Raw genomic sequence first — 72,089 nt, forward strand, 5'->3', positions numbered from 1 at the left:
ACAACTTATAGATCTTTAAGGTATAGTAGACTGCATAAATATGTTACAAGACTTATTAATACATAAGCTACTCTCTCAACGGATGTTAGAGGGATCATCCGTCGAGAGCTATAATAAATTAAATCTACTAAGGTGTTTTGTTTAACTTATCATCAAGTACACAAAATATTCCTAACAATCTCCCCCAATTTATGTCTACTGGAATTGTAGGCATAAAATAAGAGAAACTTGATGATAACAAAATACCTTATGAATACAGACTGATTTATAGTAGATAAAATTGACAGGTGCTGTAAATTATTAAAAATTATGTAGAGGAAGGTTTATAGAGAATCTCACAAGCCATTTTCAAGGTGCCCCACTAGACTGAGCAAATTTAACTTATTTCATTGATTGTCTGAACTTCTTTCCTAATTTCTCATTGTACTCTTCAATCTGGTTTTGTAGTTGCCTGTAGAATTCAGATTCATCTTCATTGGTCTGATCCAGCATACCTTGCATCTCCACGAGAGTTTCATTTCTTGAAATCTTTAGCTGATCTTCTAATCTGAAGAATCTTCTGATGTTCTTCTCATCCTTGAACTCCATTATCCAGTATGGTCTCAAATGCACTCTATCTCCATTGAAGGGAATAGTCAAGACTCTTGGGAGTGCATTTGGATTTCTCATGATATTCATTATCTCCTCAATTTTATTCAGTATCATCTTTTTGGCAACAATGTTGAACCCAAAGTTTTCTTTATTGAGGAGAAAATCTTTACTAGAACAGAACAGCCTTCATTAAGAATTTTGTGAAGAGGCCAAGTAGCTCTTTTACACCCTTATACTTGAAGACCAATCTCTCTGAAAGATTCTTGTAAGCATCAATATCTCTTACTTCTTCTAGCTCATCCAGATAGAGATTTAGGTCTGAAAATTCCTTGATGTCATAGATGAAGAGTTGATCTCCTTTGTTGACAGTGGGTTTGACTAAGTCTTTGGATTTAAGTTTGACATGCTTGGTCTTTTTGATTGCTCTTGACTTCGTTTTTCTTGGTTTGGTTTGGATTAGGATGTTTAGATCAGGGAGTGGAAGGCTTTCCCAATCTATAGGTTCATCCTTGGAAATTATGGGTTCACGATGGAAGTTTGTGTTAGAATAAACCTTGAATTCAGCCTGCTCCATTGTGGGTATGGTTGGCTGAATTGAAGTGGTAGATTGGGTTGGCATGTACTCTTCCTTGTCTTCATCAAAATCCAGCTTCCTCTTTGGTCTGAATTTCAGTCTTGGTTTCTTTGTTTGCTTTGGTTCTTCTTGCTTTTCTTCAATAATAGACTCAACTATCACATCAGGCATTTCAGATTCTGTGGTTGCAGGCTTCTTAGCTTGGTTCTTGGCATCTAAAGTAGCTTGTTTTTGCTGTTGTTTGAGCCTCGCCTTTTCTTCTTTCTTAGCTTCTACATACTGTGAATGTTCAGCCATCACACAGATTAATTTGCCATTCCTGTAGATTTTAGAAATTCTTTTCTTCAAGACTGAGTCTCTGGGATCTTTGAAATAAGCAATAGATCTTCCAAGAAGCTTCTTTTCATCAGGCTTGGGAGTTTCATAGACTAGGTCTAATGGATTTTTACTTGAATTATTTGGATAGTTTCTCTTTCGCTGAAAAATCACATTGGCCTGTTGAGGTTTTCTTGCTGAGGGTTGACCCCTTTCCATATTCCCTAAGCTCATTTTATTGATTGAAATTGATCTCAATTTAGATAAATGAGAGAAATGTTTCACATCTTTGTCTTGTTTCTGAATTGGACCAAAATTCTTCTCAATGTTCTCATCAAGCTTCTTCCATATTTCTTTCATCTCTAGTTCAACTGCTGCTATCTTGATCAAGTCAATGCTGTCAAGAACCGATGGCTTAGAAAAAGTAATTATTGGAACAATCACTTTACTAACTTGAATGTTGTGCACTTTTTCCCCTCACTAATTGAATGATTGCAGTTGTCTCCCCTTCACTAACTGAGACAGGTACATCTTTCTCCCCCTTTTTGTTAGCATCAAGTTGAGCAGGGTTGGAAGTTTGTGTCTGAAGAAGGAGTGTCTGGTGAACTTGGTTGATTTGGATTTTAGTGATGGAAGTTTCTAGGGCCTTCAACCTAGTGTCCAAAGAATCAACCTTGCTGCTCAAGTCAGAATCTTTCCTGAGTTGCCTGTTGATATCTCTCATTATAGTGTCAGGAAGAATATAATCCAATCTTTCAGTGATGTCTTTCTTGACTTGTCCTATTTCTATCTTGATCTCAGACACATCTTGACTTTGCTTTAGAGATTGGATTTTATGCAGATGAAGAGACTCAAGGTGTGCTCGGAGAAGACTCTTGGTGTTGGCATCTGTAGTGTTTGTGCTTGAGCTAGGACCTGTAGCTCCCCCTATGTCCATGAAATCCTCTTCATCATTAGAAGCATCCCCAAATGTGCCACTAGAATATAACTCAAAATCAACACCAGCTGCAGGTGGAAGTGCGTTGATTGCATCATTGGCCCTTAACATTGAAGCTGTTGTGTGCACCAAGTTTAGTATTCTCTCAGTAGCCTCATTGTCCTGTTCATCCAAAGTTTGATAAGCTGGAATAGGGTGATTAAATGCCTCAGCTTCATAAGAAACAGAGTCTAAGACAACTTGCTATTCATGCTAAAATAGCTGCTTCTTTTCAGCCTCATTGACATCCCTTAACTCACTACCCTCACCTTTACCTTCTAAGGTGGCACTCCTCTCACTCTCTTTTGCCAAGCTGGAAGAAATAACTTGTATTTGTTCACTCATTTCCTCACCTTTTTCCTGAGAGCAACTCAACCTCTCACTCTATTCACTCCCTTCCCTCAATCCTAAGAGTGATTGTACAACTACCAGATCATCTACACTTGTAGCAATAATTGAAATTTCAAGTGGTGCAGTGATGTTCAACGGATGAGAGACATTTGTCGAGATAGTAGTTGAGAGTTTCAATGAATGATTGTTGTTAAGTACATCCGCCGAGATACAATCACTGGTCAACGGATGAAGGATATCCGTCAAGATAGTAGATATGATAGAGTTTAGAGTGGAAACTACTGTAGAATCTGTGGTGATTGATTTGAGTTTTTTAACAGATTTCTCAGTAGAATCAGAAAGAAATGGCAAGTGAGCCAACAAATCATCCAAAAGATGATGCTCACTTGCTTGAGATTTTGGATTCTCCAAGAGAGTTAAAGACGGAGTATCAGGAATTGATGTATGAATCATGTTCATATCCAGAGAGTTAGTGGGTGAGTTTTGTGTGTGAGGTGCTTCTATTATAAGAGATTTTTGATGTGACTCCACATTTATCGGAGCCACATCAACCTGACTTTGAGAAGGTGCTATAACTGAGTCTTTGACTGTAGTTTGCATAGTGTGTGCACCATGTGTATCCCCATGTGTTTTAGATTTCTTCTTTCTTGTGTAAGTTTGAGGTAAGTCTGTGTCCCTAACCCTTTTGGCCTGGACTTTTGGCTGAGAGCTTTGTTCAATAGTTACATCCTTTTGGATGGATGCAACTAGTAATGCGCTAGATTCCTTATTAATTACCACAATTTGTTGGGAAACTGTAGTGTGGCTTGGATGGGTTACACACATCTATCCCTTCTTATTCTTAGAGTTTCTTTGATTTTCACCCTGTCCCTCACCAAGCTTACTCCCCTTCACACTCTCCTATTTGGTTTAAGTAGTTTTTGAAACTAGTCCCTTTTGAGAGGAACTAGAGTGGGGTCTTTGAGACTTGGATTTAGAAAATTTTGTTTTAGTTGCTTGGGTAGGTATCTGTTGGGGAAAACTCACAGATGCCATTGCCACAGTTGTCTGCAAAGAAACTTGTGGTGGAGAAGTAGCAGAGACAGAAGTATTTACCTCACTTACCTGAGGCCTCTCCATGATTGGAAGGTAGATTAGAGGAACCTCACTGAGGTTGTCTGCCCTGTTCAAATCGGGAATAAATCTTTTTTCTTGAGCCCAACAATCTAGCTTGTTGATTGGGTTCTCAATGCTAAGATTCTCAGAAACAAAGTTAGCTAGCAACATAAAGAATCTAGCATAATATATGTTTTTAGATCTTTTCTTAATGTCTCCTAGCTTATACCCTAACTCATACAAGATAGACTCACTAAAATTATGATACTTATCACTAAACAGCATATACAGCATGTTAACAAGTGAGTAAGTCACATCATCAAAATTACTAATTTTTCCAGAAAAGACTTCAATAAAAGAGTCACAGAGAAAGCTCCACTCCTTTCTAAGGCCTTTTCTCCTAATCTCACCTAGTTTGGCAGGTTCAAAAGAATAACCCATAGAAATAAGCATAGAGCTTACATCTGTGTCTGTGTGTGGAACTAATGTATTATTCTCAGGCAATTGGAAACATGCTCGAATTACATCACTATTTATGCAGTAATTATTACATTTAAGAGTGAAGGTAATAGTTTTGTCCTGTGAGTTGTAAACAGAAGTAGTCCATATATCCTCAACCACTTCATAGTAGATGACAAGAGACTCCAGCGTAGCATAGTTTAGTTTACAACTTCGAATGAAATCCATCATTTTGTGATAGTCTTTAAAAGCAGCAATCTCATTGTTCACCAAAGCTACGAAGTTGTTCTTTTCATAAACAAACCCAGTTTGAGACATGATCTTGACTACTGGTGCCATTGCTGAGAGTGAAAGTAATTGCAGAGAAGAAGGTTTTTGCTTGGAGACGAAAGAGTTAGAGAAATTGCTTGAGAAAGATAAAAGTAAAAATGAAAATGAAATAGGATTTTATACTTTCTCATAAATAAAGGGTTTAAAGTAAAAAGTAAAAATAAAGTAACCAATGAAATTAGCCCAAAATAGCCGTTTAAAAAAGAAATAAACTGTCAAAATTCTAATGATTATCCATCGAAATATACTTACAAGCTGCAAGTAAATTCGACGGATAATGCCTAGAATTAACGGCTAAGATTGAGAGCAATTCGACGGATAAGGATTAAATAATTATCTATCGAGATAAAAATACCCAGAATAATATTTAATATTTCAACGGATGATAAAATTCAACGAATATTCATTTTCAACGGATAATGAACATCCGTCGAGATGTAAATTCTGACTTAGCTAAAATTTCATCTTTGACTAGAAACGTCAAATTTTATTCTGGCTGAATTTCAAATTGCTTAGACATCAAAAAAATTAGGAGTAGTTAAATATACCTAACTCACTTACCAACCTAGTAAAGGTGGATTCATCAAGTGGCTTGGTAAAGTTGTCTGCAAGTTGCTTCTCACTTGGAACAAAATGAAGTCCCATAGTACCATTCATGACATGTTCTCTAATGAAATGGTACTTGATGTCAATGTGCTTGGTCCTTGAAAGCTGTACTGGATTTTTAATAATTGCAATGGCACTTGTGTTATCACAGAAAATATGAATCTTATTCACCTGTAGACCATAGTTCAACAGTTGATTTTTCATCCATAAAATCTGTGCACAACAACTACCAGCAGCAATATATTCAGCCTCAGCTATTGAAGTAGAGATTGAATTTTGCTTCTTACTGAACCAAGATACTAGCTTATTTCCTAGAAATTGACAGGTTCATGTAGTACCTTTTCTATCAATTTTACAACATGCATAATCTGCATCTGAATAACCAGTTAGATCAAAACCAGAATATCTAGGATACCAAATGCCAAGTTTTGGTATTCCGTTGAGATATCTGAAAATTCTCTTAATAGCTACTAAATGAGATTCTCTAGGATCAGCCTGGAATCTAGCACAAAGACAAGTAGCAAACATTATATCTAGCCTACTGGCTATTAAATATAAAAGTGAGCCAATCATGCCTCTATAGCTTGAAATATCTACATACTTTTCAGTAGTGTTTACTTCAAGTTTAATTGCAGTGGCCATGTGAGTTTTTGCAGATGTGCAATCCATTAAGTCAAACTTCTTTAAAAAATCATAAATATATTTAGTTTGACTAATGAATATTCTATCACTAACTTGCTTAACTTGTAAATTTGAACAAGTATACTAGAGCCTTTAACATTGAGGCGTTCCAGGAGGAGTAAGTCGTGATACGATACCACACTCCTTCAAGAAACCTTTAAACTCGAGGCTTAAGTATTCTTCTCCATGATCTGATCGTAGAACCTTTATACTTTCCCCTGTTTGCTTTTCCACTTCATCCTTGTATTCTTTGAACTTTTCATAAGAATCAGATTTGTTCTTCAAAAGATACACATATACATATCTATTGAAATCGTCAGTAAATATAATGAAGTAGTAAAAGCCACCTCTTGTCATCGTACGCATTGGACCACATACATCACTATGTATAAGTCCTAATCGTTCGGTGGCCCTTTCACCTTGTCTGGTAAAAGGAGTTTTAACCATTTTGCCAATGCGACAAGATTTGCATTCTTCGTATGATTCAAAATCAAACTTATCCAAATAACCATCTTGATGTAATTTGAAAATGTGTTTCTCATTTATATGACCTAAACGACAATGCCAAAGGTATGTTTGATTTGAGTCTTTCATCTTAATATGTTTATTATCATTATTTATGTTATAGACAGGAGTATCTAAATTAAGAACATATAAACCATTAAACAAACGTGCAACCCCATAGGTAACATTATTGAATTAAAAGGAACAACTATTGTTCTGAATCAAAAATGAAAAACCTTTCTTGTCCAAATAAGAAACCGAAATAATATTTCTGAAAATCACAGGCACGTAAAAATAGTTATCTAGTTCTAAAACAAGCCCAGTGGGCAACGATAAATGATAAGTCCCTACAGCTAAAGCAACAACCTTTGCTCCATTGCCAACTCGAAGGTCGACTTCTCCCTTTTCCAATATCCTACTTCCCTGTAGTTCCTGCATATTTATACAAATGTGAGAACCACATCCAGTATCTAATACCCAAGATGTAGAAGTAGACAAATTGACTTCTATAACATAAATACTTGAATCAGAAGCAACAACAACAACCTTCTTCTTCTTCAGATCCTCCAAATAAGCATGAAAGTTCTTCTTCCAATGACCTGGTTTCTTGCAATAGTGACAATCACCAAACTTTGGAACACCGCCTTTAGGCTTCAATGTCTTGATCAGATCAAGTTTCAGATTGGAATTAGATTTAGATCTCATCTTCCTCTTGCCTTTCCATTTACCCTTTCCTTTGGCCTTCCCCTTATTCACTATCAACATGGGAGAAGGGGACGCCTTCTGAACGTTGCTCTCAGCAGTTTTCAACATAGCCAACAATTCAGTGGGGTTCTTATCTATCTCATTCATATCGTAATTCATCACAAATGGAGAACAGCTGCTGATTAAAGATTGCAAAATTAGGTCAATCTGGTGCTCCACAACAATCGGGGCACCCAACTTGGCAAGGTACTCAATATACCCAATTATCCTTAGAATATACGGTCCAACCGGATCACGTTCTCCCTGCTTACATGCATGCAATGATTTGAAAGTATCAAACCTCTGTTGACCAGCCTGTCCTTCAAACATACGTTTAAAGTGCTCAATCATATCATAAGAATCCATATTCTCATATTGTTTCTAAAGTTCAACACTCATGGTCGCTAACATGAGATATTGAACATCCGTATCATCATTGATATATTTCTGATAAACATTATGTTGAGCACGGGATGCTCCTTCAGGGAGAGGTGCAGGGCGAGGGATATCTATGACATAGAGCTTGCGCTCTTGTTTGAGGAAAATCCTCAAGTTCCTCTGCCAGTCAAGGAAGTTTATTCCTGTCAGCTTGTCCTTCTCAAGGACTAATCGCACAGAGAAGTTATTTGAATTGATTGCCATTTGATATCTACAATGTTTAAAATGCATAAGATAAAGTAGTCTACAGATGATTATTAAATTATGTTCAAGTGATTATTTATATATATTCAAAATATATATCTCCCACTATTTTATCAAATTAATAGCCCTAACTATTAATTCAGAAAGAATATCTTCTATATACTCTCTAGTGAGCCAAGATCCAAATTTCACAATATTTTAGTTCGGCTTTGGCTTTACTCCTAAAACATGATTCAATAAGGTAGACAACATTTGTCAATTATATCAACTATATAAATCTTGGATAGTTTAGTGGAATAACATTTATTCTTATTTATCCAATAAACCTCACCAAACTCTATGCCTCTAAGTTCACAATCCTATTGTGGTAACTAACCCAAAGGTCTAAAAAGTATCATATACTTCAACACGCTGTCCCACGATATATGGGAGTACTTCGCTCTGGCGAACCCACTCCTTATCGATCTAGGGGTTAACGCGTAGGACATATTGGAAGGCATCTAAACAACTTAATATAAACATTAGGGTTTTGTTAGTATTATAACGATCATGATCCCATCATAATGAGATTCCCAATTTTTCCTTGAATAAAATACTTCAAATCAATACTCGTCAATGGTTTGATTTCCAGGAAGTGGAGGAGTCACATCGGTCTCGCTTAAAACCCACATACTTACAAGTTCAATGAACCCGTTGTTGACAAAATCTCCCCATGTCGGAAATAAAGAAGATTCGTATTTCATTCCGTGTTTCATAAACACGAGAATCTCATAATCGTTTGGAAATTTTAAAATCTTAAGTCATTACAGATTTTATCTTGTTTAGAAGGCATGGCATGGGTGACGTATCTTATAAATACATTCATGCATGATTAATCTAATTAAAGCATGCATCATTAACAATTCTATACATACATTCATACATCAATATGTAAAGTGCGGTATGTAAACGTGCTTGGTTATGGCTTTTATCCTATGTGATCCTTTCAAGCTAATGAAAGGATCAAGGTCAATCTATGGTGAATAATATAAATACAATTACAATTACAAGTCTTCATTCTTCTTGTCTCGATTATTGCTTCTCCTCTTGGATAATGCCATCTTAGAGTATATTACATTAAAACAACCTATACTAATGTACTTACATAAGAAAACTCGAGTTACATTCGAGGTAAAATAGTTACAAGAATAATGAAAACAACATGAAGTCATATTTATAAAACCAAAATCATAAACTTTAATATAAAGGTCTTAAGGCCATAACCAACACCATGCTGAAATAAATAAATAAAGAACTTGAGAAAAACAAAATATAGCGGGGGTCCGGGGGCGGCAGCCCCCGGGCGGGGTCCGGGGCGGCAGACCCCGGCTAGGGTTGAGTTCGAAAAGAATTTTTTTTATCGGAAGACCAGTCTTGTACAGAAATCTCAATTTCGGAACAACGGATCATATCTGAACCAGTCTCTACCTCTACTACATCATATGTAGTTCCAGAAGCATGTATCATATACGTACTAATCAATCCCCATTTAACAGATCATGCCAATACACCATCTGTCCAACAGTTTATATCAATATCTATAAACCAGACATCATGCATAACATATAAATCGCATACTAATCAGTCATGGCATAATATAACGTGCTAGTATCATCATATGCTACATCACGTGAATATCCAGAAAGCTCTACATCACAGTTTGATCATAAATCAACATAACAACATGCATATTAAATCTCACACATAAACGGTATCACATACATACATGGTAGATCTTATTCATGCTTAATATATTGAAAAACTGTCAAATACGTAACCAAATTATCCCATTATACACATAGCTCTGATACCATTGTTAGGGATTCACTCAATAAAACGCAACGGAAAAACAAAAATTTCGAATCCCTACCGCATGATTTATGTATAATGAACGAATAATTATGGAGAATAGATATTTACCTTAATAAAGTTTTCCTTCTGACTGTAATGGGAGTTTTGATCTTGATGAACCAACACAACAAGTCTCCTTTTGAAGATCTTCTCTCCAAAGGTATCCACACGAACGTCCGATCGTCCAACGATCACCGGAGCCTGTACTAGGTGATTTGGTTTCCTTCTTCTTCTTCTCTCTCTCTCTCTCTAGCCTCTCTAAGATGTAGAGCTGTTAGGGTTCTAAAATCGTGATAAACTTTTTAACCCTAAAAATATACATCTTAATGTATATATAGGGAGAGAGGAGATTCAGGCCTAACCCTAATCATAATGGGCTTCTAAAAGGACCCATTCTGATTTTGGGTTTGTATTATTATTAAATTCAAATTCTAATATATATACAATTAATCAAGTCTCACTTAATTAATTTAACAATTAAATTTGAATTAACAATAATAAAATATTTAAATTCATAATTTAAATAACACTCCGTTTTAAACGTTCTTTGTGTGTGACCCTTTAGTTATTATTACGTTGACAATAATTTTATTTTCTATTAATAAAATTATAAACAATGAGAGGCATTCAGTAATACATCATTGCTCCCCAAGTAATAATATTCAATTAAACCTTTCATGAATAATGTACAATATAATATAATTCCTTTAGCCTTATATTATAGATCAAACTCGAGGCATGCATTGTGTCACTGTTAACGTTTAATTCCTTCTTTTCTTGATCAATGAGTAAACTATTAAACAGATCAGTATTTGAGCACGACCATGCATTTTATAGTCTTACTCAATCAAGAGGCCAATAATATCACTATTTTAATAAAGGAGGGCTAAATCTCATCTAGATCATTCATATTTCTCATACAATTCATAATATACCCAATGTCTACTTCTATTATTATCCGGTCAAGGATAACTTTTAATAGTATCAAAGTATATTAATTCTCGTATAGAAATATAATGGTTTCAGGTCAAACCGTCAAAGGACCAATACATCATTATTACTGTGAGATTAACTTATGACACTTTAAACATGTAGTATTTCACATTGGGTCAATCCAGCACCATGTATTTAATACATGTGCATGTGTTTTAACTTTAGTATCACCATACCTATGAGCAATGAGATGTGATCATCAGTCAACAAACACACTAGTCTCAACGTATTTATTATTGTCCCTTAATAATAATACTTGACTAGGGACCTTTAGGAATATCAATACTATTCTCATAATCTCAATTCTAAGTCACGTACTTAGAGATATAGATTTACATATCATATTCCAAGGATATTTATTAATCTAACATTTTATTGCAAAAAATAAAGATATAATAAATTACTAAAGAATAATCCATAGAATCATAATTAATAATCCAAATATTTCATAATATAAACATAATAGTGTTGTCTTTAGGGCACAAACACTAACAGAAAGTCCTTCTTCCAAGTAAGGATTCAGTTTCTCTTTGCTCCTTTTCCAGGCTTCATCACAGAAAGATTCTATACCTTGAATTTTAGTAATTTGAGCATGGACATCTCTAGATGATTTCCATGCCTTAATTACTTCTTGTTCTCGGTCAAGTTGCTTTCTTAAAATCTCCTCTTTCTTTAAAGACTCGGTCAGTTCATCTTTTGCAATTTTACACTCCATCTTCAGTTTCTAAAACTCAACAAATTGAGTTTCTAACATATTGTTTCTTTCACTCAAAAATAAATTGTTCTCTTTAATTTTAGTGTTTTCTTTCGTGAGAGGTTTTAGGGTAACACGCAGATGATATAACTCAGTAGACATATCATTTATAGCATCATTACACTCAGCTTTAGATAAATGTGTTAGATTAGTAGTGATTACATGATTACTAGATGAACCGGCCTCTGTTTCATCCGATTTGGCCATAAGTGCTAGATTGACATAGCTTGTATCCTCATCCTCCCTTAATCCATCAACAACCCAGTCATTTTCCTAGATAAAGAAAGCCCCTTTCCTTCTGTTTGAGCAACTCAAAGTATTTCTTTTTGTAATCCACAGGCTCAAACTTCTTTTTATCAGAATTAGGATTTCTGCATTCACTTGCAAAATGAGCACCCAAGCCACACTTGAAATATTTAAATTTTGACTTGTCAACCATGTATCTGTTTGACTTGGATGCTCCAAAATCCTTCTTGAATTTGAGCTTGGCAAACCTTCTGGATAGAAAATCCAGATGCTCATCTATGTCATCCATATCATCTTGACTAAAATGGTCTTCATGTTCAGCTACTAGCCCCTTTCCTTTGCCTTCACAAATTCTAGGGTTTGGTGCAGATTCCACAACTTCTACCTTTATCTTTTTCTCTCTCTCTCTTTCTCAGCAACCAATGCAATTGATCCTCCCTTCTTCCTTTCGTTCTCCAGCTTCTCATCTTGCTTTATTTCAAGCTCATAGGTCTTTAGAACCCATACAGTCTGTCCAAGGTAAATTCCTTGTAATCTTGAGAGTTTCTTTGCGAGACTGTCATATGCTTCCATTCCTTTGGTAGATATCTAAGGAATTTGAGATTTGAATCCTTTGTTTGATATATTCTTCCATGCAGCTTTAGAGCATTTATCAATTTTTGAAACCTACTAAAAATGTCAGTGAGTGACTCACTTTCTTCATTATGAAAATGCTCATACTGCTGAATCAAGAGTTACATTTTATTTTCCCTTACTTCCTCAGTTCTATCACATATAACTTAATTTGTATCACAGACATCCTTAATAGTTTTGCAATTGATAATGTTGTCAAACATGTCACCACAAACACCATTAAACAATGTTCATGGCCTTCTTATCCTTATGAACTTACTCAATATCTGGATCATACCATTCTACTCTAGGCTTTGGGATAGATGGCTCATTTCCTGTAGTAGCTCTCATAGGGACATGTGCACCTTTCTCAATACAATCCACATATTCTTCATCTTGAGAGAGGAGATGCAGGCGAAGTTTCACCTTCCAGTGGTGATAGTTGTCTTTGTCCAGAAATGAAATTTTTATTCCAAGATATTTTCTGCTCATCTTGGTAGTTGTTGTGATCTTTAAACTCTTTGTTCTTAAAGAGCTTACTCTAATACCAATTGTTATTCCCAAAAAATAACAAAGAATAACAGAAGGGGGTGAATGTAATTCTGATTTCTTTTTTATTTTAAGAACTGTTCTTTCTTAAATATAAAACTGTGTTTGATTTGACTAAAGTGCAAAATGAAAGTGATAAAGAAATCATATACAAAGTGATAAAACACAAGTATTTAAAAACTTTCTGGTGGTTTGAACTTTTTCACCAGAGAGATATATAAAATCGAAAACTATGTGAAGCAAGATTTGCACACAGCTGCTTACAAGTAGAACTTCAAACTACAGAAAAATTCTTTACAGATTTTGCTTTTTCTATTTCTCCAGTTGGATGTTTGCTTACTTGATTGTATCATATTTTTCTACTTGCTACACTTGGTTTATAAATCACCAAGTTACATGATAAAAAGATAAAACATATGAGACAAAATGTTTATTAGTCTAATTACATTCTTCTTCATTTCTCTATCCAGCATCTTTGAATATCTTCAAGTTAGCATGAAAATGGAAATGTTTTTTTGTTCTCTAAAACCTGTAAATAGGATGCCACATTCCATTTGCATCTAATCAATCCTTGTGGCTGTCAAGTCACTATCAATTAAAATTTGAATTAGAACATCCATTGAAACTTCATTGGATCATCCGTTGAAACTGTGTTGAAACATCCGTCGAAGCTTCATTAGATCATCCGTTGAATGTGACTTGGGTCATCCATCGAAACCTTATACAATCATCCGTTGAAAGTCTTCCATAGCAGTTTACTCTATTTCACTTATACAAAATTACAAGGCATCTAATATTTACAATTAGCCAACCTATTTTGCATATCAAACTAGTAGTCAACATGACTTTGAGTATCCTACAACTTCTAGATCTTTAAGGTATAGTAGACTGCAGAAATGTGTTACAAGACTTATTAATACATAAGCTACTCTCTCAACGGATGTTAGAGGGATCATCCGTCGAGAGCTACAAAAACACTATATTAAATCTACTAAGGTGTTTTGTTTAACTTATCATCAAGTACACAACATATTCCTAACAACATTTAACTTCAGTCTTTCCTTTTTGTAAAAACCAAACACTGCCAAAATTAATTTTAGTAATTCAAATTATAATATAACAAAACAATTAGTAAATCAAAAAAATATTAAAAAATTAATAATAAAAAAAATAAATCATCTACAAACATCACTACTATTCAAGAATCTCAATTTACTCTATTGTTATAACCGAAACATGGTTTCGTTTGGTCAGTTGGTTAATACCTTCCTAAAAAATATGTTAACACATTCCAAAACAAAGTTTAAAAAAATATAATTTAATTAAAAAATTTAATTCATGTATCTAATATAACTACAAACTCAATAAATTATTATCCAACGTAATTTCTAATCGCACTTAAGATATTTTTTAACTCTTTGTAGGAAAATAAATACTTCCAAAATTAATTTTAGAAATTCAAATTATAATATAACAAAATAGTTAATAAATTAAGAAAAAATTAAAAAATCAATATTAAAAAAATAATACCAAATCATCCGCATACATCACCGCTATTCAAAACTCATACTTTCCTATACGCTGGGCACCTAAAAAATATGTTAACACATTCCAAAAAAAAGTTTAAAAAATATAATTTAATTAAAAAAATTGAATCACGTATCTTATATAAATACAAACTCAATAAATTATTATCCAACTTAACTTCTAATCGCACTCAACTTCTCTTTTACCTCTTTTGTAGGAAAACAAACACTTGCAAAATTAATTTTAGAAATTCAAATTATAATATAACAAAATAGTTAATAAATCAAGAAAAATTTAAAAAAATCAATACTAAAAAAAAATAATACCAAATCATCCTCTTACACCAAGACTCATACTTTCCTATATGCTCTGCTCCCGCGCAGCTAGGGGTGAGCAAAATCGAACCGGAACTGAAAAACCGAACCGGACCGGGTAATTTCGGTTCGGTTTGTTTTGAGTTTTTTTAAAATCCGGTTAATTCGATTTCTCGACTTGAACCGAAATAATATCGGTTTGGTTCAATTTTTTAAGTATAGGTTCGGTTAAAACCGAATTAACCGATATATATACATATATACACACACAATATTTATATTTCAGCCCACTTATTAACAGGCCCACGTAACAATCATGATCATATAATTTTTCCTTTCTACACTACCCAGCCTGCTTCTTTTCAGAATTCACTTGACTATCTCTATCTCTCTCCCATTATACACAAAGCTATTGTATATCTCTATGTAAATTGTGAATCATCAATATCTCTCTCAATTGTAATTATTTTAAATTAGGATGAATTTTTTTTATCATAGGTAACCCGCATCCGCTACCCTTCAGATTGGTATACCCTATGAGCTCATGCAATAGTCTGCAAACTACGTGAACCAAGGTAAACCGCATTTAAGCGACATGCTCTGATTCAGGAGTCATAACCATAAATTCTCCTCTCGTGGGATTTCAACATATGACCAAGAGAATAGTTATTTCTTTTTTAACCAAATGAGCCGACCCTTGCGGGCGAAATTAGAATGGATTCATTGCTAGCAAGTTACGCTTCTTCTTCACGCGACAAGGAAGATAATAAATATCTCAATCAAACCCCTTATCCTCTTCCTCCTCCTTCAACCCCATCATGCGTTCTTGAATTATATTTTATTTATAATATAATATTTCTATTACTAAATCTTAATGTTAAACATGACCTAAATATTTCTAAATATAAACTGACCCATTTGTTCGCCACCATTCAATTTCAACATACTGTCATTCAATTCAATTTCATCCTAAAGTATCAAAGATTTTTCCTTAAACAGGTTCTTTCTATTTTTTTCAAACCGAACTGAACTGATTATAACATTTCGGTTCGGTTTCTGAGTATACTTTGGTTCCGTTTGATTTGAAAATTTTAAGAATTTCGGTTTTCGGTTTTCTCGATTCGGTTCGGTTTCCGACCAAACCGACCGAATACTCAGCCATACGCGTAGCGAAGCGACCTATAGGTTGTAGATTGTAGTACGAGGACTTTTTAAAATTTTAACTATTTAAATTTTGAATCCTTCAATAAAATAACACATACAAAATAAGACTCAAATAATATACTATTATATGCGAAACATATTTCCGTTTAGTCGCTTGGTTAGTATGTTAAAACCTTGAAAAACAAAATTTAAACAAAATTTAATTAGAAATATAAAATCATGTATCTAATATAACTCAAACTATACTAATTTGTATCCAACTTAATTTCTAATTACACTCAACTTCCATCTTACCTTTTTTGTAGGAACCAAGCACTCAATTTTAATCTTCCTTTTTTTAGGAACCAAACACTATCAAAATCATTTTTAGGAATCCAAATTATAATATAACAAAATAATTAATAAATCAAGAAAATATTAAAAAATCAATATTAAAAAAAATACCAAATCATCCACAAAAGCAGCTGCTATTCAAGACTCCCACTTACCTATAGGTTGGTGCACCCGTGCCGGCGAAGCGAGCTTCAAGACTCCCATTTTTTTTATAGGTTCCTACACCCGTGCCAGCGAAGCGATCTATTGACGGTAGTACAAGGACTTTTTAAGATTTAAACTATCTAAATTTTGAACACTTTATAATATAATACATATAAAATAATATATAAATATTTTAATTTTATTAATTTTAATAATATATAAATATTATTTTTTATAATTTATTTTTATAAAATAATAAAATCACAAATATGATAATCAGTCATGTAATTGTACGGGCTACAGGGCAGTTATAAATACACGTACTTTAGAAATTAGAAGGGACATTACGTTGTCACGTTATACGTGCACCTAGTGTTTTTATACAAGTAACTGATGAAACTATAGCTCTTGGTGACCATACTCCATAGTACGTTTTTTATACGGCTCTCAGTCCATACGTATTTAAATATATAACTGTTAAACAAGTTTGTAACTAAGTACAAGATAAATATTACAAATTTGACACGAAACAGATTACTAACCTTGGTTCATTCATTAATTAGCTATGCTATAAGGCAACTGTAAAACGTCCACGGAACTTTTGGAAGAAGGTAGTTGCGAGTAGGGTGTAAATGAATCAAACTGTTCGTAAGCCATTCGAGCTTGGTTTGTAAAAAATTTAAATTCGACTAAAAAATAATCGAGCCGAGTTCGAACTCGAGCTTTTCTAATTTTTAACCGAGCCGAACTCGAGTTTCAAATTATTCGGCTCTTAGAGTTCGCGAGCCTTATCAAGGCTCTATTTTTTTATTATAAATATATTTTTATATAATATTTAATACTTTTTTATATATTATTTATTTTTATCGAGTCGAACTGATTATATTTTGATTTTTTTTTAATTTTTAATGAATTAATTAAAGTTTTCAACCCGAACTCGAGTCTACCGAACCTTTTACGAGTCGTGTTTCGAACTTGAAACTAATGGCTCGGTCGAGTAGTTGCGACCAACCACTACTTTAATACCGAGTTTGCTTTCGTGAGCAAGTAACATGCTCGTTAGGGGGAGACTCGGCACTGCTAGTTCTTTATTTTTTAAAAAAATAAAAAATTTAAAAATAATATATAAAATTATATTTTATATTAGCCTTAAAATACTGAAAAGTATAAAAAAAATTGTAAAGAAAAGAATGAGATGGAGGAAATAATACATAATGAAAATTAGTACCTAAAATTTACTATTTTAGATAAATCTAATACAAAAATTATTATGTTATTTTAATATATATAGGTCATAGGTGATAGACTGATTAACAAGAATTTTTATTGATTAATCTTGAAGTTTAAAAATGGAAATGATTACTTATCTTGTAGAATATTACCAAAAACTAATCGAGTTTTTTCAGAACTATGATCGTCGTAAATAATAAAACGGTATTATCATATTACTGGCTGATGAATTGATGATATAGAAATTGTTATAATAATATAAAATTCTGAAAATGATCATTTTCTAAAACCCAAAGTTCAGAAATGCATTTTGAAATGCAAGAGGATTCAATTCCCCATGACCGTTCACAGAGGCCAACCAACTCAGCTGAAAGTTCAGGTTGGCAGCTTCGGAATTCATTGTTTTCATTAATTTATGTAATGCTGAATGGATTCTTTGTGATTGACAATACTTTACAAGGACTTGGAGGTTTTTCCCCGGAGCAGATTGATTTTCAAAACATTTTTCGAATAACAGGACATACCATTTAATATACTTTAATTCATATATAAGTATGCACATGGTGTTAGATTTTATTATTAGAATATTAACTAGGGACTTTTTGCGTTCCAAATTTCTTCAATTTTGAATTTTTTTCCACGAAATTTGTAATTTTTATAACATAAACGGTTATCTTCTAGTTTTATTTTATTTATTTATTACAGTTATTTAGGTTCTGTTTATTTTGAAATATAAAATTGATATTATAGTTTAACGTTAAATCTCAGTATTTTAATTTAGTTTTCTTTCTCACACATTCTAACCAATTAAAAGTCTCTTAACTCATATTTTAACATTTCTCTTTTACGTTTTTAGTAGTCAATATTTTAATAATTTGTACAACAAAATTGAGTAAATATTTTTTTTAATCAAATACTTTTTAAAAAAATCCAGTAAATATTACATAACATAAATAAGATTCATTAAAGTATGAGAATATTTTTATCAATCTTGTTCCTGCTTAAACTTTGCATTAGATTGATACACGATATGTGAATAGATTTGGCATATAGAAAAACTTGGTTGATTTTTATTACTGTCTAAACATTAGTAATCAGATATTTCAATTTTGTATAGCATTATACAATGGTGTCTACTTCAATAATGAAAGTTGACAGTGGATTATATTTGTATATTGAGATTAAAAAAATCTATTAATGTTAATTGTCCATCTACATATTAAAAAGTTTGTTTACACATAGACTTAATAGTATACTGATAGCAACCATGAAGACTAACATGTAAAAGTGACAGAGCTTGATATAACAAAGCAACATGACCTCGGTTATATCTCCAGAAATGAGACAAAAATTAAATAGTTCAAATTACTTGTTACAGTTATGTTCTGAAATTCGGATTCACTTAGCTGGAGATTAACGTTACCAAACAGTTTGCAACAACTATCATTTCAAGGAGCTTATTCCTCATAATAAGAAATTAGTCACATACATGAAACTATTATAAATGTAGGTGGGTATAGTAATGATATTTTAAATTTTAAGTGCGAGGAATATCTTCAATTAATTGAGGCAGAATTAGGATTCTATAATCTGCTACATAGAAAATTATAGTTAAAAAGGAAAAATGAGTTCATTATAACCATGTGAAATATAACAACTTTTAGCTCAATATAACACATCAACATGACTTCAGTTATATCTCCAGAAATATGAGACAAAAATTAAATAGTTCAAATTACCTATTAGAGTTATGTTCTGGATATCTGATTCACTTAGCTGGAGATTAACGTTTCCAGAAATTTTACGCCGTGAGTAGAGAACATCATTTACCATTGCTTTCCAATGTTGTTGCCATAGTTTCAAAGGATCTGTCACCTGATTATTAGATAATATGAATACAAACAATTGTCTCATCTGAAAGGGCATAGCATGATTGGAATTCTCGGTCATGGCGACATCCCATTGTTTGTCATCCTTTAATAGGCCAAGAGCATCACATGCCTCGTTGTATGTATTATACATAATGCCATTAACAGTTCTGAGGTCTTTGAAAGATGTTGCTCCTTTAATGTGCATCAAAATCATATGCAGATAAAATGTTTCTCCAGAAGATGCATGAACATCAGATAAACGCCCAAAAACTGTACCACGTTCACGAATCTTCCACATGTTTTGATCCTGTTTCCAAGTAAAATTATGAGGAAACTGATGATATGTAAACTGTCTTGCCTCTGGTATATTTTTATTTGCCTGAAACCATCCTTCCAATTTGCTAAATCTCTTTTTAGCCTTCTCCGCAACATCTTGAAGATTTTCATGTTGCTCAAAAGACACACTCTTTTCGCCTTCCAAATGCACTGACAAACGCTCAACAGTAGGAAAACGATGATGTATGTCGAATTCTAAAAGATGCCAGGCAGCTTCCGAAGCACATATGTAACGACCATCAAGGAAATTTTTTATTTCATCATTTTACTTTGGTTTTGAAGATGAAGTGCTTGCTTCATTTCCTTGCTGTTTTTTCCTCAAAATCATGGTAGTCGTATCGTGACCTTTCTAGCAGTATTTAAATAAATACTTCAAAGATCGCGAACTGTTACAAACCTCCAAATTAATATGACAGTGGAAACGGACTAATAAATCCCTATTATAAGGAACCACGTATTGGTTATCAAGTTCCACTCCTTTCTTTGTCACAGTCAATCCTGTGTGTCGTCTACGATATACAGGAAAACCACAATCGTCAAAAAATGTGTGAGCATTAAACCTGGATAAGGAAAAAAAGGATGGTTATTATATTGCTACATTTATGTTGTTAAATTTTAGTATAAAAATACAGGCTTATTAAACATATACCAATGCAAATGCCATATATGAAAAAATCAACACCTTTTAGGAAAATGGCGACCACAATTGCCCTTAACCATGCAAGGAGAGTAGGAGTAATCTTTTCCATATGGCCATGAATCATGTGACTGTTGACAACATTAAAACCAATAGGATTATGATTTTTATCCGGTATTTCAGTCGAGATTAACTGATTAATGTCATCAATATTTTGTTGGCGACCTCTCGGATGTAACCATATTAACATGTGACAGTGAGGAAGACCGCGCTTTTGGAATTCAATTACATGCATTACTACAAAAGAAAGAAACGATGATATATTTATTTACGACTTTAAAAGGTATAAACAATATGTAATAAACTAAGATTTTATAATTGTAAGGAAGAAACTAAATCATAAGAGTGCATTACTACCTCCTATGCATTTCCCAAAATAATTCTTGTTTTTGAAAAGGTCCAGCAACTGGTCAAGTTTTAACTTAAAAACTCTTGCTGACACATCAAGTTTGTCAGCAACATCTACTCCAGGGAAAAATTTCATCATAATCTTAATCTCAGGCCATTGTGTATTACACGTCATTGTCAAAAATAGGGATGGATGATCGATGGTACGACAAATAGCTAATGAATCTTTGAAGTATTGATTCATATATCTTTGCGAACCAGTGTGAGTTGCAGGAAGGATGACATTCTTGCCTTTTGTAGATGGATTTGTATCACCTTTTGATATTGAATCACGAATAGATTTATAAAGATCAGACCTTATTATATTCTGATGAGCTCGAGTCCAGTCCAGTCTATATTGCTCAACTGCTGCAAAGGCATCTACCACAAATTGTTGCCATAAACGACCGCCAAGATGAAGATTCATGCCTGTTATAGTAAATATAAAGTTAGCACTAAAGATATAATTCTGAGCACAACCCTAATATATTATGCATCAGAAGACAGTGGTTAAAAGTACCTTCTTCTGGGCGTATCATTAAGTTATAAGCATAATATTCTCGCATTGTGACAGTAGTTTTGTGCTGAGTCTCATCTGGATGTAGATCACTTACATTCTCATCCGGCACTTTAGGCTTCTTGTTGTGAAGGGGAATATCTAGATGAAAATCATCATCACCATAAGGAAAAAGCAACGGATACTGAAGCTGCATAAAGTGCTTGCAGGTTACATATATTCTTTTCAGATACATCTGCTTTGTTTGAACGACAATATCTCTGAATGGGCAAGTATCATCGCTATCTCCAACTACCAAGGATGCCACCTCATTTGAAGGTCCAACCTGGTTTTTCCTGCCAGAGGCTGACTTAGATGAAACCAAAAGCAAACTAAAGTCGTCTGTTTCACCAAGATTAATACGATCATGCCCATAACGAAAACCTTCTGCCAATTGATTATTTTCATCAAGCATCTTTAACGACCCTTCTACAATATCTGGATCAAGCACTTACGAGCCAGGTATTGCATTCATGCGATTTTCTATTTCATTTTCAGTGTCATACACATACAGTTGGCATAATTTTGCTGGTTGACCATCCTTGGGTTTGAGGCTTCCAATTAGATGATAGTTTTGGCCATTAAGTTTAAAACAGTAAGGCCCTCCTCCATTGTTAATTTTGCGGTCTATTTTGCCACCAATTGAGGTGAACTGAAACAGGGAATTATATGTTCTTATGTTGAGCCTGAAGTGATCAAATTTTTCACCTCCAGATAGAAAAGAAGCAAGGAAGGGAGGAGGACGTTTTTCAGCAGGAAGCTTAACTTGACCATCTTTGCAACACATTGTAAAAGTTGGTGTGCTATCTTCGATGATTTATTGTTCTGTTCTTCATTCCACATTCGTGCGTTACACTTCTGACATACCTTAGATGGAGGCCCGAGGTCCATGTATCCCGTCCATAAATCTGACAATAAAAATTAATATAAAGATTAAAATGTCATAGTTTCATAAATTATGTTTCCTTTGTGACGTAGTTAAAATATTTATGCTACCTGAGAAATATTGATTATTGTCTTCTTCATCATCGGATAAGTACTCACCTCTATGAGTTGTACTATGATAATATTAAAGAAATAGATTAATGGTCATCTAAATAGGATAATCATTGAGGTTTGATTGTAATGAGTGGTTATCAGTTTGTACATACCTTCAGCGTCTGAGTCATCTCATTATCATCTGAAAAAATAATAAATAGAATGAAAATGGCTTATTGTCTAAAAACTGACTGAAATCTGTCTTAATATATTTTACCAGAAATATATTGCTCATAGTCCGGCATGTGTTCAATTTGTATCTCAGCAGCGTCGTTGAATGCTTCAAACAAATTCCTTTTACCAGATGCAGAAGAACCGTCATTTGATCTAGGCGTTCTTATTGAATCATTGTTATCTGAAATTAATATTAGAGAATGCTATTCAAATTTAAATCATAAACATGCACGAAACTATATAGGCTCACAAAGACAGGGACATGCCGTGTGAAGCTGAAAACCAAACTGAGTATAAATAATAGAAAACATCAGTTCAAGGTTGCAATACTTTTTAATATTGTGTGATGTTGACAAATGAGTATATCGGAATACCTGGCCTTTTGACACCAATTTTCTCAGGCTCTGGAATATGAACTGTTACACGTCTCTTACGCTGATTTTTTTTTAGCTTGTGAAGGAGTTTCCAGCATGCGATGATCAAGTTGAGCCTGATTTATGTTCAAATTTGGCTTCTGGTGCATTTGTAAACATGTGTCTGTGAACAAATTTTTAACAAATCAGTATCTCCCTGTAAACATGTGTCTGTGAACAAATTTTAACAAATTAGTATCTCCCTGTAATAATATGAATTAGTATCTCATTGAACTTTAATTTATTTTAAAAATATTTTAAATCATACAATTTCATTTATATATTTTGTTATTAATTTATAATTAATTCAATTTAGATAGGTGTTGATATTTTGTTTATATTTCATTTTGTATCGTTCACTTTTTCAGTCAATAAATATTATTTACACAGTTTTTTGTTATAAATATTGTTTAAGTTTTTCTCAGTTGATCAATATTTTTTCACATATATGTTTTTCTACATATATTGCTTAAACATGTGAACTCGAAATCAATTTTTGTCAATTACTCCCCTAACTGTATTTCTGTATATAAATTTTAAATATAAAAAATTAGTTCAATATTACTCGGCGTCGCCTTACGGCGATCCCTCGCAGTTTAAAATTTGGAAAATTAAAAAAATGTAAATACTTAATATGAGTTATTTTAAAACCGTTGAATTGAAAACTGCAATGTTACATTTCTATATATATTGCTTGAACATATGAATTTGAAATTAATTTGTGTCAATTACTCTCTAATTGTATTTATATATATAACTTAAATATAAAAAAATTAGTTCTGTATTACTCAGCATCGCCTTACGACGACACCTCGTAGTTTAAAATTTGGAAAATTAAAAAATGAAAGTACTCAATATAAGTTATTTTAAAACAGTTGAATTGAAAACTACAATGTTACATTTCTACATATATTACTTACACATGTGAATTTGAAATCAATTTTTGTCAATTACTCTCTAACTGTATTACTATATATATAACTTAAATATAAAAAATAGTGCAATATTACTCGGCGTCGCCTTACGGCGACACCTCGCAGTTTAAAATTTTGAAAATTAAAATATATAAATAATAATATAAGTTATTTTAAAACCGTTGAATTGAAAACCATAATGTTTTACTGAATACATATACAAAACATATAAATTAGTGCATTAAAACAAAAGTCATTATTCTGCTAAAGGAAAATTTTTATTCAAAAATATTTTAATATTATTGCGACGCCTCGTCGTTTAAATATTATACAATTAAAATATTTTTTTATCAGCACAGATCCATATCAATGCTCTATAATTTGCAAAATGATTCTTCAGTTTTCTAAAAGATTTGTTGGAAGTCTCTTGAACAGTAGATGTCATGGAAATCACAAATTGATTCCAAATAGCTAATGGCAAGATTGCAAGCATATGTGTGTTCTGCAAATGTTTTTAAAAAAAGTTAACTAAAAACATAGATATTAAACAATATACTATTCGTATTCACATCCTGATTCTAATCCTAATGCTGAATTTGCCACAATATTCTCTGTGAATTGTAATCATGGTGAATATAATTGAGAGTTAAGATTGTAATCACATCCTCATTCTAATTCTGATACTGACAAACCCTGATTCATATCTTGTTGCATAAGAAATCAGAATTTCTCAGCATCAAGATTAGAATCAGGATATTAATATGTAGAGTATGCTCCAATAGATGTGAGAAATGGGATTGTTCGCTCGAACCTTCAATGTCCAAGCTACTTGAGTAACATCCAGAGCGGACAAATGCTGATGGTCGTCCATATCTGAATGCAAGAAGAGGAGAAGCTTAATAAATTATTATGGAACTTCAATGTATATTTGAGGAAATAAAAAATGTGTACCTCTATTACCTTCTTTTGATGTTTGAGTATAGGTTGAGAGCCCAAACATGTGAATATATAGTACGGTTAAACAAAATTGATTATGGTAGAGTTGCATAATTTTTTAACTTTTAAACAGATATGCACTATTTTCATTGATTAATTGACTGGGAATTTGTGTAGCCATAACATTCTCTGTGAATTGTAATCATGGAGAATCTAATTGAAAGTTAAGATTGTAATCACATGATGATTATAATCCTGATGCTAACAAACCCTGATTCATATCCTGATATTGATTCATATCCTGATGAAGGAGAAATCAAGGAACATATCATGATCTTGATCATATCTTGTTGCAGAAGAAATCAGGATTTCTCATCATCAGATTAAAATTAGGATGTTAATATGCAGAATATGCGCCAAGAGATGTGAACAATGGTTCGAATACAACTGATATAATTAAATCACACCTCATAGTCCAATAGAATAATATTATGCCTGATTGCCTCCCATGGTTATTCCTTGATATCCACATTCTTGTCACTCGAACCTTCAATTTCCAAGCTACTTGAGTAGCATCCAAAGCGGAAAAATGATGATGGTCGTTCATACCTGAATGCAAGAAGAGGAGAAACTTAATAAATTAATATAAAACTTCAATGTGTATCTCTATTATGTTCTTCTGATGTTTGAGTATAGGTTGAGAGCCCAAGCATGTGAATATATAGTACAGTTAAATGAAGTTGATTATGGTAGAGTTGCATAATATTTTCAACTTTTAAACAGATATGCACTATTTTCATTGATTAATTGACTGAGAGCTTGTGTATCCACAATATTCTCTATCAATTGTAATCACAAAGAATATGATTGAGAGTTTAGAAAACTTGTTTCATGAATATTGTGTCTAACACGGTAAGAAATGTAACAATATAACTGGTCACGCGTAACTTGCATTTGAGGGTGATGAAAGTGATATAGGTATAAAAATGCGCACATCGATAGCATAATCACCCAGATAGAAAGCATATTCATTAGTTCCCCTTAAAAAAAATTAAATTCTGGAATATTTATAAGATATGTTGTATTTAAACTTGCCACTAATAATGTCAAAATAAAAAGAAATAGAAGAATAAGTAATAAAAAAATAATGTAGTATGTGTATCAGTGATACCACATTTTTTTACTCCCCTATGTTTGAGTAGCGTGTAATGATTATCAAGTTATTTTGATAACCGTTTTCTTGTTGTGAGTCAAAATCTCCTTCAACATGCTTAAAACCGATATCATGTTTAAACTTTTCACATAAATCTAAGATTACCCGTGCATGGAACATCATACACAAAAAAATATTGACGAAATTGCAACAATAACCAAAAATCTACATTAACGGATGCAGTATATGCACTTGTTTTAGATATTAACCTTATAACCTACTTTAGTTAGATTAGAAAGGGAGATGAGAGCTGTAACAAAAAATATGACGTTATCAAATGCTAATCAGGTTTGAAAACGACACAGATGACATAGAAGTAATATAAGGATGGTTGAAATACACGTCGACACAAATTTTGATTCTTCAACATTTTAATATTACTGATAGTCACCTTAAAGAGACACTTCCAATTTTAAACATTATAAAATGAATTCTTCAAAAAAAAGATAATAAAATTAAAATATTCAAAATAATAGCTAAATTTTGATATAAAATTTAGTTCAATATTACTCGCCATCACGTTAGGCGACACCTCACACTTTGAACTTTGAAAAAAATATAAATACTCTATATAAGTTATTTTAAAATATGTTAATTGACAACTTATACTTGATGTATACAATATACAAAAGCAAACATTAGTACATTAAAATTATTTTCTAACGGAATTTTTCTATAAAAAAAAATTATTTTAATATTAGTGATATCCACCTTAACACCTCCTATTTTAAGCATTATAAATTAATTATTGAAAAAAATATTATAAAATTAAAATATTTCTTTTCTCGACATAGTTTGCTGTAAAAAATTTAAAATTACCTAAAATATAACAATGATTTTGAAATGCAAATAAATATAATTTTTCGAAAATGTAAACTATGTATGCATATATTTTGAAATACATAAAAATATCATATAAATATCAAACTATCCCTTTTTTAAATTTTTGGAGATTTTCATTAATTCATTCAATATTTGATATTTTAATATCAAAAGATAATTGACCTCAAAATTAATATTACATAAGGTTACATAATTTATCCAAATTTTTCATAGTTTAATATTGCACTTTTATCTATCCAATATTGTTTTGTACATAATTTGAATGAACTTAATAATTTTATTAGTTAAATACAATAAAAAAGTATTCATATAAACTAAAATTATTATTTATATACTATGATACTATTTAATCTGATTTTTTCAATAATATGTAAAAATGTATAAATTTGTACTAAATTTATTATTTATATACTATGCAATTTCTGTAAGTTTTTTTTACAAATTCAATTAATACATTAAAATAGAACACATCAAGCCTGATAGTTCAAACCTCACGAAGAAGACACTAATACAATTGTTAAATATATCAATTAGTTCAACATTACTTGGTGTCCAACACCTCACACTTTAAATTTTGAAATAAGTTATTTTAAAATATGTTAATTGAAAATCATTATGTTATATTTGATGTATACAATTTGTATACAATTTGCAAAGTAAAACATTAGTGCTTTAAAATTATTTTACAACGAAATTTTTTTATTAAAAAATTATTTTAATATTACTGATATCCATCTTAAACTGACCCTTCCAATTTTAAACATTATAAAATTAATTCTTCAAAAAAAAGATAATAAAATTAAAATATTTTAAAATTATAAAAATTATATTAATTGTCAAAATGTAAATATATACAAATAAAAATTATATAGTTATATTCAAAATAGCATACAATTTAGTTCAATATCAACCGGTCTCGCACTTTAAACTTTGAAAAACTAAATATATATAATTTACATAAGTTATTTTAAAATATGTTATTTGACAACTATTATATTATATTTGATGTATACAATTTGCAAAATATATATTAGTGCATTAAAATTATTTTGCAACAAAAACTTTTTGTTAAAATATCATTTAATATTACTGATAGCCACCTTAAACTCACACCTCTAATTTTAAACATTATAAAATTGATTATTCAAAAAAAATAATAAAATCAAAATATTTATTTTCTCGACACAGTTTGATGTAAAAAAATTTAAAATTATATAAATTACATTCATTGTCAAAAGGTAAATATATACTATAGACAAATGAAAAGTATATCTAAATAGCTGAATTTTGATATACAATTTAGTTCAATATTACTCGCCATGGCAACACCTCACACTTTAAACTTTGGAAAATATATATATAAATACTCTACATAAGTAATTTTAAAATATGTTAATTGACAACCACTATTTTATACTTGATGTATACAATTTACAAAAGGAAATATTAATGCATTAAAATTATTTTTCTAACGGAATTTTTTTATTAAAAATACAATTTAATATTACTTATATTCACCTTACATTGACACCTCCTATTTTAAGCATTATAAAATTAATTCTTAGAAAAAATATTATAAAATTAAAATATTTCTTTTCTCGACATAATTTGCTGTAAAAAAATTAAAATTACATAAAATATAACAATAATTTTGAAATGCAGATAAATATAATTTTTTTGAAAATGTAAACTGTGTATGCATATATTTTGAAATGCATAAAAATATCACATAAATATCACACTATCTCTTTTTTAAATTTTTTGAGATTTTCATTAATTCATTCAATATTTGAGATTTTAATATCAAAAGATAATTGACCTCAAAATCAATATCACATAAGGTTACATAATTTATCCAAACTTTTCATAGTTTAATATTGCACTTTTATATTCATAATATTTTTTGGTACATAATTTGAATGAACTTAATAATTTTATTAGTTAAATACAATAAAAGTATGCATATAAACTAAATTTATTATTTATATAATATGATACTTTTTAATCTGATTTTTTCAATAAAATGTAAAAATGAATAAACTTGTACTAAATTTATTATTTATATACTATGCAATTTCTGTAACTATAAAAACGCCCTTTTTTTATAAAGTCAATTGATATATTAAAATAGAACACGGCAAGCCCTGATAGTTCAAACCTCACGAAGAAGATACTAATATAATTATTAAACATAGCATGCAGTCTCACATACTCTTGGACCAAATATACTAAAGAATAACCCACTCACAATTTATTTTACTATTACAATCTTACATTACTTGGTCATAATTTAGAAAATTGAAGCTCAATAAGCATATACTACAAATTAGCAAAAATCACCGACACTAACACTGAAATATGGCATTACAGTTAAACTTCAATTCATTCCTCTAGCATTAGCTTCCTCCATCATTGTCAATTGCATCAGCACTTCTTTGCATGATACATGATACAAGGTGCAATATCACTGCAATTTAATAGTATTAACTGCAGCCTATGTTACCCGGACTCGGGTATGGGTGTCAGACACGGGTTTCATTCAAGTGTCGGACTAGGCAATATTCTGAAAAATTTACATTTTGTTGGCCTAAAATAAGTGTCTATACCCATGTCCAAGTGTCGAGTGTCCGACACGGGTACTCGAGGCAAAATGAAGAGTCTGGGTAACTAAGACTGCAGCAGTCCTAGCCAAATGTATTAGCCATATAGTCAAGGAAAGCTAGCATTGCAGTCCAACACAATGTCGACGTTACCATCAAATTCTTTTCACTCTGGTGAAATATATCACTATATGGGTTGAACTGTGAACCTTTCTTCCCTGGACTTTTGCTGATATGTTATTTATGCAGATTATACGTTTATGTTCTAAGAACTTAGAGACAAATGTTAGCTTCTATCAAAACAGAGATGATTTCTCACCAGATATGAAGATATGCAAATATGGGAAAATGAATCTTGAATCTCAGAAGTTTAATGTGGACTGACAGACTTTTGTATATCTTTTCTGGTAGCTGAAACCAAAATAAAAAACATTGATGCACATTTTATTATAAGGAACTGTGAAAAAACAATTCTTGAGTTATGAGTATGAGAGTGAAGAAACTTTACAAGAACCCAAGATCCATCCTTCTCAATATTATCAGAGAAGCTTCCATGTCCACTGTGACATCAAGAACCAGATACAAGTCAACTCACTCTATAAAAATAGTTAAAACAAATGAAAAAACAGGACAAAATTTACCAATCATGGCCAAGAACAAAGATTTCCCGGAACATGGTCCCCTGAGCTAGGCAATAAAAAAGGCCAGAAATCCCAATTGTGCAAGTGCAATGCCATCATCGGCAATACCAAAATAACAACAAAATATCTCATGACATAACTAACAGACCTCCAAGGATTCTTAACCCAACAATGCTTGGAAATAGTACAAACATATTATCAATACAAAAAACAACACTAAAATTACATAAAAAAGGAGTGCAGAGACGAATTAAAAGAAAAAAAGAAAAAAAGAACTATGATGTACTAACCTGTTTGTTCATTAGCAAATGAAACTCAATTAAAATCTACATGTAACCTGCAAAAAGAAAGAGTGAAAATGAGATTCTGAGATTTGAAATTTGAGAGAAGAAGAATAACAGACGTGTATATATATATATATATATATCAATAATTTAACTCAATCTACAAATCAAGGAGTGATAGTTTCAATAGATTAGTATGAAATTCAAAATTTAAAAATATAACAAATAAAGGAGCAAATCATGCATGATTGATTAGTATAAAATCTTTTTCCATAGATAGCTTGCTTTTTGAATTTCAACTTATAAATGTAGATTAAGAATATTTATATAAACATACCAAATCAATAAAAAAAATAATACTAAAATTATAAAAAAGAAAGAGTAAAAGAGATGACATATCAAATCAATACAAAAAATTATACTAAAATTACAAAAAAAAAGAGAGTAAAAAGTCGAATAAAAAGAAAAAAAATTGAAAATAGAAAAATGAGAGAGATAAATGTCTGATGTAATTTGAAATAGTGGTTTTGAAGGTAGATATATTTGAATAGATAGTTTTATCGTATTCGTGGCTAAAATTGTGGATTTTGAGTAGCACACATATAATATTAATTGGGTAATTTAATTGGATATGAGATAATTAAGAAAATTTGAAAAAAAACAATTGAATGTGTAAATAAAGAATGAGAGAAAAAAAGAAAATCAATAATTATCATTGAATTAGTGTTGTAACAGATGTGAAAAAATCATGCAAATTTTTCCTTAGATAAGATGTTTAAATTTTAAAATTCAAAATTTTTCCATGTTTAGTGTTTTGATGGGTAAAAAAATGGGTAAACTTATATGGATATATCCATGGATATATAGATTTTATACTTAATATGGGTCATGGGTAAATTTATTTACCCATTGAGTAAATTTTGTGGATATATCCACGGATCTAGTGATTTTATATTTAATATGAGTTATGGTTAAAAAAAATTACCCATTTTCAAGAAATACGCTTTAAGAATATATAGATTAAGTTGGGAAACGATTTTGGGAACCCATTGAGATTATCTAATGTTTTTCTTTTTCAATAGTACTCTAGGCAAAATTAGTCAAAAAAACCAAAATAATGCAATAAGTAAGTTAAAATACTTCAATTTGTGCTGTTTATATAAATCCAGTTATTATTTCAAATCAAAACCTACTGCATGCTATTTTATGAAAAAAATTGTACCACATTGTGCGATTCTAACATTTTTCAGTTTTTTCTTCTTTCCCGTCGAGGGACTCTATGAGGCTCTTTGCTGGGTTCAAACCCGGGGTTTCTGACTTATAATTAAAATTGTCTTTTTATCTAATAAGTTCAAAATTAATTTAATGTTAAAAAATTAGCTTGAACTTGAAGTCAGAATTTAATAAGATATACTTTCTAAAACTAACCTTTTTCCTAATTTTATTTGATAAAATTAATATTATAATTAATAAACATAATTATTTTCATTTTATGTTTTTACTAACTCATAAGTCTCATAAAATAAAATAAAACCTCTTCATTCTTTTGAACGAGGATGCGTACTTTATATTCTCCGGAGATAATGTTTTATACGTGTATACCGAATATGTTGACAATATTTTATATGATATACGTGTATAACGAATATGTTTACAATATTTTATATGATATATATTGACATGGGTACCACAAAATAAGAAAACGAATAATAGTGTAAAGGTTTGTATAATTAGGAGATTTATGATGAAAAATAAAAAAAAATCACGTGAGTTGATTAGACCTAGATTTAGTGCACGATCCATAATAAACTTAATTGTCCGTTTGGGAAATCTTAAAATAAGTAACTTATGATTTAAAATGATTAAGTGCGAAATAAGTGATAAGTTGATAAATATTTATAAGATCTATAAGTGTTTGGAAAAAATTACTTATAAGTTAGAAGTTTTTTTACTTAAATGAATTAAAACAAATAATTATTAAATACAATTATCTTAGTTCATGAATCTTAAATTAGAAAATATTTAAAAATTTATATTTTAAAATCAAAACTTTAGAAAAAAGTGAAAAAATGAAAATAAGTTGGAAAAAAGTACGTCACTGCCAACTTTCAACTTATCATTTTATAAGTTGTAAATTCAGCTTATAAGTTGGGTCGACAAACACTCGTCGATAAGTTTTTACGGGCTTATAAGCCATAAGTGGCTTATAAGTATATTGCCAAACAGGCCCTAAGTATTACCTTGTTACTAGTTGGTAACCCGTGCCAAGCACGGGTCCGAAATTAAAAATATTAGTATCGCATTATTATTTGTATAAAACTGAAATTCATAATTTGTGCAAAATATAGATCTAAATATAATATATAAAATACTATTAAAATATGTAGTTAAAAAAATCGAATTTAAGTGTAACTCTAAAATTTCAACTTATAGTTTTAGTTATGCACCTAATTATTTACTTATATAAATCTGACATGTTAACTTACTAATATAATTATTTTAAAGTAAACCCGACGCATGGATGTTCAGCAACAAATAAAAATCGAAGGGAAATAAAATTTACAGAGAGTAAAAGTTAATTTTTGTCAGTTAAGATTTTATTACATAAAATTTTAAAAATAGTTGTACAATTTTCTAGTGCGTACCAAGATTTAGGATCTAAACATGGTTTTCTTATTAATATTGATAACCCGTGCGACACACGTGTCCGAGACTAAAAACATCAAATTGATATTTGTACAGAATTATTCATAATCCGTGCAAAACACGAATTAAAATTAAAATATATTAATATCAATATTAAATTGGTACTTGAAAAAAATAGTTATGTGGTTAAAAAGAATCGAATCAGTTATAAAATTTTCCACTATAATTCTAACTTTGCATTATTTTACTTGATATAGAAATCTAACATATTAGTTTTTTTTTTGTGAAACGAATTGTATCTCTGTATTATGAACTAAGTATTTGTTTTTTAGATAATTTAATATTAATTAATATAATTTGATAATTATTATGTGGTTAAAAAGAATCGAATCAGTTATGAAATTTTCCACTATAATTCTAATTTTGCATTGTTTTACTTGATATAGAAATATGACATATTAGTTTTTTTTTGTGAAACGAATTGTATCTCTGTCTTATGAACCAAGTATTTGTTTTTTAAATAATTTAATATTAATTAATATAATTTGATAATTAGCTTTTTCAATATAGTTTATTTAATATTACTTAATTATTGATAAAAATTAATTTATAAATTAAAAGTTAATAGATGTTATTAAACTTAATTAATATTACTTAATATAATCTAAATACAGCCCATAAATGTGTTATTGTTAAAATATATTTTTAAATTTAAAGTAAATAAACGTTGTGAGGGAGAGTAACAAATACGATCGTTAAATCAATAATTTTCGGTGTAAAAGTCAGTAAATGTTACTAAAGTCATTTTGCTATTACTTAATTTTTTAAAAAATAATATTATAGAAAATAAAGTTTACATAGATTAGAAGTCAATTCGTGTTAATAGTTTTGTAGTTAGTAGTTTTTCAAAATAAAAATAAATATATGTTATTTTACTTAATTTAACGTAACTTAATAAATTTTTAATATAATGTATAAATCAATAAAGTTTACAGAGAATATAAGTCAATTCATGTTAGTAATTTAATTAGTAGTTTGTAATTTTTTTAAAATTATAAATAAATATAAGTTATTTTACTTAATTTAACGTAACTTAATAAATTTTTAATATAATTTACAAATCATTTAAAAAATATTTTTATTTTATAAAGTAAATAGATGATTGGATCAACACTAACTAAAAAGAAAATAAAATTTACACAAAATATAAATCTATTTGTATTAAAAACAAAGTTTATTGAAAATAGAAATCAACTTTTATACCATGTAAGTACCAAATTTAATATTTTGATACTTTTAATATCAAATTATACATTATTTGGTTTATTAATAAAGAGTATTAGATATAGATACTCTACGTCCCGAAATTGAACACCGGTATTTTAGATTTCATATATCCCCATACTATGAAACAATATTGATTATGATCCGAAGAACCCAGGTATGAGATCAATGCTTATATTGGCCTAAAAGGTAAAACACCATACCCTACAGTTCTTTTTAATATTTCAAATGCGTGTCTGGGTACCAGAAGATTCTTGACCTACCTATCTTATTGAATTTTGTTTTCCAATTCTTTGTTCTCTTAACATGCTTTGTTGTGATGATGTGCGTTGATTTCTACGTAAATGGATTTAAGATCTACGTACATTTTTCAAGTACAGAATATGATGTAATGGGTGTGTTTACTTTGTTGTGATTGTGATGCCTAGAAACTCAAACTAAAATAATTTTAAATCGAAAACAGGGTTTGATGTTCTTTGACCTATTGATCAAAAACTTTTACAGTAAAGCACTTGGCGTGTGAAATGAACAGGTCTTTATAATTTGTTTGTATAATATACTCTAGTAAAAAACTAATCTTGAAGAAAAATTGTGATTATCATTCACAATTCACAAAATGACACAATGTACGAATACTGGTGGTCCTAAAACAGGTCTTTAAGAATGCTAATTACTGCTCTGACGAGTAGCTAGCTAAGATGTTTTACAGTAATTCCAAATTAAAAGGAGTCCGACCCTGCTGTCTGTGTAATGTCGTACCTAATGTTACTACCTGACAAGTCTTTTCATCCCGCAAAAAAATGTTACTAAGAGTTTTGATTTACTGGAATGTTAGTTACTGTCTTACAGTACTTCTGTGCCTCTATAAATATCACTAAGCCCTCCATGTTTTTTTCTCAGTGTAACGAGTTCAAATGGCAGTTCATTCGGTGCATCAAGACAAGGTTGAGAGAGATCAGACCATTAACAATGGATTTGATTACGATAGTGTGGGTGGTGAAGAGTTTGACCCAAGTGCTCCTCCTCCGTTTAAGCTAGCCGACATCAGAGCTGCCATTCCCAGACATTGTTGGGTTAAGAATCCTTGGAGGTCTATTAGTTATGTCATGAGGGATTTTGTTGTTATTTTTGTATTGCTGATGATGGGATTGCACTTCGACAATTGGGCTTTCTGGCCTTTTTATTGGCTAGCTCAGGGGACCATGTTTTGGGCAATCTTTGTTCTTGGTCATGATTGGTAAATTTTGTCCTGTTTTTCCATTTGATTTAATTTTTTTGCACATATGCACATGCTATTGCTTGGTTTCCAAGATATGTGAGTATTATATTTTTTACAACAATGAACCAATAAAGGTCATCCAATATACATAAACAATATATGTACATGTGTATTTTAACTATTTCTATAGAGTGAGTTGACTTGTATCTGGTTCTTGATGTCACAGTGGACATGGAAGCTTCTCTGATAACCCAAGATTGAATAGCATATTTGGACATATATTGCATTCTTCAATTCTTGTGCCATACCATGGATGGTATGTTAATCAATCTAAACTTGTAATTAGAAACTTTTGATATTACGTAATTTTGTAAAATCTTACAAGGGTGAGTTCCTGCAGGAGAATCAGCCACAGAACTCACCATCAGAATCATGGAAATATTGAGAAGGATGAATCTTGGGTTCCTGTAATATTTCTTCACTTTCATACACATTACTCAAAAATTGTTTTTTCACAGTTCGTTATAATAAAATGTGCATCAATATTTTTTTTATCATGGTTTCAGCTACCAGAAAAGATATACAAAAGTCTGCCGGTCCACATTAAACTTCTGAGATTCAAAATTCCTTTTCCCATTTTTGCATATCCTTTATATCTGGTGAGAAATCATATTTGTTTTGATAGAAGCTAATATATGTCTCTAATTTATTAGAACAATAAAGCTCATAATTTCCACGTATAATTTGCATAAATAACAGATCAGCAGAAGTCCAGGGAAAAAAGGTTCACATTTCAACCCATACAGTGATATATTTCACCCGAGCGAGAGGAATTTGGTGGTAACGTCCACGTTGTGTTGGACTGCAATGCTAGCTTTCCTTGGCTACATGGCTAATATATTTGGTTCACTCCAGATTCTCAAACTTTATGGTGTTCCCTACATTGTCAGTCATCTGATTCCTTACAAAATCATAAGAATTTGAAGTAATCAAATTTGTTTTTTATATGACTAATATATGCTTTACTGACAGATTTTTGTAATGTGGATTGATGGTGTCACTTATTTGCATCACCATGGCTATGACAAGAAGCTCCCATGGTACCGTGGCAAGGTACTAAATTTGATTTTTGATTTTTGCTCTTCAGATTTTTTTTAAGAAACAGTAATTCTCATGATGCAAATTGAATTCAAGATGCTAACTAAAAGATTTACAGGAATGGAGTTATTTAAGAGGAGGATTAACTACAATTGATCGTGATTATGGATGGATTAACAATATCCACCATGACATTGGCACACATGTTATACATCATCTCTTCCCTCAGATCCCACATTACCACCTAATAGAAGCGGTACAATTCCTTCCCTTTTTTGTTTTTATTGATAGGATAACATGATTTTGACAGTGGTCCTCACTCCTCACCTCGATACCTTTGAGCACACCTTTCGCGAACCTTGAACATTCGACTTTTTTATTATCAAGTAAAGGCCGATTTCTGATAGATAGACTATGATGCTAGGGATTAAATTTTGAACGCCCTATAAATTTTATTGGCTGTTATATACTGATTTTCAGACGAGAGCAGCTAAGTCGGTGCTTGGAAAATATTACCGGGAGCCAAAAAAATCAGGGGTATTTCCAGTTCACTTGGTTAAGGATCTACTGAAAAGCATACAACAAGACCACTATGTTAGTGATGCCGGAGAAGTTGTGTTCTATCAAAAAGACCCTACTCTTAACGTATTTTTCCACAAGTTGAAGTGATTCCAGAGAGATATTGATCTAGTACTTGAGTTTTCTTATTTTTCAGATTTTGAAGAAGTTATTTTGCTCTTGCAGTTATTATTTCTCCAACTAAAAAGGAGGAAAGTACTAGGACTGCTGCAGTTAATACTATTAAACTGCAGTGGATATTGCACCTTGTATCATGTATACTTCTACTACGAACGTCAATTTATTGGCTTGTTTAAGATATCACCAGAGATTGAAAAAATAAGCAATAACATATACTATTAATCTATGTCTAAGTTTACAAAGTAGTATTAAGGGTAACTTATCTCTCAACTTTTCCGTTATCACCCCGAAAACCAAACTCATTGTACCTAAAGTTGCCAAAGGACGATTAGCCTCTGGATTTGAAATCACTGCTTATATAACAAGGAGAATCAGAATGCAAGATCCCAGACGATAGATGATATTTTCACTTTAATAATGTTTGTATCTATCATTCTAAATATTACAATGTATCCTCTCAAATTTCAAGTTCTTCTGTTTTGTTTTATTGTTCAAGAAATTTCAAGTTCTTTAATGAATACAAATATTAAGTTCATTAAAGTAGACAAATATTAAACCATCTTAAAGCTGCAATGTTTCAAGAGAAAAAAGGCAATATAACAATTTTTAACCATAACTAGAACTTTAAGTTGGGAATGCACTAATTTCCACTCACAGTTGCAGATTTCATTTACTGCTACCGGACCGATATTGAGCCACAGGAGTTCTTGGCCAATTTGATTCATCAGGTCGTAGTGGCTAGTCATGTACATATAATATATGTAGGTCAATCTGATTTATCAGGCGCTAGTGGCTAGTTAAATGTATGTATATGAACACGATTTTTTAAAATTTGAAACTTTAAAGTTCTTTAATTGCGTATTTCATATCTATCAGCAGTTCCGCTTTCCTTTGTATGTTATAAAAAAACTTACGTTAAACTTAGTAATGAAATGCTCCCCTAGCAAAATATCTGCTATTATGGCGCAAAGCAATTTTCCTAAAATAATTGCATAAACCCAAATAAATGCAAGCAACAGAAAAGCACTGAGACACTTCTGGATGTGCATGCAAAATTTACAGAGGGCCTCCAGCTTTAAAGGTGAAATCTAGTAAGTAGTTCTGAAACCTTATGACATGAGTAGCTGATTATGAAGTTAATACCTGGCGTGCCTTTAAGGCTTTTTGTACTGGTTACCTGTATAATTGATCGGAACACACGTTAAGCAACACCACTCTGCGGTTATGAAAGAAATTCTCGGGGATCTTACTTTCCTAAAATATTACTTTTAGAAATACCTACCCCATTCACATATTATTTGTGTGACCGTGATTTTTTGCATAGGAGGTTGGTGATTACAACACTTGTAAATCACTTATATCTTGTCTGCCTAACTTCTGATTTCGATTTTTATTCATGCTTGATATTTATCATTTTTATTCATGCCTTATATTTATCAGAAAAACTGATATTCAATTATAAAACATATAAATCTAACATAATTCATTGAGTATTTGTTAAAAGAACATATAATTAATCGTAAAACATATAAGCCTAACATAATTTATAGAATACTAGGCTTAATATTTTTAATCCATTTTGGAAGACGATAATTTAAAGAACAAGATGATTCAATCTTAATTTTTGAGAGAGCAATTTTTCTAAAATAATGAAGAAGTAATTTGTATTGTATAAAATTTCAAAATGTAAAACACAAAATTACAAAACATTTAAGAAGTTAAAATAATCCTCAATACTCATTACTCATAAAAAAAATCTAGAGTCCTTGACAAATTGATATGGTTCTCAAATATCATGTGTCATTGTTTGATTGACTAAACTTAACTAATAATAGTAGACCCATACTAATACAAAAATGATATTTTACGTCGATTAAATAGTTTATATACATCGGCTAAATTGTGACGTACAGAGGGGGAATATATAGTAGTAGATCTTTTACGTTAGATAAAAGGGCGACGTATATGAATAATATATATTGGTTCTTAAGCCGACGTAAAAAACACAAAAAACAGATGTATATGAGCTGCAAAATTCGAACGTATAAAAGCCAAACATCCGACGCAAAAAGCCTATCTCCGACATATATTGTTTTCCTTTTACGTCGGCGGTACGTATATACCTAATGCTTATACATCAACTTTTGACAACCTCCATATATCATATATATCTTAGAAAAGAATTTTTTTTCCTCTGTATCTCTTTAAATCGGTACCATATGCAAACAAAATATTTGTCTCTCTTTAAACTAGTGTTCTGAAAAGCGCATTAAGCGGCCGCCTAAGCGGCCGTTTAAGCAGAATCGGACCATTAAGCGCTTCAATTTTATACTAATCGGATAATTAAGCATTTTTAAAGATTAAGCGGCCTTATAAACGGATTAAACGGTTATTAAGCGGATTAACCGGTCAAACCGATTTTGACTTGTCAAATTTTTAATTTTTAATTTTAAATATTAATATTTATTTTAATAAAATAATGATCTTGATTAAAAAATAAAAATATATAAGTTTTTAAGAAAAAATTATGTTTATATTCTTGATACTTTATTTATTTTCATTATTTTAGTATTACACATATTATTATTATTATATATAAAATTTAAAAAAAAAATTATTTATCCGCTTATAAACCCGCTTAAAATTCCACTTAACCGCTTAAGCGCTAGAAGGTCATCCCGCCGCTTAGGACCGATTTGCGCTTTTCAGAACACTACTTTAAACCCAATAACTTTAAACCCAATAGAGGTATTATATGCAAACATAATACCTGCTAGAACTAATATTTTTACAACCAAAACTTACACGAACCAAAAATTATCTAAACACAACATTGATTAAATAAAATAATTATCATTACAAAATCTAAAAAATTATGATCAATACACTTGAAAATACATCCACAATGTTCACAATTTTTAATCTAATCATTTATAATTGTACCACATGTCATACACCATGCTAATACTGCTACAAGCTAAGATCGGATCCGATGATTGTCCTTCTTGGTATCACTCCTGCAAAATTTGTGTGTTCAGATTTGTTAGCAGGACAATTATATTTAAACTTAAAATTAAAGTTTTCCTTAACTTAAAACTTGTGGTATACCTAATATCATATATTCAAGAGCTGTTCTCAGCAGGGATGTTGATTCTTGACTTTAAAGCCCTCATCTGATCATTAACACTTAAATTTCCGAGTTTGGGACTTCCGGTCATTATTAGCATATTCATTTTCCATGCTTGCTGTTCTCTTGCTGCCAATAAGTAAACAACTTTCATTGATATATTACTTAGAAGTTAGAACACAACGTTAATGCGCTGATAACTTTTTAGTAGATAAACTACAAGAGCACATACATACTAGGTAAAAATAAAGAGAATTTGTTTAAGTAAAATCAATAAGAAAAGAAGACCTTAAATTTCTCCTCAGTAAACTAGACATTCAGGACTCCAACATATCCTAAAACCACTGTACAGTATGGTATATATTATATTTTGGTATAAATTTGAAGTTGCAGATTTCGAACAGCTTGAATCAGCTGCACCAAATTATTTGTATCTCAAATTGTACATATCTGGGGGTAACCATATTCTACAGGCACATTCTGTAAACATAATTCAAAAGACTTGATTCTTTGCCTGTCATCTAGTTTTGAATTTAAGGTCTCCAAAATATTGATGCAACATCGACTATAAAATCTGAAAATTCCAGAACTGCAGAACTCTCTATCACTATTCAGGTTTAACTCTTTCATATCAACAATAAAAATTTTCAAATTTTGCAGACTTTTATTTTAGAGCTGGATGAACAATTCTTATTCTTTGACCGGCAACTAAGTAAGTTCTTAACCCTTTCAAATTCTTATTTCGAAACAGCACAGCGCTGCTGAAAAGCAAATCTTCAGAGGCTCCGGGTTCCAATTTACATCAATAAAGTTGCCTATATATCCGTGGTCAGAACACAAATTCTCAGGTATACTAACAACACTACTACAACCTATTTTCACATTTTATGCCCATTCCAAATCAGCTTCTAAGGTAGCAATTAATCTCACACACAACTGCTACTTTCTAAACCCCAGCACTAGTATTACTTTTAAAGCACTAGTAGGAGGCAGGGAGGCAGCCTTCTAATGTTCTCTCTGACATTGCAATAGTTTGTTATAACTAATCAATATTCACAAATTTCCTGATTACCAATCAAGACCTCTGCATATCGAGTGTTATCACTTATATATCAACATTCACATAAAAATAAGCCAATGACTGGGACATAATGAAAAAAAACTCATGTCGTGTACTTTTATCAAGGAAATTAAATATCCAGTTACTTAGAAATGCAACCCAAATAAAATTACCTGGACAAATTTGAACAGGATAGAGGACTCCACTGTAGCATTTTAGATCACGAGTGACTTCACTATGTTATAAGCACAGATTACTCCCAAATTGTAAGAGTTTAGAGTGATATAGAAAAATTGAAGCTATTAATATTATATCTTTAAAAACCGAAAAAATATCATTTAAGTACTCATTAAATAGCAAGTCTACGCCTATTGGGAAAGACTATTACTCAATATATTTGTGAGTCTACGCCTATTGTAAAAGACTAATAAAAATCTAAAAGACCACCACCATTATAGGAAAAGATATCAAAAGATAAAATCAACAGTGTCTATTCAAGTTCTTATTACTAATGTTAGAAATATGCCTTAGGTCGTTGCTAAATAATTGGTCATTGACCGACTCCTTTAGATGTCGTTGATGTGCTTTTCTTGTTGATTAATTTTAGGAACAGTTTCTTGATAAGGTTTTATCCTTATCTTTCAGTTTGTTATATTAGCTCTTTATATAGAGCAATGTAGAAAATAAAATGAACGCTTCCAGCTCCTGATTTTGCTGATTAAATATCAACAAAATGGTATCAGAGCAAATTATCTTGAGGGACCTGTGAAGTGAGTTAAATCAAAAACCAGAAACACAGAAAAACAAAAAAAAAACTAGAGAAATAACAACCCTTAAACATGGAAACTTTCTCACATGTTGTTCCACCAATTTTCGATGGTGAAAACTATCAGGCCTGGTCAATTAAAATGACAGTCCATCTCGAAGCTTTGGATCTTTGGGAAGCTGTGGAGGAGGACTACGCTATACCGGTTTTGCCAGAAAATCCCACAATGGCTCAACTGAAGAATCATAAAGATAAGAAGACCAGGAAACATAAAGCTAAAGCCTGCTTGTTTTCTAGTGTTTCAAACACTATATTCACAAGAATAATGAACCTGACTTCAGCCAAGGAGATCTGGGACTATCTAAAGAAAGAATACCAAGGGAATGAAAGAACCAAAAGCATGCAGGTGCTTAACTTAATCAGAGAATTTGAGATGATGAAAATGAAGGAGACCGAAACCATCAAGGACTATTCTGATAAGCTGTTGGGCATAGCAAACAAGGTAAAACTTCTTGGTAAGGATTTTACTGATGAACGTATTGTGCAAAAAAATTTAGTCACTCTGCCAGAAAAATATGAGTCTAAGATCTCTTCATTAGAAGAATCCAAAGATTTGTCGAGCATATCCTTGGCAGAACTAGTGGACGCATTGCAAACACAGGAACAAAGGAGAACGATGAGGAATGAGAATTCTGTTGAGGGAGCTTTTAAAGCAAAGGCAGGAACATCAGGAGGAAAATACAAAAGAAACTTTGAGAAGAAAAATAAAAGGATACATGACAACAACAAAAACAAAGATGAGAGCTATCCACCTTGCCCAAATTGCAAGAAAACAAACCACCCACAGTCAAAATGTTGGTGGAGACCTGATTTAAAATGCAGAAAATGCGGCAATATGGGGCACATGGAGCGGATTTGTCGGTCTCAAACACATGTTAGAGGCAAAAACTTCTATTGAGCAATATGAAGAAGAACAACTTTTTGTTGCAACATGCTTTTCCACAAGTAAAAGTTCCGGTGATTCCTGGCTTATTGACAGTGGCTGCACAAATCACATGAGTAAAGATGAAAGAATCTTCAAAGAATTGGACAAGACGATTATTTCCAAGGTAAGGATTGGGAATGGAGAATTGATTTAAGTCAAGGGAAAAGGAACTCTTGCAGTAGAAAGCTTAACAGGTTTGAAATACATTACTGATGTTCTATATGTGCCTAATATTGATCAAAATTTGCTTAGTGTTGGACAGCTGATAGAAAAAGGTTATAAATTAATTTTTTATGACGAATGGTGCTTGATTAAAGATTCAAAAGGCAAGGATATTTTTAAGATTAAAATGAGAGCAAAAAGCTTTGTTTTAAATCTGATGGAGGAGGATCAAATAGCCTTCTCAAGTATAAATGACAATGCTATCAAAAGGCTTGGGCATTTTCATCACGATGGCCTTCAATATATGCAGAAACATATTTTGGTGGAAGGTATGCCCTCAATCGAACACAGATTTATTGATTGTGTGGCATGTCAATATGGAAAGCAAGTCCGGAAACCATTTCCTCAAGCAACGTGGCGAGCAAAACACAAGCTGCAACTTGTTCATACAGATGTTGGAGGACCTAAGAAAACTTCATCAATAAATGGTAATAGATATTATATTATATTTATTGATGATTTTACAAGGTTTTGTTGGATTTATTTCTTTAAATACAAGTCTAAGGTTCCTAGTATATTTTGGAAATTTAAATCATGGGTAGAAAAGCAAAGTCATTCTGAGTTGCAGATTATAAGGTCGGATAATGGAAAAGAATATTCGAATAAAACATTTGACAAGTTTTGTGAAGAAGCAGGTATTGAGTACCAATTTACAGCAGCACACAGCCCACAACAGAATGGTGTAAGTGAAAGAAAAAATCGAAGCATCATGGAAATGACAAGATGTATGTTGCACGAGAAGAATTTGCCAAAGAAGCTGTGGGTTGAGGCCGCCAATACTTTTGTTTATTTGCTTAACAACTGCCAACTAGTGTTTTGCAGAAGAAAACTCCGTACGAAGCTTGGTATGGTTTCAAACCAGATATGCATGATATAAAGATTTTTGGTTGTCTCTGTTTTTCTTACGTTCCATAAGAAAAGCGAGATAAACTTGATAAAAAGGCTGAAGCAGGTGTTTTTATTGGATATAGCGATCATGTCAAGGCTTATAGAATTTTTCAACCACAAAATGGAAAATTTCTTATAAGCAGAGATGTTAAGTTCATGGAAGATAGACAATGGAAGTGGGAAGAATCTGTACAAGGGTTGTCTGATATCTCACCATATCTTAATGACAACATTGATGATTATCCTGTGAGAGGTACAAGATCCTTATCTGATATTTATGCAAGTAGTAATATTGCTATTTTTGAGCCTGCAGAATTCAAGAAGCGGAAAAGGATAATATATGGATGGAAGCAATGAAAGAGGAGCTTAAAATGATTCAAAAGAATGAAACTTGGGAGTTGGTGGATAAACCTCTACACAAGAAAGTCATTGGAGTTAAATGGGTCTATAGAACCAAACTTAATGCAGATGGTTCTATAAACAAACACAAAGCCAGATTAGTTGTGAAAGGATACAATCAAGTGCATGGAGTTGATTTTTCAGAGACCTTTGCTCCAGTAGCTCGCTTGGATACTATCAGAATGCTACTTGCTTTGGCAGCACAACAAAGATGGAAGATCTATCAAATCAGCTTTCCTAAATGGAGAGATTAAGGAGGAAATATATGTCGAGCAACCACAAGGATTTGAAGTCAAAGGACAGGAGGAGAAGGTTTATTTGTTGAAGAAGGCACTGTATGGTCTTAAACAGGCTCCTAAAGCCTGGTACAACAAAATCAATGAATTTCTTCACAATCTTGATTTTGTTAAAAGTTTAAGTGAACCTACGTTATATGTGAAATAATTTGGTGCTAATGTACTTGTTGTTTCTGTTTATGTTGATGATCTCCTCGTAACAGGAAACAATGAGGTGTTAATAAAAGAGTTCAAAACAGAAATGATGAAAGCATTTGATATGACAGATCTTGGTTTAATGACCTACTTTCTGGGAATGGAGGTGGAACAAAATGAAGATGGAGTTTTCATTAGTCAAAAGAAGTACGCAAAGGAAAAACTCAGAAAACTTCATATGGAAAATTGCAAAAGCACTAGCACGCCAATAAATCAAAAGGAGAAATTCAGCACTAAAGATGGAGCAAAAAAAGTTAATGAGAACCAGTATAGGAGTCTTATTGGGTGTTTGATGTACCTCACAACCACCAGACCAGATATAATGTTTGCTGTAAGTCTGCTTTCAAGATTCCAACATTGTGCTAGCGAAGTGCATTTCCAAGCTGCCAAACGGATTGTTAGATATATCAGAGGCACTACTGATTATGGTATTAAATATAGAACCTGTAAAAATTCGAAACTGAGTGGTTATTCGGATAGTGATTTGGAAGGTTCTGATGATGAAATGAAAAGTACAACAAGTTATTGTTTCAGTTTTGGTTCTGGAGTTTTTACATGGAGCTCAAAGAAGCAAGAAGTTACAGCTCAAAGTACAGCGGAAGCAAAATATGTAGCAGCTAATACTACTGTGAACCAAGCAATTTGGATTAGAAAAATACTTGCAGATTTACACATGAAGCAAACTGAACCAACAACCATCAATGTCGACAACCAAGCTACAATTGACATTTCGAATGATCCTGTTTTTCATGGCAAGTCAAAGCATTTCAAGATCAAATTGTATCATCAGTGAGAAGAACAAATGAACGGTGAAGTTAAATTGATTTATTGCAGGGGTGAGGATCAGACAGCAGATATATTCACCAAGGCTCTTCCAAAAGCTAGATTTGAAGTTTTAAGAGACAAATTAGGTTTGTGCTACAGCTACTACCAAGGCAAGGAGGAGTGTTAGAAATATGCCTTGGGTCGTTGCTAAATAATTGGTCATTGACCGAGTCCTTTAGATGTCGTTGATGTGTTTTTCTTGTTGATTAATTTTAGGAGCAGTTTCTTGATAAGGTTTATCCTTATCTTTCAGTTTGTTATATTAGCTCTTTATATAGAGCAATGTAGAAAATAAAATGAACGCTTCCGGCTCCCGATTTTGCTGATTAAATATCAACAACTAAGTCAAACAAAGACCTAATTTTAACTTATAAAGCTTCTAATATCTAATATACCATTATTGTACGTGAAACAACACATAAAACATATAACAATATGACTATGGATATAAATGATTTCAAGTATTTGCACAAATTTTATTTATTAGTTATGTATCTTCAATACATTACATCAATTTTACGGCCTTTCAACCATTGAAATATATTTGTTAGTTGGATAAGTGTATAAATACAATGAAATCAATCCACTACAGTCGACTACTAATTGTAATAGATGCAAATAAGCAATCAAGTGACTGTACATATATATCAGATTTGTTGAAATAACACCCTGTTTGAGAAACACATAGAACATAATACTAATCCAATTTTTTGCAAAGATTCAAGAACCATGGAACATTCGCCAATTATCACACACTATACATATAAAGATTCAAACGTTTCACATGCCATCTTTAAAGAAAACAATATTACACACAAATTCAATCTGAAACAACACATACATATTAATCACAAATCTATTTGCCAAGATTCAAGAAACCCATAAAAATCATCAAATTTTCACACTCTAGGCATATAAAAAATCAATCTTTTCATATACTATCTTCAAAGAAAAGAATATAACACACATAATCAATGTAAAACAACACATACATAGCAATTACGATTTCAACTTGTCAATAAATATAGACATCTACATAAACACATAAAACAATTTCGATTACAATCCTGGGATATGGAGGAAGAGAGAGATGAGAGAAAGCGGAAGCAGTAGAGTGATAGTATGATTACAAAAATTATAATTTGAGGGACGTTCACCTTGTACTGAACGTGGTGGAGATAGCTGGGTCAGATACAACAAGAACTTCACTCCCTTCCTTCCCCGTCAATCCACTAATCCAATTGAATTGGAACACAGACCCAATTATAGCCTGGCTTGTGGATTTGATGAACCTAATTATAGTCTGGCTTTACAAGAGTCGGGGAGAGAATATAACCGCCGGCGCCGAGTAGGGCTAAATTAAAATGTTATGTTTATTTTAATATAAAGGTTTAATACATCGGTTAATAAAAATGTCCGTCCTATAAATTCATTTCATATACCTCGGGTTTTAAAAATCCGGCGTAAAAATAAATTTTATACATCGAACATTTATCAACCGACGTATATGGTATTCATATATGTGGGTGATTTACTGAACCGACATTAAAAATATGTATAAATGGTTAATATACATCGCCTTTCATATAATTCGACGTATAAAAGTGGTATATATGTCGGTCTTACTTAATTGTGACGTAAAATAGACGACGTAAATAATTAATATTTTACTAGTGTATTGTTGACGGAGGAATTTGGGAGCAACAAAACTTGAGGTTAGCAGCCGGAAACAAGATCTATGATGGCAGTTCTTCGCCGGAAACGTGAACAGTAACCGATGAATCCGGTGAATAATATTCGTCGGAAAAGATGAACAGTGTTTGGTGGTGATGATTATTGGGGGCTGAGATTGCTTAGGGTTAGTGGTGGCTCCTTTGCGCTCTCGCTTCTGACCCCTTACAATGTGCCTACGTACCCCTATTTATAGGGGATCAAGCCCACGTAGTTCTTAGGGAACAAGAAACCTAATGGGCTTAGATTTCTTATCCCGAGGCTCAATGGGAAACCCACTGGAAACCGTCTTCTACTAGCTTTAGGAATGTCCGCCGATGAGGCCCAACCACAAAGGCCCAAGGCTCGTCCGCGGCTTCGAGACTTCACGGATGAGGCATCTCCCTGGCCAAGGATAACCCTCCGCTACCAGCTGTTTCTCTAGTTCGTGGACGCAGGTATAGCCGTGGTTCACCCCAAATGTTGGACGCATCCTTGTCCCCCGATAAGGAGCCCCTACCAGATTGCAGGACAAGTGATCCCAAGCTTTTAGGTGCAAAGTACATGATACTCCAAAGTCTCCCAACGAAGACACCCGTTGACTACAGAGACAGAGCTCCCAAAGCACACACCAGATTTCACCCCACATCCACAATGAGGACACCCATTGACTACAGGAGGAGGCCTTCAGTCCAGGCATACCCTTGGAGGTCTCTGACCACGGACACCGCCTTTCCTGTAGATATGCTACTGGAAGGAGTTCTTCAATAGAGTACCTGCATCAAATAAGTTAGTAATAATAATCTCCCTCTTCCTTGAGTCTTCCAGAGAATCCATCCAAGCAGCATATCAAAGTTGCATTTATATGTTAAGTAGAAGTTAAGGGCGCGCCCTTACATTCCTGTATGTTGGCGCTGCCCTGTGTCATCAGCCTTTGATCTTTTCCTATATCATTCTACATCATAAGGCGCGCCCTAAATTATTCATCGTTAGGGCTTGCTTTAATTCTGTCCAAGCCAAAGTGTAGGTCTACCAAAGCAATCATGTTCGAATAATCTGTCCAAGGAACCTTCCTTGCCTAGGGCGCGCCCTAAGGCTCTCTACAGAACAGATTTCAATTAAGGAATTCCTCTCCTCCTTTTCAATAATTGGGCGCGCCTCCTCTTACCATGTGTGAGGGCGCGCCTTTGAGGATAATAGCCACAACCGTTAATCAACTACTAAATTAATGGGGCGCGTTCTTAGGGCGCGCCGTCTTCTTTATGGAAAGTCAATCCTTATCATTTCCTAGATTTCAGGCGTTTCTCCTTCGATTTTGCCTATCTTATCAATCTCAATCTGAATATCGTTTATACCAATTTTTGGGCATAACAACTACCCTCCAAATTCCATATGTCATTGAAGATGGGATTGAAATTTTTCTCCTTATCCTTATTAAAATCTGTATAAACATATTTTCCAACATTTATTTTACTAGGCGCGCCAAATTGGCAGAGGACTTTATATACTCAATGTTCTTATTTTCCATGCTTTTTAAATTGCTGTCAACTTTATAAGGCGCGCCTTCAAGAGGGCGCGTCCTAAAATTTGAATGGATTCGAAACGGTTTCCCTTATTCTTCGGGAATCGTGATTGACATGACAGATTTGACAGCTGTCCTTTTTACCTATAAATAGGAGTCACTGTTAGTCATTTTCATTTTTACTTTTACTCTCCCTTTTCTTTTTATTTTCTCTTTCTTCACCAAAAACTTCAACTCCAGCGGTGACTTTTTGCTCAGAATCTTCTCTTTCGGCTACCATTTCCTCAGTTTTTTTTCCGATCATCCTCTTCACCATTCGAAAAGGTATGTAAAACTTCTTTCTTTTCTGAATTCCATCACATAAATCACATTGCATGCTACTTTGTCTCTTCAACTTCTTTAAATGTTCTTGAAGATATACATAAAATTGTGTATGTATCTGTGTATGTATATATAATTTCAAATTTTTACTGACTTAGATCCAAAATTATTGAGTTTAACCGTTAAACTGATGTTTTTGAGAATTCTAATCGTTAGTACCCTTATGCCTTAAAGACTATCACTTATGACCATCTGTGCCTTTAAAATCTGCCAGCAATTTAGGACGCGCCTTATCTTTAGCTTATAATCTGTAAACGACCATAATAAGGCGCGCCTGTTTATAGTAAAACCCATCCTTATGAATAAACTATGATTTTCTTTATGGCGCGCCTTCTCATGAGAGGGCTTGTTTTAGAAGGGAGTTGACATAGATCCTAGGAAATATTCTTCTCCTACACCTCCCCTTATCTTCTTTGCCTCATTTATACTTTCGTATTGCGTTCTTTTGCATGGGGCGCGCCCTCAACATTTCCTTTGGTTTTCTTGACAGCTGGAAGACGAGGGCGCGTCCTCTCCTTTTCACCCTTTCAAGAATTTTCTCACCAATTTGAGGATTTATTCCCCCCCAAATACTTACTTCAATCCTCAACCTCCAAATGCCCACCACACTCCTGAATTTCTGAACCGGGTGGCGCGCCTTCTTCAGGATTCCAAAGAGGGTACCTTGATGGCAGATTCCTCAGATAATTCATCCACGGATAATATTCTCTTATCTCGTAGGCGAGGCAAGCTGAAGCTGGTCCAAAAGGATAGATCCCCAATCCCAGATAGGACAAAACTGGACGATGATGATTGGTTCAAGAGTTTGAATGCTGATAGATATAGAGGTATTGAGAGGGGCGTCAACGTAGGTGCAGGACCCTCTAAAGTATCCTACAGGACAGTATCCCCAAGCCCATCTCCTCAACACACTGAGGGCGCGCCTACGTCCCCCGTTCCTGAGGGCGCGCCTGAAGCAAGTGCGTCCCCTCTTCGTGATGAAGAAAATTTCTTTGATGAGGACTCCTTCCAATTTTCCACCTCTCCTGAACCTTCTCCAATCCCTTTCCACCATTGGGAAGTTTCTGATAGTGAATTAGATTTTGACTGAGATGAATTTGAACCATGTACTGAAGCTGTGAAGAAGCGTTTCAGGAAGGAGCATGGGAAGCTTTTCTGTGTGGGCCTGTCTTCAGCCTGTTCAGATGAGCAACTAGGATGGCTCATGGAGTTTTATGATATGGAAGGCATATGGGCGCGCCCTTTAAGCATGATGCGGCCCCATATCTTTAATTATGGGAGGAACTTTAAAATCCCCAGAATGGTGACCAGCCCCAAGCTTGTATCTTTGGGTATAGGCGCGCCCTTACATCCCTATCTTAGGGAAGTGATAGAACTGTATGACGTGGCTCCACTCCAACTTTCTCCCAACAGCTACAAGTTTAATTTGGCTCTATTTATCCTCTATATGGACTTGGTTTTTCCTCAACCGTCAATGGCAGAAGTTGCTTATTTTTTCAATCTAAGGAAATCTGACCATGGGTACTACTATCTGGTGGTGGACAAGCAGCACAACAAGAAGGGTTTTTCCTCTGGCAAGCTTAGCCATGAGAAAGGTTGGAAGGAAAACTTCTTTTACCTGTATGACGTTCCCAGAATAAGGATAAGATTCAACAAGTCACCGAGTAAGGGCGCGCCCTTTCATTTTTTCCCTTGTGTTATTTCTATATTTTTTCTTTCTTTTCTCATCCTTATACTCTTTTAGACAGACCAGCGTCCAAACCCCTTAAAGGCCAGCCCAAAAGACGAGCTGAAGCCCTCCTTAGAGTGGCTACTGACAGGTGGAACTTAAAAACCTTAGTCACTCGAACCAACTTGATGCGAGTAGGAATCCTTTCTGACCAAGTAGGAGTGAAGTGCAAATATGTAAAATTTAGGAAGGGTGTTCCTGTTTCTCGTGTTATTGACTTAGACAGTGAAGAAGAAGCTGAAGGAGAAGAAGAAGAAACAGAGGATGGCTCCTTACAAGGCCAAGATCCTTCAGGTTCACTCATTGTAGAATCTAAAGGCGCGCCTTTTCACTATTGGCACATCCTACTTCTTTCTTGTTAACTCTTTATTGCCATACTGGATAAAAAACTTTCGTTCATTTAATCTTTTCGCGTCTTCAAGACGCGCCCTTTTACTCTAGGTGTAGCATTTTACTCATGTTTATCAATGTTGTCTTTATCAATTGCTTTTATTTATTGCATCGTTCAACATATTTAACTGTCGTGTTTAATTAACATGTCTTTATGTTTTGTGCAGAAATGGCTCCTCCAAGAATCTCCAAGTCTTTTGGGGCACGCCCTGGTGATAAGCCTAGGCCCAAGCCAAAGAAGGATGCTCCTGCTGCACAGGCATCCGTTCCAACTTCTGCCTCCATCCCTCAAACAACACCTGCTCCAAAAAGGCCCATAATTGACCTTACAGAAAAACAGGGCGCGCCTAAGAGGCATAGAGCAGAGGACGCGCCCTCTGGCTCTTCTACCGCCTTGAATGCTCTCGGCCCCATGGGTTCCCTTTATGTTTCGGATGAAGAAGTGGAGTAGTGGCAGGCCATGGACTTGGGGGATGCTGCTCGTGCTTCTATAAAGGCATCTTGTCAATTGTTCATCCATTCTACTCGAGTGGTGGAAAAGCTACTGGAAGAGGGGGCGCGCCTAGAGAGGCTTCAAGAAGACAACAACATTTTGAGGAACACCCTCAAAGACAAAGACTTTCTGCATGCCAAAGACATTAAAGCTGAGGATTCTGAGATTTCTTTTCTCAAGGATGAGGTTGTCAATCTTACTTCTCAGCTAGAGATTGCCAACAAAAAGGCCACCTCTCTCCATACTGAGCTTGGTGCAGCCAACCTGAGGGTTGAGTATCTGGAGGAACAGCAGAAACTAGGCTGGCCTGATGAGAAGGGGGAAATATCTGATGAGGCATTTGCCAACGGTTTTCATTTCTACAGAGTTGGGGTTGTGGCCAATGATCCAGATTATTCCTTTGAGAAGTTTGGGGAAGAGACTGTTGCTGAAATGGTGGAATTTAAAAAAGAGCATGCTGCTGAAATCAAGGCGAGGAGGATATAACTTGGGTTGGAGGAAGAAAAAGGGGAGGGCGCGCCACAAGAGGGAGTCTCCAAGGACGCGCCTGAAGTTGATCCCACTATCCCTCTTCAATCTATTCCTCCAACAGACCAGTCTCAAGGCGCGCCTTGATCATTTACAGCTTTAAATTTCAAATACTTATGAGGAGCCAGCCCTCTTTTGATGCTGTGCAAAGTTGTATGACTTATTTTTCTGCTACTCTTTTATTCTTGTATGTATGACTCGTCGTTAATTTCATCTTTACTCAAAAATTTGTTCAAGTACTTTGATTTTTTCCCTGGCAATCATATGTTTCCATGGAGTATGTTACTATATGGCGCGCCCTTTAATATATTTTCTAGTGTAATTTCTCTTTTGTGATTTCAAAGTTGTCATTGTGTCATTTAGATCTATCGTCTCTTTCTTCGTAGTGCTTAGATATAAGGGCGCGCCATATACCAGTTATACCTTTGCAATATTTTAATTTATTAGTCCAAAGGCGCGTCTTAGTTTAGGGAGCTTTTGCCTTAGTCTTATTTTGTTGGCCATGTGCATTTATTCCCTTCATCCTTGTCTACTATATCTGTCTTGATTATGAAGCAGGAGCTATCAGATAGGGCGTGCCTCAACATAGGGCGCGCCATTGATGTTTTTCAAATGAGAATTTTCATGTCAAGCAAATATAGTAATTTTGAAGTAACTTTTCTCTTTTATTGATAACGCGCTCTAGTGTGTAAATTACACCAGTCCCATGGCTACTATGCTCTATGGGGAAATTATTTGAAAAAAATTTCTTCCTTCTGCTAGTTTCGAGGTTCGCAGTCATACGTACTACCCCCTAGGCTAGGAGGAATTTATTTGCTACAAGCCTATTACATAAGAATCAAAACAAGAAAATAAGGGGGACACAACCACACCCTACTGATAATACTTCCGCAAATGTTCTGCATTCCATGCTCGAGGAATAAGTTTACCATCCAGATCTTCTAAGCGATAGGTCCCTTTCTAGAGTATAGCTTTAACTTTGTACGGTCCTTCCTAATTAGCTCCAAGTACCCCGTGCTGAGCTATCTTAGTGTTGGGCATAACCTTTCGCAACACGAGATCCCCAACCTTGAACGATACGGATTTTACTTTTTTATTGAAATACCTTGCGACCCTCTGCTGGTATGCAGCGAGCTTCAATTGAGCGTTTGCCCGGGCTTCATCTAACAGATCCAAGTGGAGCCTCTGGTTAACTTCCGCATTTTCCTCGACGAACGCATCTCTCCGTAGAGATCCTGCTCCTACCTCCACGGGGACCATGGCCTCATACCCGTAGGTCAGCAGAAAAGGGGTTTCACCTGTGGTCGACCTAGGTGTCGTGTTGTAAGACCAAAGGACTATTGGCATTTCTTTTAGCCAATCCCCTTTCTTCTCTTCTAACTTTGCCTTCAAGGTATGTTTTATGATTTTGTTTACGGCTTCTGTCTGACCATTACTCTGCGGATGATAAACCGCGGCGAAGTCTTTTTAAATCTTTAAGTCTTCACAGAGCTTCCTTAACTCCTTACTATCAAATTGTTTTCCATTGTCTGAAATGAGCTTGTAGGGAATACCAAACCTGCATACTATGGAATTGAACACAAAATCCCTTATCTTCTTTGCCGTGATCGTGGCTAGTGGCATAGCTTCTGCCCATTTGGTGAGGTAGTCCACAGCTACCACGGCGTATTTCACACCCCCCTTTGCTTTGGGTAACTCTCCAATGAGGTCAATTCCCCACATGGCAAAAGGCCATGGGCTTGTCAATGAGGTAATGGTGGATGTCGTGGTGTTGGAATAGTTGGCGAACCGCTGGCAACGATCATAAGCCCGGACAAAATTGAAGGCATCTTCCCTCATAGTCGGCCAGTAGTACCCTTGTCTGAGCACTTTTAATGCCAAGGAACAACCCCCCGAGTGATTGCCACAAATCCCTTCGTGCACCTCTCTGAGAATATAATTTCCTTCTTCCATATCCACACAGCGTAACAGTGGCTAGTTATATCCTCTCTTGTATAGTACCCCGTCATATTCGACATACTTCGCAGCTTGGTACCGAAGGCGTCGAGCCTGCAGTTTATCCTCTGGTACAACCCCTGTCTGAATATAGTTATGGATGGGGGTCATCCAGCTTTCTTGTGGGATTTCTTGCGTTTGAAACACCTCCACCTTCGGGATACTTGGTGTTGGATTTTAAACGCAGCGGGGGCATGGCAAAACACTTTTACACATATAAAATCCAAATAAAAGCATACAGATCATGAATAAAAATTCGAGGGATCGAATCTAACCTTTAAAATAATTCGGAGACGGCCATAGATCCTTAGCAGTTGCTCCTCAAGTGTGAAGCACTCCACCGGTATCCACCAAGAAAACGATGTTAAGGAGGAGGATGGAGGTGGAGAGAATTGGGTTTTCCAAACTTTTTTTGGGTTTTTGGGGTTCCAAGGTTGGAATAAAAATAGGGTCTATAATAGTATATTTATAGGCAAAATTTTCAGCTGAAATTTTCCCATAAATAATATTATTATTATCCCATTTATTATTCTCATTAATAATTAAAATACCTTTTAATTATTAATCCTTTTTCTAAACACTTTAGAAATAATTCTCTCTCTTGATTTAATTTCCAAAAATTAAATCCTTAATTAATAATATTAAGAACTTTTTATAATTAATTAAATCTCATTTAATCAATTATTAAATTTGCCAATTAATTATTTATTTCACAAATAAATAATTATTAGCCATTATTAATTAATTCCTCCACCATTAAATCATTCTCTTTTTATGGTGTGACCTTGTAGGTTCAATATTAAGCCGGTAGTAGAAATAAATAATAATAAAACTATTTTATCATTATTTATATAAATTCTCTAATTTATTAAATATGATTAATTAATTAATCACATTTATTCTATATCGTGAGGGATACTTCTCAGCATATCGCGACTATCCGGATAATATGAATTCACTGCTTAGAATACCAAGAACCTATTCAGTGAATAGTTATCGTACAATAAACTCCTTCTACCCTACAATATCCCGATTAAATACAAGGCATGGATCTCGTGTCAAGCCTATCTAATTCAATCACTTGCTTACCATTTACTATGCGTAGTTTTATGCAAATTAGAAACTCCTTTCTAATTTCATTTACTCTGGCCAGAGATTCCCGAACTAGCATAAGTGGATCAGTCTTGAACATTCGCTTCCTTCACTGGAAGGGGTAGATCCTTTATTGATCATACACTATCTTCGTGTACAAATTCCTATACCCAGTAGAGCCCTAATAATTGTCCCTGGAGACTAAGAACTAAACCAAAGCATAGTTCAGTGTACACAAGATGACTATGATGACCTCAAGTCTAAGAATACTTGTACAACTATCACTATGTGAAAAACTGCTGACACGTGAATGAACTCCATCAGTTGTTCAGCTGTGCGAGTCATGTTCAGTGAACTTATTTCATAATAAGCACCTACATACTAGCTATAGTGTCACCACACAAATGTCTATGAGAACAGACATCCTTCATAATGAAGCAAGCATAGTATGTACCGATCTCTGCGGATTATTAATTATCAGTTAGTAATCCTACGACCAGGAACTATTTAAGTTTAGAGTTATCATCTTTTAGGTCTCACTATTATGATCTCATCATAATCCATAAAAGGCTTTACTCTAAACTATGGTATATCTTATTTAAACACTTAAATAGATAGAGCCCGTAATAAAAATAAAACAAGTCTTTTATTAATATCAATGAAATCAAAACAGATTATACAGGAAGTTATTCCTAAATCCTAATACATGATTGGACTTAGGAAATATTCCTTTCAATCTCCCACTTGTACTAAAGCCAATCACTCTGGTATCTAATACCCATCTTGTCTTTATGACGATCAAAGTGACTTTCAGAAAGTAGCTTTGTGAGTGGGTCTGCTATGTTGTTATGTGTATCAACTCTATTTCAATACAGTACAAGAAATGTTACCGCGCTCCCACTAACCCTTTTGTAGACGCATGGTTCATCTACGTTTTTGATAAAATCAAACTCTTTGATTGTCTCATCAAAACGAATGTTCCATCTTTCGAGAAGCTCGCTTTAAACCACATATGGTTCACAGCAGCTTACATACTAGGTTTTCTTTTCTCTTGGAAAGAAAACCATCTGGCTATTTGCCAGATCTCATAGTCGTAGTAAGTGGCAATCGCAAGCAAAATCCGAACTGATTTTAACAGGGCTACAGGTAAAAGGTTTCATCAAAGTCAATCCATTGCCTTTGTTTGAATCCTTTTGCCACAAGCCTGGCCTTATAGGTCTCCACCTGGCCATCTGCTATAATCTATCTTTTGTATGCCGTATACATAGATTCCATTCTGGATTTCATGGCACTATGCCATTTCTCTGAGTCAACACTACTCTTAGCCTCATTATAGGTCACAGGGTCGTCATCATCAATGATCGACAACTCATTGTCATTCTCAATGACAAGGCCATATTACCTCTCAGGTTGGCGAGACACTCTCCCTGATCTATGAATGGGCTGTTCCACAAAAGGTTGTTCAGTCAGAATAGGTGTTTCCACTTGCACCGTAGTAGTTTGTGCTTCTTGAACTTCATCAAGTTCAATTTTGCTCCCACTGTTTCCTTCAAGGATAAACTCCTTTTCCAAGAAAATAGCATGTCTGGAGACAAACACCCGATGATCGGTGTAAAAGTAATACCCTGAAATCTCTTTAGGATATCCCACAAAACTACATTTTATGGATCGAGATTCCAGCTTATCTGGGTCAACGTTCTTGACATAAGCTGGACATCCCCAAATCTTAACGTGTTTAAGACTCGGTTTCCTTTCTTTCCATATCTCATACGGAGTTTGAGGAATAGATTTGGAAAGCACCTTATTCAGTAAATATGCTGAGGTTTCCAATGCATAACCCCATAGGAATACTGGAAGATTTGTATAGCTCATCATTGACCGAACTATGTCTAACAAAGTTCGATTTCTCCTTTCAGATACCAATCTGGAGAAGTCCACTGGGAGACTATACCATTTACTTTGAGATAATCTAGAAACACTCCATTAAAGTATTCACCACCTCGATCTAATCGAAGAATTATAATACTATGTTTAGTTTGTTTCTCCACTTCATACTTATATTCTTTGAACTTTTCAAAGGCCTCAGACTTGTGTTTCATCAATCACATATCCGAATCTAGATCTATCATCTATGAAAGTAATGAAGTATGAAAATCCACCCATGGCTTGCTTAGACATTGGTCCACATACATCTGTGTGTACCATTCCTAGCAAATTTGCAGTCCTCTCTCCATGTCTACTAAATGGAGACTGCAGTGCCACTATAAAGTGAGATTTTCATCATCCCTTTTCTTTTATTAGTTTGTTCAATCTGAAGTAAATTATGTCACATTTATACAGACCATTATTTAAAGTACCACGTTCATAAAGAATATTATCTCTAAGAATAGAACATTCATTATTCTCAATAATAAATGAAAATCCAGCCAAGTCTAACATGGGAATAATATTCCTCACAATCGAGGGAACAAAATAACAATTATTTAAAACAATAGTCTTGCCCGTAGGCATATGTAAATGAAATGATTCTACATCTACAGCAGCAACTCTTGCTCCATTTCCATCAGTAGAATCACCTCCTCTTCCTCACGAGTCCTACTTCTCCTTGGTCCCTGCAACAAATTGCAGATTTGAGAACCACAGGCGGTATCTAATACCCAAGTAGAAATTTGATTTAATGACATATTCACTTCTATCATGAACATACCTGAATCAAAAGCGATAGTCTCACTACCCTTCTTCTTCTTCAATTCTGCAAGGTAAACCTTGCAGTTACTCTTCCAGTGCCCCACCTTGTTACAGTGAAAGCAAACAACTTTGCTCTTGGGGTCTTCAGCTTTTGGTGGAACCGGCGTTTTCTCACCTACTTTCTTCTTCTTGGAAGAGTTCCTCTTCCTTTTCTTAGGATTGGAATCTTCACCAATTAGAAGAACAGAACTCTTCTTAGGGGGAAAATTCAATTCCGCAGTCTTCAACATGTTGTGGAGTTCAGGCAAGCTGACATCCAACTTATTCATGTGAAAGTTCACAACAAACTGCGAGAACGAACTCGGAAGCGATTGCAAGACCAAGTCTTGGCTCAGCTCCCCATCCATGGCAAAACCAAGTTATCCAAGACGTTCAATCAAATTGATCATCTTAAGTACATGGTCATTCACAGATGATCCCTCAGACATCCTATAACCGAACAACTCCTTCGATATCTCATATCGAGCTGTCCTCCCCGCCGCATCATACAACTCTTGTAGATGCATTAGGATAGTGTGAGCATCCATATGCTCATGTTGCTTCTGTAGCTCAATGTTCATGGAAGCTAGCATGATGCATTGAGCAACATTTGCATCATCTATCCACTTACGACACACAACATGTTCATCATTATGTGCATCACTAGCAGGTTCAGTAGGCTTAGGTGAGTCAATCACGTATTCTAGCTTCTCAATCCTGAGAACAATTCTCAAGTTTCGAAGCCAGTCAGCATAATTAGGACCAGTCAATTTGTGAGCATCTAGTATGCTCCTGAGTGATAGTGCAGAAGACATAACGTACAAAGTAAATCTGTAAATGATAAACACATAACAACACTTAGCAAATATTCGTTTTCATTTCAAAATACTATATGAATCGGGTCTTTATTCATAAGTGGCTCCCACTAGTTTACCTAATTTATTCAACCCCTTACGTGAAAAATTAAGCATTCATAATGCTAGTGGGAATAGGGATCCTACATTCCATTACACAACCCCGGCTATAGCACGAACCGCCATGTAATGTTCAATAGGCAGACAACTCTTGTCAATTACATCTTATGTTATTCCCTAATCAAACTTTAGCCTCTTGAATAATTGAGTCTCGGCTGTGGCACGACAAACTCAATATTCTAAGTCAAGTCTAACCCAACATTCCGTACAGTTGAATCAGTCCCCAAAGGCCCACGGCTGTAGCACGTACCGACCTTTAGATTCTTATTCAATGTACACATCTCTATGTAATAGACAAGTATTTCTTATTTCAAAATCAAAGCCCTCGGCTGTAGCACGAACCGACAATGATTCAAAAATAAGAACTACTTTTCTATCATGTTGGAAGGCTATGACCGACACAAGCCCGTTGTGTCATTGGCCAATTACTACTTGATATTATTTAATTTTAGAGGGATTATATTACGTTACAGTTATAATCATATTATAAAGAGATTCTTCCTTTTAAATTAAATATTTCAAATCAATAATCAATAATCAGATGATTCCCAGATCGGGTGGAGCATCGTCAAGAGGCGTCACTTAATAACCCTTTCTTACAGATAGAAATCTGTTGTTGACAGAATCATCCTTTCTCTCATATCAAAAATTCATATTCAATTACGTGTTTCATAAACACAAGAATCTCATGATTGTATTCATAATATTATTCTTAAGGTTATGAAATAATTTCACTATTCTAGGTTGTCTAACAAACGCCTTATGTTCATTTAAGTTCACCTAAATCTATCATCGCATGATAAACTAAGAATATATCACATATATCAACATGAATAAACATCAAGGTAGGCATGTTATATCATCTAGCACATTAGTCTAAGCATTATACATCTCTATGTATCACATGAAGCATTTAAAAGCAACTAAAATAGTCAAAAACAGCTTTAAAACACTTCATGGAAATATAAACAGTTCAAAACTTTTATATAAACTAAAATTGATCACTCCATTAGATCCGTCTCAGAAAAACGAATCCAACGGAATATTGCACGCCTCAAACGGAGTTACGAAACTCCCAGAAAATCAATTTTAATATGGACAGTCGGGCTGTAACGCATTACAGGAACGCGTTACAAGCCCTGTAACGCATTCCGGTGATGTGTTACAACCCTTGTAACTAATTAAAAGGTGTAACGCATTCCGTGAATGCGCCATAGGGTGTAACGCATTCCCGGAATGCGCGACACCCTTATATTTTTTTTTATTATTTCCTGCAGCAGCCGCCGTCTTTTCTCGATCGCCGCGCGCGCCTGACATTCTATCTGCCGTATCTGTCTTCTTGCTTGCATCACAGACTCAGACAAGCAACATCAACAATACAGATATACATATACATACTAACAAATAATATATATATATATATGATTTATTTAATTACGACAACTTCAAAAATTCATAATAAAAAATCTATACATCATAAAATTATGAAAAAAATACCCAGACGATCTACAACACTTGTAGAACCCAGATCAACATTCAAAATTATCCTGAGACACGATTTCTCATCAGACAAAATTAATCCATGATATAACTTGTAAAATTCATAATTAATTCATACAAGCACATAAAATTCTGAAATTTTTACCACAGATCTATATGCATACAACCTATGCTCTGATGCCATTGTTGGATTTTAAACGCAGCGGGGGCATGGAAAAACACTTTTACACATATAAAATCCAAATAAAAGCATACAGATCATGAATAAAAATTCGAGGGATCGAATCTAACCTTTAAAATAATTCGGAGACAACGATCAGAGATCCTTAGCAGTTGCTCCTCAAGTGTGAAGCACTCCACCGGTATCCACCAAGAAAACGATGTTAAGGAGGAGGAAGAAGGTGGAGAGAATTGAGTTTTTCAAACTTTTTTTGGGTTTTTGGGGTTCCAAGTTTGGAATAAAAATAGGGTCTATAATAGTATATTTATAGGCAAAATTTTCAGCTGAAATTTTCCCATAAATAATATTATTATTATTATCCCATTTATTATTCTCATTAATAATTAAAACACCTTTTAATTATTAATCCTTTTTCTAAACACTTTAGAAATAATTCTCTCTCTTGATTTAATTTCCAAAAATTAAATCCTTAATTAATAATATTAAGAACTTTTTATAATCAATTAAATCTCATTTAATCAATTATTAAATTTGCCAATTAATTATTTATTTCACAAATAAATAATTATTAGCCATTATTAATTAATTCCTCCACCATTAAATCATTCTCTTTTTATGGTGTGACCCTGTAGGTTCAATATTAAGCCGGTAGTAGAAATAAATAATAATAAAACTATTTTATCATTATTTATAGAAATTCTCTAATTTATTAAATATGATTAATTAATTAATCACATTTATTCTACATCGTGAGGGATACTTCTCAGCGTATCGCGACTATCCGGATAATATGAATTCACTGCTTAGAATACCAAGAACCTATTCAGTGAATAGTTACCGTACAATAAACTCCTTCTACCCTACAATATCCCGATTAAATACAAGGCATGGATCTCGTGTCAAGCCTATCTAATTCAATCACTTGCTTACCATTTACTATGCGTAGTTCTATGCAAATTAGAAACTCCTTTCTAATTTCATTTACTCTGGCCAGAGATTCCTGAACTAGCATAAGTGGATCAGTCTTGAACATTCGCTTCCTTCACTGGAAGGGGTAGATCCTTTATTGATCATACACTATCTTCGTGTACAAATTCCTATACCCAGTAGAGCCCTAATAATTGTCCCTGGAGACTAAGAACTAAACCAAAGCATAGTTCAGTGTACACAAGATGACTATGATGACCTCAAGTCTAAGGATACTTGTACAACTATCACTATGTGAACAACTGCTGACACGTGAGTGAACTCCATCAGTTGTTCAGCTGTGCGAGTCATGTTCAGTGAACTTATTCCATAATAAACACCTACATACTAGCTATAGTGTCACCACACAAATGTCTATGAGAACAGACATCCTTCATAATGAAGCAAACATAGTATGTACCGATCTCTGCGGATTATTAATTACCAGTTAGTAATCCTACGACCAGGAACTATTTAAGTTTAGGGTTATCATCTTTTAGGTCTCACTATTATGATCTCATCATAATCCATAAAAGGCTTTACTCTAAACTATAGTATATCTTATTTAAACACTTAAATAGATAGAGCCCGTAATAAAAACAAAACAAGTCTTTTATTAATATCAATGAAATCAAAACAGATTACACAGGAAGTTATTCCTAAATCCTATTACATGATTGGACTTAGGACATATTCCTTTCACTTGGAACTTCCTGGATTCCCAAAGGGATTTGTCCAAGTTGAACGCTGTCCATCTGTGAACCCATCTTGGCCAAAGCATCCGCATTACTATTCTCTTCTCGCGGAACACTTTCCAGTCTGGCACTTAAAAATTTTCCCAGTAGGCGTTTTGCACATCTCATATATAGCTCTGTCCGCGGTCCCCGGGCTTGGAATCCTCCGTTTACTTGATTGGCAACTAATTCGAAATCACTTCGAACTATCAAATTCACGGCCCCTACCTTCAGAGCTAACTTCAGACCGTTAATCAAGGCTTCATACTCAGCATTATTGTTGGTAGCATAAAACTTGAAATGGATATCACTCATCAAGCGGTGCCCCTCCGGAGTGATCAAGACTATCTCGGCACCTGACCCGTTGTTGTTTACGGCTCCGTCCACATGTAATGTCCACCAAGGGTGGGGGGGTTCTTGCTTCTTTTCATCCTGATGACTTTCTTGCGAGGTTGGTTCTGCCAGCACTATGGCCTTATCATCAACTTCTTCATCGAACTCAAGTACGAAATCAGCCAGCGCTTGTCCTTTGATTGCCGTGCAAGGACAATATTCCAAATCAAATTGCCCTAGCTCTACGGCCCATTTTAACATTCTCCCTGACGATTCGGGTTTATGTAGAATATGCTGGAGCGGATAAGCGGTGCGAACTTCTATTCGGTGAGCCTGAAAATACGGCCTTAGCTTTCGTGCCGCAAGAATAAGAGCGTACACTAGTTTTTCCATGTTGGTATACCTGGTTTCTGCGTCCAACAACCTTTTGCTTACATAGTATACAGGCCACTGGTGGATTGCTTCTTCCTTTACTAATACGGCACTGACGGAATATTCAGACACCGCCAAGTACAGAATTAATGTTTCTCCGTCTTCTGGCTTGGCCAACATCGGAGGATTTCCCATTTGTTCTTTGATTTTCAGAAAAGCTTCTTCACAGTCCGGGGTCCACAGAAAATCCTTCCCTTTCCCTTTAATTACTTTGAAGAATTCTTTGCACCTATCCGACGACTTTGACACAAATCGATTTAGGGCCGCGATCCTTCCTGTCAGACTCTGTACCTGCTTGACGCTGGTTGGAGATTTCATGTCTAGCAGAGCTTTTATTTTCGCCGGGTTAGCCTCAATCCCCCGGTGGTTGACCATGAATCCCAAGAATTTCCCCGACTCTACGCCGAACACGCACTTCTGCGGGTTTAGTTTCATCCTATATTTTCTCAGAATATGGAACATTTCAGTTAAGTCGGCGACGTGATCTTCTACCCTTTTCGACTTCACGAGCATGTCATCCACATACACTTCTATAGTCTTCCCAATCTGCTTCTTGAACATTTTGTTTACCAACCTTTGGTAAGTGGCACCGGCGTTGATCAGACCAAATGGCATTTCGATATAGCAGTAGAGCCCTCTATCAGTGATAAAAGAGGTGTGCTCCTGGTCAGGCTCATACATAAGGATCTGGTTATACCCGGAGTATGCATCCATGAAGCTGAGCAGAGCATGTCCTGCCGTGGCGTCGACCAACTGATCAATTCTTGGTAGGGGAAAACTATCTTTCGGGCATGCTTTATTCAGGTCGGTGAAGTCCACGCACATTCTCCATTTGCCGTTGGGCTTTTTTACCAACAACGGGTTTGCTAGCCATTCTGGGTAGAAAGATTCCCGAATTAGTCCGACGTCTAGGAGCCTCTCTACTTTCTCTGCCAGGGCTACATCTCTCTCTCCGCTTACGGCCCTTCGCTTTTGTCGAACTCCCTTATGCTTGAGGTCGATATTCAATCGGTGACACATTACTTCTGGATCAATCCCCACCATATCAGAATGGCTCCATGCAAATACATCAAGGTTTGCCAACAGAAATATTGAAAGACCTTCCTTTAACTTTGATGCCAATTGGGATCCTATTCTCAGAACCTTACTCGGGTCTTGTTCATCAACAAGGATTTCGATCGTATCTTCTGCTGGCCCCATCTTTTCCGTCGGCATTGGTATCCGAGGATCCAAGTCAGGGGAATCATAGATCTCCTGGTCTTGTAGAGAGGGTGCATCCCCTTTAGGAGGTGTACCTTGCGTAGTGGAGTCATCAACTTCTTCAGTATGTTTTGCGGGCAAGGATGCTCCTGCAAGGGGAAAGGCATCACCCTGTTCGAGGCTTTACAAGACATCGAATCTTCCTTCTAAACGTTCCTCATGGAAATCTGCTTGGACTATGGTATCCATTGCCCCTTCTTCTTCCAACATCTCGATTCTGATTGCGTCTTCCAAGTACAACATTGTCGGGGGCAACTCAGAGGGATGTTCTTCTTCTTGCTCAACATAATAGTGAACTCGGATTTCCTTGGTTGGTTGCTCAATGCTTTTTTCCCGATCCACGTCCGGAGTATCATCGGCGTGGGAGTCTTTTCTAAAACCTTTCATTGCCTGCCTGTAGCACTCCCGTGAGTCATACTGGGAACCCTTTATACTTCCCACTCCATTTGGCATTGGAAATTTGATAGTTATGTGATGAATTGAGGTGATGACTCTCATTTCCCGCAGAAAAGGTCATCCCAATAACACGTTATGGGACGATTCCTGATTCAGGACCTTAAATTCAAGCATCTTTGTTACCGACAGTGGGCTTTCCCCCACTGTACATGGAAGCCGAATCGACCCCATGACTCTAACTCCTGCACCTGAAAAACCATAGACCCACGAGTCTTCCCCTGACATATCCTGATCAGGCAGTCCCATCTTTTTTAAGGTGCTGTAATAGAGGATGTTTGATGAGCTCCCATTATCCACAAAGGCTCTATGGACATTCTTTGTTCTGATTTGGATGGAAATAATCAGCGCATCATTGTGGGGATGATGTACCCATCGGGCATCTGTTTCTCTGAAAGTGATATCCATGGACTCACCCTTAAACACCTTGGGTGGCCGAGTTTCCACCCTATGAATATATGTGAGAGGCCTGAACCGGCTTCCCTAGCGTATTTTGCCAAGGCTCGGTTGCTGCATTCCATTCCGGGATCCCCCCCGTAGATTGTTCGGATACTGCAATCCCTGACAAATTTATTTTCCTCCAGGTTATCATTGTTTATCCCGCGTGGGGCTCGTCTTTCCTCTTCCCTTGTCCTGTCATCCTTGTGCTTCCTTACTTCCTTGACTACCCATTCTCCGAGGTATCCTTCCTTGATAAGCGCTTCAATTTCGTCTTTTAAATGTCGGCACTCATGCGTGTTATGTCCAGATGATTCATGGTATTCGTAATATTTTTTCTTGTATTTGCTTTTCCATGATGATAAAGCTTCAGGTTTTCTAAATAGCCCTTTATTTCTGTTTACCTCGTAGATATGATCGATAGATGCGACCAAAGGTGTGTACCGGCTTGTCCTGTAGTCATAGTTTGAGGGAGGGCTCCATCCCCTCCTTGTGCTTGCTGTATTTACCCGGTCTGGGCTTCGACTATCCCTTCGGTATCTTGGGCTTGGAGACCTATCCCTCTTCCTTCCTTTGTTTCTCTGACTCGACTGTGAATTCGGTTGTACATCTGCCAAAGATTATTCTATGGCTTTAAAAGATTCTGCCAAAGCGAAGACATCTGTGAGAGTGGCCGGATCTTTTCCTTGCAAGTGCTTCCAAAAATCTGAACCAACCCTTAATCCTGCGATCAAGAAGCTTTTTAAGGCTTCGTCCAATGCTCCCCTCACGCTAGTAGATTCAGCGTTGAACCTTTTAAAGTATGATGTCAAGCTTTCATTTTCCCTTTGCCTAACATTGGCAAGAGTTGTGACAGAGGGCGCGTATCTAACCGCGACTTGGAACTTGGTTAAGAACAAATTCTTCATCTGATTCCACGAGGTGATCACTCATGGCCCGAGCTTTTGAAACCACTGCTGGGCACTTTCTCTAAAGGTTGCCGCCAAGAGACGACATCGGGCCAAGTCCGGGACTTGGTACACATCCATCTCTATATTAAAACGACCCAGGAATTCCACCGGATCTGAGTTTCCGTGGAAATGGAGATTGCTAGTAGTGTTGCGATACCCGGCCGGCAATTGTGCCTCTCTTACTGCTGTCGAGAATGGGGAAGGTATTTCGGCTGTAGCCGTCACCCTGCCTTCGAGGTGGTTCAGTAGCCTTTTTAGATCTCCTACATTGAAAGTTTTCACGCCAGGAATGGTCTGCATTTGAGGCTGCGGACCTTGGGGTTGCAATGGAGGTGTTTCCACTTGATTCCCCCCGGGAGGGGCTTGCTGCTGGTTCGTATTTTGGGCATCTTCGGGTATTATGATTATTTCAGGATTTCGTTCTTGGTTTCTCCCTTGATTCTCTTCTCCACCTTGGTCGCGGCCCCAAGCCGTACCGCGATCATAGTTTTCTACATCTCTGTGATTATCATGTTCCGCATAATCATAGCCATCTGCTTGGTTATTCCAGCGGGAATCATTTTGACCGCGGTAATTACCACGACGGTATCCCTCTAAATATCTACCTCGACCTCCTTCTCTTCCTCTCCATTGAGGACTTCTCCAACGATCGTTTCCATACCACGTCCATGTCGATCCAGCGATCTGCGGGGAGTAGCTCTCTCATGATCGCGGTGCCGCTCCCGATTTTCCTGGAAATTCGGGTGCACACGCGTTGGATCGCGGTGCCGCTCCCAATTTTCCTGGGAATTCAGGGGCACACGCGTTGGGTCGCGGTGCCGCTCCTGATTTTCCTGGGAATTCAGGGGCACACGCGTTGTATCATGGGGCGTCACATCTCCGCGATCAGCTTCTTTCTGCCATTCAAGTAACACCATTCTCAAATCATCATCGCCCAAGCGAATCCCCAAGCGATCTTTCAGAGCTGCGAAGCCCCGTCGTTGATTCTCCGGCATTGACTCCGCCTGTCGGCGTTCCTCGAGACTACGTCCAGACCGGTTCGGATGGGTGGCTCCCCGGGCGTCTGTTCGCAGAATTTCCCGTCCATTCGCATCTTCTTCCACTAGCTCGATGATTGGGGACGTGTCATTAGAATAGTCCAGGCGTCTCGGGGTTATCGGCACACGCCCTCCCTCAGTGCGGCCATGGTCGGCTGAGATATACCTGTCAGTCATGGGAGCTTTTCCAGGGGCATGAGTCGCCCGGTTGTGGCGAAGACCCCTTCGGGTTTTGCGCCGTTCCACGGTGCTCAACCTTGAATCGAAACCATTCAAAGCATCACCCATGCGATACAGTTGTTCCAACAAGTCGGCGTTGTTGATGACCACAGGTGGCTGTCCTCCAACGTCCGGTGTGGGACGATCAGTCATTGGTGGAACGTAGGGTTCATATTCATAGCCATGATCAGAATCTTCTTCAGAACTTCCATCGTAAAAACTTCCATCGTGATATTGAGACATCCTTCCTCCCAGATGTAGATCTTGATTAGCCCCTCCTTCTAGCGCCAATTTGATGACGGAGGAATTTGGGAGCAACAAAACTTGAGGTTAGCAGCCGGAAACAAGATCTATGATGTCAGTTCTTCGCCGGAAACGTGAACAGTAACCGATGAATCCGGTGAACAGTATTCGTCGAAAAAGATGAACAGTGTTTGGTGGTGATGATTATTGGGGGCTGAGATTGCTTAGGGTTAGTGGTGGCTCCTTTGCGCTCTCGCTTCCGACCCCTTACAATGTGCCTACGTACCCCTATTTATAGGGGATCAAGCCCACATAGTTCTTGGGGAACAAGAAACCTAATGGGCTTAGATTTCTTATCCCGAGGCCCAATGGAAAACCCACTGGAAACCGTCTTCTACTAGCTTTAGGAATGTCCGCCGATGAGGCCCAACCACAAAGGCCCAAGGCTCGTCCGCGGCTTCGAGACTTCACAGATGAGGCATCTCCCTGGCCAAGGATAACCCTCCGCTATCAGCTGTTTCTCTAGTTCGTGGACGCAGGTATAGCCGTGGTTCACCCCAAATGTTGGACGCATCCTTGTCCCCCGATAAGGAGCCCCTACCAGATTGCTGGACAAGTGATCCCAAGCTTTTGGGTGCAAAGTGCAGGATACTCCAAAGTCTCTCAACGAAGACACCCGTTGACTACAGAGACAGAGCTCCCAAAGCACACACCAGATTTTACCCCACATCCCCAATGAGGATACTCATTGACTACAGGAGGAGGCCTTCAGTCCAGGCATACCCCTGGAGGTCTCTGGCCACGAACACCGCCTTTCCTGTAGATATGCTACAGGAAGTAGTTCTTCAATAGAGTACCTGCATCAAATAAGTTAGTAATAATAATCTCCCTCTTCCTTGAGTCTTCCAGAGAATCCATCCAAGCAGCATATCAAAGTTGCATTTATATGTTAAGTAGAAGTTAAGGGCGCGCCCTTACATTCCTGTATGTTGGCGCCGCCTTGTGTCATCAGCCTTTGATCTTTTCCTATATCATTCTACATCATAAGGCGCGCCCTAAATTATTCATCGTTAGGGCTTGCTTTAATTATGTCCAAGCCAAAGTGTAGGTCTACCAAAGCAATCATGTTCGAATAATCTGTCCAAGGAACCTTCCTTGCCTAGGGCGTGCCCTAAGGCTCTCCACAGAACAGATTTCAATTAAGGAATTCCTCTCCTCCTTTTCAATAATTGGCGCGCCTCCTCTTACCATGTGTGAGGGCGCGCCTTTGAGGATAATAGCCACAACCGTTAATCAACTACTAAATTAATGGGGCGCGTTCTTAGGGCGCGCCGTCTTCTTTATGGAAAGTCAATCCTTATCATTTCCTAGATTTCAGGCGTTTCTCCTTCGATTTTGCCTATCTTATCAATCTCAATCTGAATATCGTTTATACCAATTTTTGGGCATAACATTATACTTATACTTATACAAATTCTCCAATAACATTCCCGGTCACCAATATCCATCATCTGAGACCAAATTTTGATAATTATCTGATACAACAACACTACTCTACTCATAAGTACACCCACTATACACACTTTTGCACAAAGTTGAACTTATTTACTCACAAAAATCGGATGAACGTATATATTATGCTAGATAGAGCATGGGCTGATTCGACTCGATTTTCGGATAAAATCGGAATCATAATCATTTATTTTCGGTTTCTAAAATCAAAAATTATAGCCATCGGTTCGGATTCACTTTCGATTAAAAAAATCCTGGTTCGATTATAATCGAGTCGATTTAGTTACAAAACCAATAATTATAAAAATTAAAATAATATATAAACGAGACAAATTGACGCGCACGCTCCGTAAATAATAATTAATACAAGAGTTGCACGCTCCGTAAATAATAATTAATACAAGAGTTGAGTTTAACACAAATAACTGGTTTTTAGTGTTGTACTGCTATGTGTGAGTGAGTGGTACAGCATAACCTCAATAGTTAACCTATACATGATCTTAACCTGTCTTTATTTATTGGACTTCAATGACTCCGTTTGGTCCATTTGTAAACGAACTTCTAGGCCCGTAAACGAACTTCTAGGCCCAAATTCTATTTATTTATTAAAGTGACAGTTCACGTCTTTTTCAAAACTATCTTCTAAACCCGTGCAAGGCACGAGCAGTTCTTATATATTAATTTTTAAGTATTTTAATATTTATTAAATATATTTTAAAAATATTTGTAGTTGACGAATATAGGTATATTTATAAAAAAAATACATAAGAACGTGTAATATTCAGAGTGATTGTAGTATAAAGGAAAACAATATATTAATTTTCTTTACTGAATATTTTGCTCTTTAAAATAAATGATTTGAATTAACTACACAATAAGAATTGATCCAAATCATTGAAGTAGAGCATTATTATTATTAATGATGGTAAAACATTTTATACCGAGATGTTTTTAGTTTTTAACAGTAATGAAAATTTTGAAATTATCTTGAAATGAGAGATGGTCGTTATGTGTGTTGTTTTAAGGTTTTTTTTATCTTCTCGACATGTTCAAATATCAACGGTATTAATTACTTCCCTCGTGCAATTCATGGGCATACTCGACGTCACATATTATGTGCTTACGGGGGTATATATCGATTCTAAATTATTTATTCACAAATATGATTTTATGTTCATAATTTTTAACTAATTATCAATTCATAGGGAATGATCGTTGCTCTTATTATAAGATCGTGAATGGATATACATATATTTTCGTAAAGAGAATAATCTTTTTTTTTAAATCTTTTTGTCTTAAATCTATTTCTTTACGACCTCCCTCCATGGATGACTAAAAAAAGTACCGAGTTATTTTTGTACCGGCCTATCCCCTTGACATTTTGCACCTGTTAGGATAAACCTGATTAATTGATTGTGTTGTAATAGATATATAAATTATATGTCAATTTTAATGATAAAAAAAGTAATCAACCAAATTACCAAATTAATGAAAATGGAGGGTAATCAATTGACTTGTGAATTACAGATGTGTTGAAAATTTGTGAAGGGTTTGGTTTGGTCGATTTGTATTCGGTTTAAAAAATATTAAAACCAAAGCGCAACCATATTATCAGATCGGTTTTATTCAGTTTGGTTATTAATTGGTTCAGTTTTTAATGGTGCGGTTCGGTCGGTCTTGGTTTCGGTTTGTCCGGGTTTGCTCATCCCTAGAACAGTCACAAACATGTACAATAAAATCTCGATGAATGAACACATTCGGGAATGTAATTTTTTTAATTTATCGAGATTATTAATTTATTTGATGAGTTTATGTATTTATCGAATGCCCGTCTATCGATATTGTATATTTTATACTTATGAATATCCTACATTATTCTTTTATAAAATTGGTATAAAGAGGTTAACATAGTTCAATGGTTATAGAGAAAAATATATTTTTAAAAATTATTATGATTAGAAGATCATAAAAATCACTCTTGTTATTTTGCCCTAGTATAAAGTTAGTATATAGAAATGAGTTATTTAATTCAAGTCTCTAATCATTATATTTTA

General features: G+C 34.6%; 4 protein-coding genes across 11 annotated transcripts; 1 reads left to right on the forward strand and 3 right to left on the reverse strand.

Moving 5' to 3' along the window:
* Positions 1-3,716: 3,716 nt before the first annotated feature.
* On the reverse strand, positions 3,717-21,886 carry LOC141695964 (uncharacterized). The gene is made up of 7 exons (XM_074500164.1): positions 21,436-21,886; positions 20,886-21,344; positions 20,462-20,765; positions 20,219-20,391; positions 19,364-20,026; positions 4,313-4,636; positions 3,717-4,063 (listed from the first exon to the last, which is right to left on the reverse strand). The coding sequence occupies exons 1-7, from the start codon at positions 21,884-21,886 to the stop codon at positions 3,717-3,719; spliced, it is 2,721 nt and encodes a 906-aa protein (XP_074356265.1).
* A 12,627-nt stretch (positions 21,887-34,513) lies between these two features.
* On the forward strand, positions 34,514-37,699 carry LOC141698305 (omega-3 fatty acid desaturase, endoplasmic reticulum-like). Its single transcript, XM_074502977.1, has 9 exons — positions 34,514-34,646; positions 35,358-35,694; positions 35,903-35,992; positions 36,077-36,143; positions 36,243-36,335; positions 36,436-36,621; positions 36,709-36,789; positions 36,893-37,030; positions 37,255-37,699. Exons 2-9 carry the CDS (start codon positions 35,372-35,374, stop codon positions 37,441-37,443), a joined length of 1,167 nt encoding a protein of 388 aa, XP_074359078.1. The 5' UTR covers positions 34,514-34,646; positions 35,358-35,371; the 3' UTR covers positions 37,444-37,699.
* A 2,607-nt stretch (positions 37,700-40,306) lies between these two features.
* Positions 40,307-47,629, reverse strand: LOC141697427 (uncharacterized). 8 transcript variants are annotated; one of them, XM_074501812.1, is made up of 6 exons: positions 47,394-47,628; positions 46,071-46,151; positions 45,710-45,794; positions 41,834-41,895; positions 40,582-40,729; positions 40,307-40,490 (listed from the first exon to the last, which is right to left on the reverse strand). In XM_074501812.1, exons 2-5 carry the CDS (start codon positions 46,138-46,140, stop codon positions 40,596-40,598), a joined length of 351 nt encoding a protein of 116 aa, XP_074357913.1. In that variant the 5' UTR covers positions 46,141-46,151; positions 47,394-47,628; the 3' UTR covers positions 40,307-40,490; positions 40,582-40,595. The 8 variants fall into 8 exon arrangements, 1 of the variants encoding a protein (XP_074357913.1); XR_012564711.1 differs by lacking the exon at positions 41,834-41,895 and having other exon boundaries at positions 45,710-45,855; positions 45,967-46,151; positions 47,394-47,629; XR_012564710.1 differs by lacking the exon at positions 41,834-41,895 and having other exon boundaries at positions 47,394-47,626.
* Positions 47,630-63,107: 15,478 nt separating this feature from the next.
* On the reverse strand, positions 63,108-65,636 carry LOC141695965 (uncharacterized). The gene is made up of 2 exons (XM_074500165.1): positions 65,336-65,636; positions 63,108-65,272 (listed from the first exon to the last, which is right to left on the reverse strand). Exons 1-2 carry the CDS (start codon positions 65,634-65,636, stop codon positions 63,108-63,110), a joined length of 2,466 nt encoding a protein of 821 aa, XP_074356266.1.
* Positions 65,637-72,089: the final 6,453 nt, after the last annotated feature.

Source organism: Apium graveolens, chromosome 11 (genome assembly GCF_009905375.1).
Source record: "Apium graveolens cultivar Ventura chromosome 11, ASM990537v1, whole genome shotgun sequence".
In the NCBI taxonomy this organism is placed as follows: domain Eukaryota; kingdom Viridiplantae; phylum Streptophyta; class Magnoliopsida; order Apiales; family Apiaceae; genus Apium; species Apium graveolens.

Excerpts from the sequence above, each read along its gene's own strand:
- LOC141697427 (XM_074501812.1), bottom strand. The coding sequence starts at position 46,140 with ATGTCAATTGTAGCTTGGTTGTCGACATTGATGGTTGTTGGTTCAGTT. Across the intron at positions 45,795-46,070 it reads CTTCATGTGTAAATCTGCAA|CTTGGAAATGCACTTCGCTA; the intron begins GTATTTTTCTAA and ends TCCGTTTGGCAG. Across the intron at positions 40,730-41,833 it reads TCCTGTTCAAATTTGTCCAG|CAAGAGAACAGCAAGCATGG; the intron begins GTAATTTTATTT and ends ACTTATTGGCAG.
- LOC141698305 (XM_074502977.1), top strand. The coding sequence starts at position 35,372 with ATGGCAGTTCATTCGGTGCATCAAGACAAGGTTGAGAGAGATCAGACC. Across the intron at positions 35,695-35,902 it reads TTTGTTCTTGGTCATGATTG|TGGACATGGAAGCTTCTCTG; the intron begins GTAAATTTTGTC and ends TTGATGTCACAG. Across the intron at positions 36,622-36,708 it reads TTTATGGTGTTCCCTACATT|ATTTTTGTAATGTGGATTGA; the intron begins GTCAGTCATCTG and ends CTTTACTGACAG.
- LOC141695965 (XM_074500165.1), bottom strand. The coding sequence starts at position 65,636 with ATGCCAAATGGAGTGGGAAGTATAAAGGGTTCCCAGTATGACTCACGG. Across the intron at positions 65,273-65,335 it reads AGCAGATTTCCATGAGGAAC|GAGCATCCTTGCCCGCAAAA; the intron begins GTTTAGAAGGAA and ends TTCCCCTTGCAG.
- LOC141695964 (XM_074500164.1), bottom strand. The coding sequence starts at position 21,886 with ATGCTTGATGAAAATAATCAATTGGCAGAAGGTTTTCGTTATGGGCAT. Across the intron at positions 4,637-19,363 it reads CCAGAACATAACTCTAATAG|CTTTGGTGAACAATGAGATT; the intron begins GTAATTTGAACT and ends ACAACTTCGTAG. Across the intron at positions 4,064-4,312 it reads TTTTGAACCTGCCAAACTAG|CTAACTTTGTTTCTGAGAAT; the intron begins GTGAGATTAGGA and ends TTATGTTGCTAG.